General features: G+C 38.8%; 3 protein-coding genes across 4 annotated transcripts in view; all 3 read right to left on the minus strand.

The window, feature by feature from the left end:
- bdh2 (3-hydroxybutyrate dehydrogenase, type 2) overlaps positions 1 to 5,684 on the minus strand; it is a 7,255-nt gene extending 1,571 nt beyond the window's left edge. The window contains exons 1-6 of one of the 2 annotated variants that reach the window (XM_031871540.1): positions 5,659 to 5,684; positions 3,651 to 3,741; positions 2,589 to 2,667; positions 1,570 to 1,666; positions 359 to 467; positions 1 to 7 (exon numbers count right to left, since the gene is read on the minus strand). The exon at positions 1 to 7 is cut by the window's left edge and continues 54 nt beyond it. In XM_031871540.1, the coding sequence (XP_031727400.1) occupies positions 1 to 7; positions 359 to 467; positions 1,570 to 1,666; positions 2,589 to 2,667; positions 3,651 to 3,722 (364 nt within the window). In that variant the 5' untranslated portion in view covers positions 3,723 to 3,741; positions 5,659 to 5,684. The remainder of the gene's footprint in view (positions 8 to 358; positions 468 to 1,569; positions 1,667 to 2,588; positions 2,668 to 3,650; positions 3,742 to 5,658) is intronic. The other variant, XM_031871541.1, reaches the window with a different exon arrangement.
- Positions 5,685 to 33,890: 28,206 nt separating this feature from the next.
- On the minus strand, positions 33,891 to 59,316 carry tacr3a (tachykinin receptor 3a). The gene is made up of 5 exons (XM_031871464.1): positions 58,689 to 59,316; positions 53,405 to 53,593; positions 52,706 to 52,856; positions 37,443 to 37,639; positions 33,891 to 37,167 (listed from the first exon to the last, which is right to left on the minus strand). Exons 1-5 carry the CDS (start codon positions 59,054 to 59,056, stop codon positions 36,846 to 36,848), a joined length of 1,227 nt encoding a protein of 408 aa, XP_031727324.1. The 5' UTR covers positions 59,057 to 59,316; the 3' UTR covers positions 33,891 to 36,845.
- Positions 59,317 to 69,126: 9,810 nt separating this feature from the next.
- Positions 69,127 to 72,089, minus strand: part of cnga1a (cyclic nucleotide gated channel subunit alpha 1a) — a 5,108-nt gene continuing 2,145 nt past the window's right edge. Inside the window, exons 7-10 of the mRNA XM_031871462.1 lie at positions 71,823 to 71,929; positions 70,176 to 70,786; positions 69,249 to 70,074; positions 69,127 to 69,212 (exon numbers count right to left, since the gene is read on the minus strand). Of these exons, the coding sequence (XP_031727322.1) occupies positions 69,127 to 69,212; positions 69,249 to 70,074; positions 70,176 to 70,786; positions 71,823 to 71,929 (1,630 nt within the window). The remainder of the gene's footprint in view (positions 69,213 to 69,248; positions 70,075 to 70,175; positions 70,787 to 71,822; positions 71,930 to 72,089) is intronic.

Consider the following 72,089-nt stretch of genomic DNA (forward strand, 5'->3'; position numbering starts at 1 on the left):
CCAACATCTAGAATGACAAAATAAATGCGGAAGGTGGCATATCAACAGCATGTAATTGGTAAAAATAGTGCAACGGACTTCAGTTTTCATTTTTATGTAACGGATAAATGAGAATCGCCACAGGATTCAAGCTAAAACTCCCCATTGAGACAGTTTTGTTAGTTTGCGGCTAAAGCTGGATTAGTGATTTGGCAGTCGCCGCCCATCATGCCACAGGCTCAAGTGTAATACAGCTAATCCCAGCGGACAAAAGGATGAGAACAAATTAAAAGCATATGTCGCTCAATTTACAACAGCACCTATTCCATTCTCTCGACAAGAGGAGGAACAGGGTTAAGCGTCTGGTAAAGTGGGTCACCTTCGGTAGGAAAGCCTTGCTCATGAGGTACATGCTCCGAACGTTCACGTTCATCGTAGAGTCCCAGTCAGCCTCTTCACAGTCCAAGATGGAGCCGTGGTGCACAAACCTGTAGACAGTAGAAGACATGTAAACTGTAAATAAATGCTGGTCCAAATGCTGCGTTGACCCCCTCAACATTTTACTGAGCCTCATGAGGTGTCACTTTAGAGACCTTTGTTAAGGAGATTGACAAAAGGTCAAGTAGAGGTTAAACCTTAAGGTGTAGGGATTTTGGAAATGTAGTTAAGCAGGGGTTGGATAAATGTGCTCAATACTTTCTCAATACTCAATACTTTCTGACATCTCCTTCTTTTAAACAAATGGTGCTGAATATAAACGTCACGTTTAAAAACCAAAAAAAGTAATCATCTAAAACGGTGTTTCCAAACCGTTTAACCCACTTCTTAGAAATGACAAACCACCGCGACCCAATTCACAATAGGTCCTAAAAATAGCGAGAAGAGCAAATTTGTGAGTGTATGAATGTTCCTCACAAGTTTTATGCCATTTCTGCATCACCTTATGTTATTTTTAATAGGTAAACCAGCCTTTCCAAAAGAGAAATACGTTTGATAAATCACAACTTGTGTTACTAAAAACATATAAATACTTTATAAAATGCACTTAGGCGGAGCTAACGGGCTCTCGTTTATTTCCTCTGATCAGTTAAACCAACAGGATGTACGCTAACCTTTCATATTAGATTCAATGTTTCAAGTAGGTTACAATTATCAGAAAATACGAACATTCAGGCTCCCCCCTGTGGCTCAAAGGTGTACTGCAGATATAAATGTTACATAACATTTTGAGAAATTCTGCAGATTTATTTGGCGGCCCGCATAAAATCTTGTGCAACCCACCTGTGGCTCCTCATCCAGTCTCAAACCACTTGTAGTTTATAGCAACTATCACTTAAACAGGAGCAAATAGAGAATAATTTGTTATAGAGTATTTGGTGTGCTAACCAATATTTACAAAACAAACTTCATCAACGATTTGAATGTGTAATGAAGGAACATGGCATCCAGTGCAACAGTGTGGCTCATTGATTCATGAGGTTTTCTGACAAAATAAAATAGAATATCACCTGATTTAATGCATTAAGCAGAGTATGTCAGTCTTACTACTCAGTTATTCAGCACCTCATACAGAACAGAGGGAAAACGTACCCAGCAACATTGAACAGCACATCCACACGGTCATGTTCCTTGGCTAGGGCTTCAACTTGGTCCTTCTTAGTTACATCCACCACCTTAGTCTTGATCCCTGTAGGTGAAGAGAGAAAGAGCGCTTTGGTTTGTTGTAACATTATGATAGATTATTATCTAATATATTGGTAATGATATGATAGGGACAGCATGGTTTGGCAGTGATCAGTCCACTGTTCACTGACTTATTGTAGATAATTAGGAGAGTATCAATGTATTGTGGAGATCAGTGGGCAGTAATTGACTCATACAGTATAACTTAACTGTGTGACGACCCTCTCTGCCTGTTCGTTTGGCTGCCTTCCTTGCAGGTGTGGAGGTGGGTGTGGCAGAGGGTCGTCAGGCAGAGTGGAAGCACCTGAGGCCATTTGCAACACTGGCCCTGTGTGCCAGAGCACTCAGTACAAAAACCCTCTGGATTCGCAATTGGTCTCTCGCTCCTTCCTGAGACACCCATTTTGGTTTTGGTTGCGGTTATGGTTTGTTTCTACACTATACAACACTGCATATACACTTTAAACGCACCCACTCACTTACACTGCTGAAATGACTGAATTCACATGTCACTGTTAGTTTATGTTTGTCTTTTATATTACTTTGAACTTAATAAATAACTAATCAACTGTTTCATTGAATGCGTCCCCCTGTGTTGTCATGGCCGTTCGGCCCGGTTTGTGACAACTGTAAGCAAAAGCAACACATTAAAGCTCTTACATTTAAAACATGTCATTTTATATTATCAGTAGCTAAGCTGTCATAAGAAAGCTACGAGAACCTGATTAATTTTTCACTATTTTATAGAACGACTGATTAATTGATTACTAAAGAAAATAATAGGCAGATTAATGGACAATGAAAATAATCGTTGGTTGCAGCCCTACAAAATATTGAAAAACAAGACTTTGGAGATGTTTTAAATTCATCTTTTAACACTGGTTACCCAGAAGGTGGCAGACTCAGACCTGAGAAATGAGCCTTACCCGGAATGCCGTCCAGCTCTTTCAGCTTCTCTCCATTGATGTCCGTTGCTGTGACTTGAGCTCCCTCCTTTGCAAATGCCTACACAGGTGAAAAAAACTTGAAGCAGTTACACAATGTCTGCACATGTTATGAAACGTGTAGGCCGGTATTCCCTTGTAGAAACAGTTAAAATATTTTGGTATGATCCTGTGAATCAAACAAATTGTTTTAATTCTAAAATGGCTATGGCTGTTTTGTAAAAATAAGCTATTCGTTATGAAAAAAAAGATTGGGAATAGTGAAAGGTGGGTAACTTTGATCAACTTCTTTCCATCTAAATGCACATAGTCACTTCCACTGACTTCAGGCAATACTTCGGGACACAGTGCAGACACCACAATCTTATTACTACGTATCTATAGACACAAAATTAATTGTTAGCCCTAATCTCTCAACCCTCTCTTTAAATCCATGCTACTCTGGCCAGCTGCTAGCTGATGGAGTGACTGCATCATTTGCCACAGAGCAGACCACATCAGCAAAATGCACATTTTAAACACTGAATGGAAAAAAGCTCAATTGACCCCTCACACCATGTACAACTTTGAATACTATGTGATTTGAACCTAATGATCTGAGACGTAAGTAGACCTCTCTATATTTGAATTGCTCCACAAAACACAAACCCCTGTAGTATAAGGCGCGGTTTTAAAGACATCACTTGAAGGGAATAGATGTGATGATGAGCCCATCTCTACAAGGATATGTGCTGAACTTCAAGTGTTTTGCTATAATAACGGGGTAAAACTAGAACTTAAGCAGGCAACTAAATATATGCACATAGCATGCGTTTCTGTAGCACAGTCATTTGGAAGAAAGATGTTTTGGATCCCCGTTACTGTACACTTGTACCCTTTCAAATGGCTGCTACAGATGATAATACGGGCTGTCACGATTTAAATCCTCCATTTGGGTGAAAAAATGGTTGTGCTATGACACACACAAGCTATTCAATATACAATTTTCATCTGGGATTTTGTAGGAAAAGTGTCAAGTGAGAAATGTTGATTAAAGCTCATTACTATTGCTGCAGCACGTCCAATCCCCTGCGCGGCGGCTGACAACACAATTACTTTCCCGTCGAGGCGACCCATAGTGCACCTTGCACTGCTGCTGTAATCAAAACAAAAAGAATAGGGTATGCATTCAGGTTCATTTTAATAATAAAGGTTGTCTTTCCGATAATAAAAAAATCTCCTGGTAAGCATTCATCAGATATATACAATACAGATAGAGATATTTGCTGTAACTCATGATATATGTTAACAAACTATTTGTTGATCCAAATATCTGGTGCACTGTTGTAATGTCCAACTATCGAGACCATTATGCATTAGTAAGCATTATGAAACCTACAGCGGAGATGAAGTGGTGTAGTATCAGATCTTAGTTATCTGAATTCACAGGGCAACAGTCCTTCAATAATCTGTAGTACACTGGAACAAATAGTTCTTAAGTGCGAAGCCATAAATATGCAAATCAGTTTTATTACAATATGAGGACACGTAGCCGACAGTAACAGGCTTTAAGAGGAAATGTGGCATTGTATCTCATATCTGCACGGACAGGGTAATCACTGTATTATTTTATTGTTCTATAATAAATATGGATGTTAGCTATGATAAACCTCACAGAGTACAGTACAAAACTCAGTGCAAATAGGCACTCTCAAAATATGAGTGCTCCCTTATTACATTTGTTATGGCTGAAAGGAGCAACATTTCCCTGATGTCCTCACATTCAACAAATAGATGTTTGATATGACCAAATGTTTTATAATGTATGTTGAAGTATCACTGCTGTTTTACCTTCCTACCCAAGGGCGGCACTGTTCACCCTGTTTCTGTGTTTTCAGTCTGGAGACTGATGTCACAGTTGTTTTTTTTCCACTTCTGATTTTACTTTTCTGCCTCAACAAGCAAACATATGTGGGCTGACAACACCGGTGAAGTAAAGCCAAGTAAACAAAAAGCAAAACTTTGCAGTGCCACTTCAGAAATATTCTCCATTTGTATTCCTGGCATTGAGATTGTTTAATCTTACACACAGTGGTGCAAAAATGTGTATCCATGCATGTCCCTTCGGTACTTAATTCTTAGCACTATTGTTGTTGTTTACAACTTCAACACTTGACTTGTGAGTCAAATTTCTCGCATGTTCACACATACTTGTCCTATTAAGGTGGTTCTGTTGTTTTGTCATAATTTGCTCTGCAGACTGCATTAGCTGTTATAGCCACACATGCAGGTGCTATAAATATCAACAGGTGCCAATGTAATAGTATAAATGATGTCATACAGGAGGTGGGCCGCAACTAATTAACGTTATATTGATTTGTGAAGTCGTGCTCTCGGTCTGGACTGAGGCAGTAACGGTGCAGATATGAATTGCAGTTGATAGCCTCAGTGGCACTTGGAGGGATTAACACATAATGTGGTTCAAAAGCAAAGATGATCAAAAAATGTAATTATGTTGCTGGGTTTATTTTAAAGTCACAATGTCCTCTCGTTAAAGATAATTAATTATGTATATTAAATGTTTGAATCATGTCCGTGTAGGGCTTCCGTAACAGTCAACTATGACTGGATTACTTTAGTAGTGAAAACATTGGATTCATGGATCTAGAAAGGTCTAAATATAGTCGCAACTATGTTTAGCCATTGATATAACCGTAAAGTTCAGAATAAGGTTGATCGCAGTGATGTTGATTTGGGACTTGAGTGCTGCTCACGTGCTGCTTGCTGTGATCTACTAGTAATATTTTTCCAAAGAGTAGTTGAGTGTTTTTTCTGCTACTGTACAACTCTGGATCGATAGCCTGCACTCACTCCTTTGATTGCGATCGGTGCATAAAACGTTCATTTTAACGTGCTTCTACACAACTCTACACGTATTTACTGCAGCACGGACAAAATGCACGTTGTAGCCGAACACATTGTGGCAACCTCCACAGTGGAATTTGTACATTAAGCCTACTATTCGTAGGTTGCAAAGTCAAGTAAATGCCATGAAAAACCCACGGAAACTCACCCTCTGCTCAAGTCAGGTCCGACACATTGAACGTCAAAAACGTGCAGGAGGAGCAGCACACGTGACCTAATACTTGTACCGCTATTGGTTACAGACCAGGAAGTGCAGTTTGTAATCCTAGAAGATGAAATTGAGAGCAAGAGAGTGAAGGGTCTTCTTTATCAAACAGGCGCACGTTTTGTTAAAAATAGCCCTTTTTTACTGCAACAGAATACAATTATTTAACAGTATGAGAGTTTTAAGCTCCCTCTTCAAATGTATGCAAATTTAGTATTTAGAGGCTACTGTTTGTTCCAGCAACTTTTAATCATAACTATGGTGCAAACATGCAGGAGTAGATTCTTCTTCTGGTGGGTGTGAACTGTCTTGATGATGAAATTACTACCTTTGGAAAGACATGGTAAAATTGACAATTGACCTTTGAGAGCTGCACAATGTTATTCAAAGGCCCAATTGTATTATCACCAAGGATTAATGGTTTATACAAAAAATATTGTCATTGAGGTCAATAGCTGGCTGCTGCATGGTGTAAACTGAAAATGATCCTTCATTTGTGATTTGAGAATGTGAGCTTGTTAAATCCAAGTTAGACAATCCTACAATAAAAAGAACAAAACTCCAGTATACGTCTGAAATTTCCGCTTGAAAGTTCATTCTTAAGCTTGAAATTTAACATTTAGTTGCTTTGGGAAATTCAATCGTTTCATGTGATGTCATTCTCAGCAGATGGAGTTTGATCAGAAACTTAGAAGCTTCCATGACAACATTTCCAAGTCCCAATTTTAAAGTGCCCAGTAGAGAAGTGAACAGTTACCATTTCCACAACACCTGGGCAAATTCCATCTGCATGACGAAGATCATTTGATATGATCAAAAGCTCCAGAACTATACTCAATGGAGCTTGAGATGAGACTGTTTTGTTAACTGCCGTTTCAACATTAAAGAATAAACTCAATTGTCTATTTTTCATTCTAACTCAAGTTAGCCACATTATTTGTAAATCAAACTCAAATGTATGTTGCTTTGCTTTTAGTGGATTTAAAATCTTCTGCTATTTTTATATCTCAATGCCAATTATTTTCCTCTGCTGTACTACAACCTGTTGTTTTTTGCTTTGAGTTTCATCTGCTCTGAATTGAATACCAAGTGTAACGGGTATAGTAAGGACCCAGGAGCAGTACGACAGACACAAGAGTTTGAATCAAAGCTTTATTTTCCTCTGGACACAAAACGGGTAGAATAATCACAGGGAAACAGCGGCAGGATCTCGTGGTCGGGGACAGAAGGCTGAGTGAATTACCGAGGCAAGGCAGGGTCGGTAGCGGGGAATCAGTCCAAGGGTATTCGCTGGAAGGTCTTGCATGAAAGTGGAGAACGATCTGGCAGTGAGTGTGTGTGTGTGTGTGTGACTGGGGTCTATAGTGGGTGCAGCAGAGTGAGCAGGTGAGAGTAATGAGCTGATGAGGTGGGTGTGACTGGCAGGTGCACTGAATAAACTGATTAGGTGAGTGAGAGATGGAAAAAACTGGATAGTATTGGCAGAGCTGTGACACCAAGTCCAGTATTGCTTTCTGCTATATTTGATTTCTTTGTATATTGATGCAGGTGCATTGAAATGAATGTGTGCAAAAGACAGAAACTCAATATGGGACTGGTTGAAAGACTGCTTGGTCTGTTGAATGATAAAATATGTAAGAACAATTGCAAAAGGCTTGACCAGCCTAACAGCTGTTCTTGAATGAGGCCAAGAGGTACACCGTCATTTTCTTCATCACTTAAGTGGACAGGAAGCTAGTCTGTTACACACCCAAGGTACACACTTCAATCAATGGACAATAACACGCAAAGACAGAGTGAGTGCCAATTACATTGTGGTAGTCGCTGCAGCTGGTCACTTGTTAATATGGAACAAGGCAATTTATGTTAATCTCAGGTTCATCGAAATACGCGAAATACATATGATTCATTTGAGTTATATACTGCATATCATGTGTCTATACTACAGCCCATTCGCCGACTAGGAGGTAGAGTAGGGCCCTATACTAACCCTTGTCTATGGTTCAAATAAAAAAAGGTAATATGAAATCATCGAGGTCATTCCTCCACTTGATATTCTTTTAGCAGAATGGAGCTTGATCCATGAAACGGTATATGCCCGCAGTACCCTTTAAAAATCAATGCATTTGTACAGAATCTACATCAGAAATGACTTGTGGCACACCTTTAATGACTTATTGATTTAGGTGTGGGAGATAATTAAAGCGTTTTCACCCCACAAGGCTTGTCAAAACGTACACAATTTACATTATTTGTTTTAACCAAATTAGTCAATACATGTAGAGCCATTGCAGTCCATAAACAGTTTAAACTACAGTCTGTCTCAAGAGATCTTCAGTCTATACATCTAACCAATGGGTCGAAGGTCTGTATACAGTACACATACGAAGAAAAAATAGATAGGATGCATACATGGACCACTAGTTTACAAATAACACACAATAGCATTAATAAACAGCAGCTGTAACAATTACTGCATGCAGTTGGATTCCAGCTACCAGCCAGCATTTACTTTCCTGTGAAAGGCATTTTGTGAAATTAGACTTTACTGCTCAAAATCCTGTACCTGTAGAAGTTTTCGGATGACTCTGCCATTGTGGGCTGTTTCAGCAGGGAATAGGAAGCCGAGTACAGACGTGGGGTGGACAGCTTTGTTGAGTGGCGTGAATTGAATCACATGCAACTCAAAACCAAAAAGACTAAAGAGCTTTTGATCGATTTTAGGAGACTGAGGACCCCTACGAAACCAGTCAACCTCAGGGGAGCAGATGTGGACATCGTTGACGATTACAAATACCTGGGCGTCCACGTATAGACAATAAGATGGACTGGACTTAAAATACAGAGGCTCTGTACAAGAATGGTCAGAGCCGCAGAATTTTTTACTTCATTTATTTACCTTATTGCTATTCTATTCTATTTTGCAATGGTGTCTGTATTGCTTCTTTAACACTTAATAATTGGTATTCTATTGTTCATATATGGTCATATTTTTATTCTATTGTTGTTGTTTTTTTGCTATTCTTCTGTTGCAATTCTTGTTGAAGCTCTGGAACAAGAATTTCCTTTGGGATTATAAAATTCGATCTTATCTTATCCATAATCAAATGACCTTAGAGTGGATGTCGATAAACTAACAATTCATAAATCCTGGACCCAAGTCTGATATAGCAAAGACTAAGAAGTGGCCCTGAAGTGTAAATCTATAAATTTCCTTAAACTTTTTTCACAATGCTCTTTTGAAAAATGAAGAGGGTTTGGCAGCAGTGTATTTGCTGCCAAACCGAGGTGCCGTTGTGAATACTGGTAGGAGCTTCATTAGTATCAAACAATTCAAAATGGCCAATCCCCATCATGTCACAGTGACAGTTTATAAATGAGGAAAGAAAGTGTATATCTGCACATTCAGACAAAGCATAGACTTTGTTTGTAAGCGCAGATATTCTGTAGAGTAAGTATACACCACTGTAAATGCGCTCATATTTTTAAATATGATACTTAAACAGTATGTTGGATTAGATGAGTAAAAGTACTTGATTAATCCTGCTTGGGGAAATTCAATTACATGTTTTAAATTCTGTTCCAATACCCAAACTAAACTAACCACGCATATAGTTACAGTTGTAGTTAGTGTGTTCCCATTACTGTAACGGTTTTCTGTAAATGGAGTCTGTCAACAAGCACAGTGCACAGCAGGGCATGTATATTTAATTAGTAGGGTTGGGTATAAAAGCTTTATAGATGATATCTATCACTATTTGAGACACATGGCCTTCAGGCAAATTCAGCCCAAAATTCATTAAAAAAATGGATGAAACGTCTGTGATCAAACCTCCAGCGATTCAGAAATAGTTTTTTGAGTGAACAGAAAAAGACGAATATTTCAGTTATAAAACACAGTCCATGTAAAAAGAAGGGACTTCACAGAAATCTCTCTCACCCTGCCTGTTCTTAAATGTCCTGTTAATTAGTTTTCCTTGAAGAACACAGCTTGATCCAGTCACGTCAGTGAAAGACGTCATTGTCTTTCATTAAGACAGAAAAGCTTATTAAGACTAAAAGAAGATACCTTTTATAAGTGGGATTAATAATTGTCTTTGGCAGTATATATCCTATACCTTTCTGAAGTTATGAATTAGGAAATAAACATTTCTGATTTCTGATTGTAAGAAGGCTGTTTTTTTAAATGCTTGTCCTAAAGAATGATCCGACAATTTACTGCAGTCTTTTTCTTTAATTCAGATTATATACAGTATGAACACCACTGCATTATTGAATCAGTTTAGCCTCTGGTGCTGCCACAGTATTATAGGTCAGGTCAGACCCTGTAGAACAGAAAACATCACGATTTTATCACTCATGGGGAGGCAATTACCGGCACTGACATGAAGTACATAAATAGCTTCCAGCGCAACCCAGGGTTATTATAAGAGCACAAACTATTTCCTCGTAATAAATTACAATTACATTTTGAACTGACATATTGATTAAGTTCCACTGAGGCCAACTTGGCTTCTTCCTTTGGCCAAGTGTAATTATTTTTTGGGCACTCGACATTCAGCAAAGATAATTGAAAATGTTTCGTCATATATTTTGCTGAAAAAAAAAAAAAGATAGATACTAAAAGCATCAGTATTCCATCAGGAAAACAAAGACAAAACAAATATTGCATTCAGCTGCACTGTAAAAAATGTCTGTAGATTTTACAGTGAAAAACTGTCAAATCACTACAGTAAGAGACCATTCATTCTAAATAGGTTGTATTTAGTAGTCCTGTGAGGACTGTTAGTCCTGTGATTTTTCCGACAAACGGCCACTACAAACCTGTTTTGGTTTTGTTTACTTTACGTCTGCAAGAACTAAGTCAACCTGTTCTGAGAATACTAAGAATATGAATTGAAAAACAACAACTGTCATCATTTCCTGCACCCACACCTCCAACGCTCCAAGAGAAAAACTCTTTCCAGCATTTTTTGTTGTTTCTTAAATGAAGCCATATCGCTGCCTCTCGTGCTCTGATAAATGAAAAATAAAAAAAACATAGGCTCATCCCGGGGCATGCTGGTCCTATACCTGCCGACTCAACCACAGGTGTCCTCAGTGTTAGCCAATTCATAAACATCAAATTAAACAAATAACGAACAAGAGAAAAAGCTATCGACGTGTATCAGAAATCTAATGGAGACAGGAGCTGGTTGTCTCAGTCTTTTTTTGAGAGAAATACTTCATAAAACAGAGAGAAACAAGCGTTGAAACCAGGTCTGAGGCGTTGGACTCTGAGCCAGATGAAGATGTATAATGTTTTGGTTACATTCCCTGACATCTGCATACAGTTGTATAATGTTTCTGAATTCCTGATCAATGGGCTCTTTTATGTGCTGTCACAGGAATGAAAAGATCACTGGATCACATCTGAAATTGAATTTCTCAGTTATTTACCTAAGTTTCACGCATAAGTGAGCGTTAGTAATGTAGGACTAACATTGACTGCCCAGGAATTCAGGCATATCAACAGACTGGTCTCCTCCTACACAGTCTAGCAGTTATAGGGATTAGCTGCAGCCTGCTTAGATACAACACACGAGATAAACACCTGACGTAATCACCTTATAAAGTTGATATGGAGACTGTGTCAGCAAACAGTTACCTATTTACCAATCCAGTTGACCAGGAGCAACAATGCAGACATTTGGTGTTGTGCTTCTGGCCACCAGATTAATATCAGTTCAATATTTAGTTTTCACCAACTCCTGAGAAAAATATCTGTCTCTTTAGCAGAAATAAATAAATGCTAAATGCTCCTCTCACTATGTTCACCAGCTAGTAACTAACTGCACGTCAGCCATTTGGAGCTGGGCAGGTTAGTGGACAGTCGGTTTATTTGAGTTTTTTGGACTAGAAATGGATAACTGCTTTGGCTGGAAATCAAAATAATGAGAGTGAGTTTGAACCATAACAGTAAAACCAAAGACTCTAAGAGTGAATGGAGCTGAAACGAACTGCTGATTCACAAATGCAGGCAGCAGAGGGAGGAGGAATCAAATGCAGTTCAATGATTAATTGAGCAGGTGAAGATATCTAAGCTTACTGAAGTCCAAACAGAAGTGATTGAGAATCCACCGGTAATAACCAGATACAGGCTTCAGGAAACAGGTTGCAAGGCTCAGATTAACATTCCAGGTCACAGGTTGCAGAGTACAAAGAGCAGGTAAACAAAGGCATAAAGCAACGTTGACAATCTTGCAGGGAATGAGTGGAAATGGGCCGATGATGTTTGAAGAAAGCATTGGAATCAGACAGAGTTCGATGCAATAGAGTTTATTCTTCAAGCAAAGAATTCAACCCGAGTTCACTCTCCGGCGAGCCAGTGATATATTCCATTCTTTACACAGTCTTATATAGTGTGGCTGACATCGTCTTTTGGTCTTTAACTTCCTCCGTTTCCTTGGATACGACAATATTTTTTAATTACACCCAGTTTACCTCATTCTGTTGGATTCTCAGAGTGTGCCAAACCTTCCCCTGTTCATATCTCCTTTCCTTAAATACATCATTCTAATGCTCCTTTTCCCTAGATAACATCTCTCTACTGGGAGTAGAAAAACTTCTCCAGCCCTGGCCCAGAGGAGCCGATCCCCACACCTGCTGTGACTCCAGTAGCTCCAGGGTTACTGGAGGGTGTTTAAAAAAAAAAAAAAAACTCTAATCGTTACTACATCAAACAGGTTATATGTTAAACCATTCACGCCACACTGTATTCACATTAGTTTTCTGTATGCAGATGTCATGTGAGTTTTAAACATTTAGATATAATCAATGAGGCTAGTCTATTATGATGAATCAAACTCCAACACCTCCCTTTATGTCTGCTGTACCCATCAAACATCGCAGCTCCAGTTACACTACGCCTTACCCCATAGCTCAAGACTGTGTCCCAGCCTTCTTAAATAGCCTTGGGGTAACAAGGGGTGTGAGAACAGGTGAGCAGGTGGGTGGGGCAAAATGGCAGGAACAAGCGTTACTGCAAGCCAGGAGGTGAGTGTGAGGGTCTGAAATAACAGGAGAGTGAAGGTAAATGAACAGGCTGGGAGAGGAAAATGGCCAGAATAAAGCTGATAATGGGGCAGAAGATAATCTGGTTTGTCACTACAACTCATGAATACAATTGATCACAGAAGCAGCAGCTAAGGGTCAGTCGTGTTTTTCATATGCACCGATTACAATCAATCCAGTGGTCAATATGATATCTAACAGCAAGCGTTTCACTCGCACCACACATGACCCGTAGCCTATTTTATTGCTTCAGGTCAGGGATGTGTGTTGGCTCTGAGCATTGCTGAAACACAGGTGACCTCCACTCAATACAGTGCCTGAACTATCCTGTAAGCTGCTGCTGCTCTGCTAACATGCTGTTAATGCTATGCCTTCTGTGTAGACATGGTGCACACTTACCTCTAGCACAATTTGATATACTAGGTTAACCTTTGAGTATCATAGTGCTTGAGTTTTAGATCACAATTCAATGCCAAAAACGAAAATAAATATGTTGTTTTTGGTTCAAATATACATAAACGCTGTTGATGTTTATGAAATGAGCACTTTCAAAGTGAAATATTTTTGTGCACACTGAAATACACACCCACATTATTATTTTTAGCTTTTCTTATTTCTGGCTATTATTATTATATCTACGTACAGAGTGGATTCTCTACAGTAGCCCAGAACAGACAAAATAAACACTGGCTCTCGATAGGGTCATTGCCTTTCATGCCCAGGGTGGAAGGGATAAGAAAGTAGTCTGTCTCTGTCCAAAGTAAAGAAAATCCACTTACCAGCACCTCTAAATATCCATAATAAACATGTTAGATCTTTTGTTTAGTCCGCATACACACACAAAAAAAAGTAAGGATACTTTTTGGCATTCTTTTGGTAGTGACTTTCCAGCGGGGCTGCTACGTTTTCAAATAAATCAAGTTCTAATAAATTTAAATTAAAATGTAATGTATTCAATTGATTTCAAACGCAACGCAAGTAGCCTATGCTACTTGTGGTCATACCCAAACAAATTTCGCTCCCCTTTAATTTCTATGTTGACAGAGCCAGACAAATCTGTTGCCAGTTGCCAATTGGACCTGCTTTGTTCGTTTATCACAGAGTTTTTCTCCTCTGCGCTTGAGTAAATGTGGGCATGCAAAATGTTGGTTTGACTGTGTTCTCTGACTGCACCTTACTTGCATGATAGCTGTGTTGTTTTCAGCACACAGACGGACTGTTCATTTTAGCAACAGCGCCATGCTGGAACAAATGGTATGGCATTTTAAAATATTTACATCCTGTTAGATCCATCTGTAGGCTACCTGTAGTTTGCAGATATTTTTTTGTAAATGTGTCATTGAACAACATGAGAGCAATAGCCTACAATCTAGCAGTAAATAATACAATAACACAGATTTTTATTTTACAAGATGTGCTGTTTGTTGTCAACAATAAAAGCCAATCAGCTCTTTGATCAGACGACAGCCAGGCATTTCCTGTTATGCCCTGGGTCTTGTAGTCAGTGTCAACTTTTCTTTTAGTTTTGCACAGGACACGAATAACGGTCTGCTGGACAAATAACCTGTCTTTGTTTGACCCATATTTTGAATGTTATACTACGCCAGTTGCTCGTAATGCCATGGGTGGGTGCATCACATACACGCACTACATAAGTGTCAGTATCAGACGCAGAGGAGCACTGATGACCAAGCTGCGTTATTTGACACTTTGGGAGTGAGAAAGGGTTGACTTTCAAATAACTTATCTTATGTCTCTGAGGACCTCTGTAAAAAAGATGTGCTCCACTCAGACATCTATTCATCACACTGATTGTAATCACTTCGAATACCTGTGGCTCATTATGTTGCTGTCATGCTGTATGTAGCTCCAAATGTGGGAAATCAGAAAAGGATCCTGTGCTTTATGTGTCATATTCTAACAGGCAATGTATGTTGCAGTGCAATGGAAAAAGAACATGAAGCTTTATCTAAACTAATTATGTGCTTGATGAAGACCAAAAGCTATGATACACTGCTCAGCATTTATTATGCCTTTTGTTATCAGGACTTACAAATGAACATGAATCATGTTATCTTGTCATTAATTTGTGGCACACAGACATCACCATGGCACCATAACAACAACTCAAAATCCCTCCAGAACCAAGACCAAAAGACAAATGAAAAGACCATTCGATTTTCTAAACAGGAGAAAATAAAAAAAGATGAAATCTGTGCAGCTTCAAATGCAGCGAATGGATTCCTATCCAATGACATGATGGTGCCTGGTGTATATTTCAAGCTGTTTAAAATAGATATTGAGTGAATGAGTGACAACCAGAAGATTAGAATGCGATGCATCAGACTTTGAGACTTTGGCAGCAAATTCATTTAGTATTTTTGTCACTCCTTCTCATTTCAAAACAAAAATGGAGACTCTTTGTTCAAGGACTCTCAACAGAGCAGAAGGAACTTTAACACCACACCATCGTCATCCATTAAGACACTTTGCTCGTTGCAACAGCTGTGTGGTTTGCTGGAAATAATGCAAACTTTGCAGTCAATGAGAATCAAAGGTTTCTCCCCTTTAAATTTGTCTTCTCATTCAATTTAGGATGGGTTACGATATTTGAAATAACTAAAAAGGCAACAAAAATCCAGCTTCAGAACTCTTCTTGTGTTTCACTGGGATCCTCTCTGGAGGGTCTCTTTAATGTGAATCATGTGCTCTTCGTTCCTGCACTTCTTGTTGCAGAGCCTCATCATAATGGCTCATGATCTGTTCTCCTTCACGGTTTGTTAACCTCCTGGACTTCTTGTTCCAGGGCCTCATTTCATTGGTGCATATACTTGTTTTTTTGCTTCATCCCATTATAGCTGTCTTCAAAGTCTTCGAGTTCTTACTGAACATTTTGAATCTCCTAAACTTGTTATTGAAGATCCCTATTATTTTGTGTCATGGCCTCTTCACCATTGCAATGGGTGTTCAGGGACCACCACATTTCCAAGTTGATTTGGGATTTATAAAAGGTTAATTGCGGATTTACGCATTGTGGCAAGTATGGTTTTGTAAATCAGAATATAAGACCCCTGGACATGTGCAGGGTGTTTCCGCGTATCACTGCTAGTGGGCTGCTTTCGTGTGTTGTTCTGTGTCAGGTCGGCGAGTCTCAACGATCGACCTATTGTGTCGGCTACTGGAGAGCACCACCTGACAGCAGTTTCAGTTCAGCAGCATCCCTCTCATTAATTCTGCTGTGCATTAAAGCAGACGATCCCGTCCGAAAACACACTCCTGCAGCAATTTTTCCGCCTATTGTCAAAGTTAAGTAGAAACAAGCTCAATTTACAAACGGAGGTGAGATGTTCTTATTTCTCTTTAACATTAAGACTGCAGGTCTGATCTTACCGTGGAACAATCCTTAAACTTTAATTAAACACTGTATTCCAGCAGTATGTATCTGTGTCGTTTGTCCACCATGCCAGCAAGAGTCACCAGCTTTATGTAGTGTGTACCTCAATAATAGACTTGCACACATGTGTTGGGTGTCTGCATATTTGAGACTGAGAGAAATAACAGTTGCAGTGGCAACCGACTTCTGTGGTGTCAGACTAAAAATACTTGTAGCACTATCACTTTTTCACAGCTGAGCCTTTTCTGAGTTCCACAAAATGTAATTTAAGAAACCACATCCTGCATTTAATGTTATTCACAAAGCCCATTTATCACAGAGGTTTTGTATTTAGACCTTGCAATATGTGCACTACTTGTGACTATCCTTTGATTAAAAGAATTGCAATTTTTTTCATTTAATATTCCTGTCACTACCAACAGACGGGCTTCTCATCGTGGGGCACTAAATTCTCCTCATACAGCCAACACATGTATTTCAAACGCTATAGGCAAGTCTGCATTATTTCAAGTCTAAGCTGAACTTTAAAAGGCATCACCCAGGGAGGAACAGTAGTCCATATTTGGCAACCTTCCTGCATAGTGATGATGGAAAACTTCGGCTCTTGGAATGTAAGATGAAAAAAGTGAAACTAAACAGTGAGCGAGAAAGGTGACATTTATTTGATTTGAGTCCAAGGCCACCGACAGCACAAGTTTCATGAAAAATACATATTGTGTTATTCAAGAACATTTTCCAATGCCTACTCAATAACAACCTAACATCCATAGTTTATTATGGGGCAGTTGACCTCGGTATATGTCTCATTTAAATTTTTCGCCAACTCATCAAAATGCTATTTAATGTCGGGTAGAGCAAAGACTGCCCCTAAGGCAAAACAGTGTCTATCATAGAGGTGCATATCCTAGACAGGTTCATACGCATTGATTAGATTTGAATAGTTCAGTATTTAGATTAATATTCAATGAATGATTCGGTAAGACTTTATAATAACTACACACTATGAAGCATTAGTACGAGTAAACACTTAATTCATCATTTATAAAGCATTGTTCCTACATTAATAATTCATTAGTATGCAGTTCATAACAAGTTATAAATGTTTTATTCTTGATTAATAAGCTTGTCTATTATGTGTTTCATTATTGTGTTTTCATACTTTATAAATGATGGATTCCCCATATGTAAATTAATTATTATATATTTTGTATCATTAATAAGGTAATTTATAAAGTGTAAGTAAATGATGAATAACTTATTTAGATGTACATTATTCATGCATTTATAGATATAATGGTTAGGAACTATGTTAATATATGCTTTATAAATGCATATTAATACTGCAATTCATGATTAATTCATGATTTATTAAGGTAGTTACTAGTCCTTAGTAAAGTATTTTGTGTGACCTCATCTAAAGTGAGGACTATTTATGCCTTACAAAGCATTTATAAATGACATTGAAAGGTCAGCAGTGCCTCAAAACCCATAGTTTTTGAACAGAAAAGGCAAATAGACACAACACAAAGTGATCAAGAACATATTCATATTTATTGCAAGATGCAAACAATATACTGTTAAATACAGACCTCTCAGCCATTCATTCATGTAAGAAACAAACAAACAAAGACATTCTCCTTCAGGAGAACATGGCTGGATACAAAACATTTGTAAATATACGACTGGAGCTAACCAGGAGCTTTGCCTATTAGTTTACATTTACTGATTTAATTATTAATTTCATACCAAGCATATCGATCTCATTCACATCCACTCCACATATAACAGCTAGTTAGCATCTGTCACCTGAACCAACATCTTCTGAGCATGTTGCTCAGAAGATGTTGGTTCTCTTTGATCGACATATGTGAACAAACATTCTCCGTGATGAAGTTTAACAAATCCAGATCCAGATCCTCTCTCACTGACAATCACCTTCACATCTCCACCTCAGACATTCAACCTGCACTCGTTCACTGAACTGAAAAACAGAAAATGAGGTAATTGGACTACAAATAACAGTAATAAAAGTATTATTTTGCAGAAACATGATCCCTGTCAGTGTTTTACTGTTCTACATTGATTTTACATATCATTTTTGGATCATTATTCCTACTACAGATGTTTAAGGTGGAGCTCATTTTAACTCCTTGAATGTATACACTGTTGTTCGGTTTGGGTAGTTCGGAAGGATTTGAAAAATGTTAATGTGCAAAGTAACTAGTAACTAAAGCTGCCAGACAAATGTAGTGGAGTTAAAATACAATAATCCCCTCTGAGATGTAATGGGGTGGAAGTACAAAGTTGAATAAAATGGAAATGCTCAAGTAAAGTACCTTGAATTTGTACATAAGTACAGTACTTAAGCAAATATACTTAGTTATATTCCACCACTGATCATACTATTTACTCTTACAACTCACAGCTTATCAAAAACATACAATTTACTGCTTTTTATAAAAGAGGTGGAATAATATTGAGCAGGATTAAGTTCAGTCTATTGATCCGGCCCTCCACAACAGTCCCTGTTTCTCATGTGGCCCCTTGTGAAAATAATTGGCCACCCCTGATGTAGATCATGTAACCAGTGTGACAATGTGTCAAGCATTCCAACTCACCCAGTCAATGCTCAGAAGCACATGGCAGTTTATTGGTAAATATAGATGTAGCTTTGGTTTCCATGTGAACAGGGGCAATTATTTCTGCAAAAACCTCTGAATAACGTGTGAGAACTGTGGAAGTAAGCAGAACACTTCAAACTAGCAACGTCTTAGCAACATGTGGAACATGTCAAAACGCCTCTCAACACTTATCACACCACATAATTTCCTGGCTTTGCTCTTGAGTACCAGTACCGCAATTGACTTTGAAAGCAGGGCAGCTGTATAGTCTGTTGTTGGATTCTTGAAACGATGACAAAGAGTGGCAGTCAGGCTTCCTACAGAGGTGGGCACTGAGGTCAAGTGACGAATGTAGAAATTGGAAAGCAGAGAGTGGGCATCATTTCTCTTATTGGAGTCTGAACGAGGCCAATTGTGAGTGGTGTGCTAAAGAAGAAGTATGGCTGCACTCTTCTCTTAGTTTTAACAGATTCATCCCCCTCTAGGAGAAAAAGACTATGATGGTGGTCTTGTAGAACGATCACTAAAGACATTTGCAAAAGACAAAATGTCATTCGAAATGCATTGACCTGGCTCCTGGCAGGGAGTGCTGAAGACCTTTACAGCCTTTACTTTAAAAAACAGAAACACCACAACTTTAAATTCAATGAGGATTGAAGAGCATGTAGGAGTTTCTAGAAATCCCTCAGGAGATTGTTACTGAATGCATTTCATTTGTAACTAACTTGGTCTCAAAGAAAGTGTCTGTTATTCATTCATTTCTTCAGTGATAAAATGAGAAGAATGAATTTGTAAGGAAGCCGAGCTGTGCAAAATTGTTGCAACTGCAGCTTTCAAACCAGCCAGTTCAAGTGCTGTGCTGTAGCCAACACAGTGGCTGCAAGTTGCACATACAGTATCATCAAGATGTATACATGAAGTATGTAAGAACAGGCAGAGCCCCTCAAAAAAATGTATTTGTGTTGGAGATCAGGCACAGTGTCATCCCTCTACAAAATAATGAAAAGAAAATGATACGGCTGAGTACTGATATCAAAAGACGTGAGCTGGAAACTCAATGAGGTTCTTTCAATGTCTTTCTTTTTTGTGCTATTCAAGTCAGTTGAATTGAAAAACATACCATTTCTATAATTATTTTCTCATATACATATCGGTGCTGGTGCTTTGTCAGAAAATGTAATTATCTCAGACATGTTTAGCGAATACACTATTCTTTTTAACGGTAACCTTTTTTTGTCCAAGCACTAACGTGTTGAGTAAAGAAAGAAGATGTACTTAACTGTCCTTCCCTCAATCACATTTTGATTGATACAAATGAATGCTGTAATACCAACTCACAACATCAGGACGTCACAACACAATCATTAATAATGACCTAAAAAGGCTGTACCTGCTGTATGACACATATTGGTTTTCTCCTTAGATCCATGCAGTCTTGCCAAACAGGGTCCCATGTTACATCCAGGTTAGTAATGGGTGGAGTGTTATGTGGTGGTTCTCATCTTAAAGCAAGATGGCAGCAGTGATGCAAGGGAACAAGATGCATTTTTGCTGGGAGGATAATTCAAGCAACCTGATCTCATCGGAAGGCATATGAATAGCACCACGTTTACACATGTCATTATTACGCAACGCGGTCAATCGTAGAACAGTCGTGATTATGTTTCGTCAACAAAACTATGGCAATAGCCGCAGATTAAGTAGCAAAACTACGTAGGTAGGTTAGGTTTAGGAAAAACATCATGGTTGGGCTTAAAATAATACATTAACTAAGTAAATTGTGTACGGAAACAAATAACAGGAAAACACGTCACAAATGTCGTTAAAGTCAATAATGTAACTTAACAAAAACAGAAACACTTTGGGACACTGGTCTCAAACACTGGTCTCCGACAAGTCCTGTGTTTATTTGAACCATCCACCATAATATTTCTCTTACATTTCATACTTTGTCTCTTGTTCAGAGCGTCGCATATTCATGCGGATGTGTTTACATTCAATTCAGTACAGACTACATGGAGTAAGAAGAATGCCTGCATTTTTATTGCACACAAAAGGCCTTACAAATTGTTCTGTCATTTATACAGAGATTGGTGAGATTCATGTGATGATTAATAATTTGCAAAAAGGAGTTCACCTCTTCCCAGAGGATCCTGCACATACGGTATGTACGAAGAAACCAATGAGACAATCATAACCCATTGATAAGTCGATGGGTGCATTTCATAACATAACTAGGTCAGTGCTATTTTTGAAAGACTTTAGGATGAAACAATGTCCTAATTAACATGAACTTAAGTCTTAACTGTGATCTGTTATCTTAGGTGAGAGGATCCCCCTCAGTCAAAACAAACTACACTCATACAGATATAACATAGCCAAAGGAAATATTGTCAGAAGACACCAGGTTACTGTGTAATCAGGTTAATGAGCAGCCAACAGGTTCAGTTTTATGGCTCTGCAAAACCCAACGTCTTAAAGGACATATTCAGCTTTTCACCAAGCGTGTCTCTACAATACTGACATAGAGCGAGAATAAATGTTTGGTAGCTGTCATTATTTGTCCTTGCTCGGTGTGAAAGTGCAAGTTCAGCCTGAAGCACAGTCTAAGTTAGTCATTTCAAGGGGCTATTGCTTCCAATGTATTTCTAGTATCCCCTCTATGTATTTCCCTGTACAGTTTCCCTGCTCAGCAGTGGCGGAGGGACATGGTGGTCTAGGTGGTCACATGTTGGCTGTGATGACGGGTTGGCCCACACGTCACCCCCAATACTTCCCTGTGATTACTAGTACAATAACATAAAACAGTGTGGACAGGAAATTGAATTCTACCCAACATAATCTACGTTGAATTTATACATTTCATCCAAAATGTAATACGAAAAACAATCTAGCAGCATACGTTTTAGGACACAGGGTTGACAACACCCATCCACTCCCAGACAAAAGCAAACACACTCATATGCAGCAGTCTCAGCAGCAGCAGGAGGACAAAACAACACAGCCTCAACTTGTTGATAACCAGCTCATGGATCAGTGTTCTTACTCCTATTCCACCCCTTCAGCACTTTTAGGATTCACTGAGAGAATAGAGGCGCTGGCAATAAATTAACCAGACAGATTCACTTAGATTCATTTTAAACACTCCATGTGCTTTAACCCCTGGGCCCTGTTAAGTTGTCTACCTCCTCGAAGAGTCCTGCTAATAATGAAGATGGCAAGAATGAGAGAATTGCTCTCTTTTGCCCGGGGAGGCAAGACGAATAAGTTCAGCGAGGTCTCAAACAGTTCGCCTCCGCTCTGCAACTGCTTGCAATAAAACTGACCCTTGGTCAGACCGAAGCAATAGCAAAGTAATTGAGTCCTTGAATTTACTGAATGAGGTTTGACACTAACCGCACTCATAAAACTGGAAGTGAGGAATGAGGTGCAGCAGCAGCTCTTGCTCTTTTATTAAAAAACATGCGGCATCTCATCTGATGTAAAGTGGATCAAAATAGTGTGCCGGCTTTTTTGATGAGACTGCAGACCCTCCATCATTTTGGATTGATTTTATAAACCCTAAAATAATAACCCTAAATTTATAAACTCTCCTGCATTCTGAATAATGTTGGACTTACTCAGCATCACGCCACTATGGATTTGATTCCTGTAAATGTCTTAATATATCTATGATTGAAGTGATTGCTTTCATACCATATTCCTGTGCTTTTGTGTGACTATCAGACACATTTTCCACAGATTGACACCATATTGGTAAAATTCCCAAAAAAGAAAATCTTTAAAAGCCAAGTGTCTTTTCATGGCACTTCACATCTACAATTGTATTGAGGTCTAAGAAAAATATTAAAAGATACCTACCTTATTTCCTGCTGTTGATGAATATAGTAGTATCTGACTCCTCTCAACTAAGACATGTAATGACTCAACAAGTCCTGCAAGTATACGACAAAATACAACATCTGATGATGCCCTCTAGAACGACACATGGAAGTGTCTTCTGATCTGGTCCCTATCGGCAGGGCAACATCATTTGTCTGCCTTCCAAACAAATCACTGTTCTTCTTGGGAGGACCGTCTCCTTTGGCTCATTCTTTTGAGACAAATCAGAAGACCAGTCAAGCAATCAGTACCTCCATGTATCCGGAGAGAAAAACCTGCATCACTCGAGCATCGACAAAGAACTAATCTTGTTTTTGAACACATTTAGTACGAAACCTTCGTGGAAATTGTGCTACATCTACAATCTGCTGCAATTGCAAGGCATCAGCTGCACTGAGGGTAAACAGTTGTTCTCCATCAGGTTGTTTCCAAAACAACTGCTGTTATTTGCCTTAAACTGCAATTTAGATTCTAAGTAAATGCCAATTACAAGCCCATTTCAAACCCACCAGATCAGAGTAAAAGCGATTAACGTGAGATCAATAACATCTAAACGTGTTAGCTTCTAATAGTTGCTTTCCAGGCAGTCCAGTGTTTTCTTCTCCAATCGCTTAACAAGTCTATCAATCAAAGACGGCCTCAGTCTGGTTGAACAGAGGCTATAAATGTTTCAGGTGGCAAGCAAAAAGGAAACAATCTTTTCAAGTGTTATTGATTCAAACAAACCTTGTACAGCATCAGAAAAGTGTGATCTGATATTAAACCCTTCCTTTTGAAACTGTACATTAAATGAATGTTATTACATCCTTCCCGGTCCCTCTCACCTCCTCTTGGCTGCTATGACGGAGCATGCCTGACTATGTTGTTCTTTATGTCACGTACAATAGTATGAAAGTACAACTCAGCCCAGTTATGTGTACCAGACTGCTGTTACCCTGCAGTCATTTCTAACGTCTGTTCTTTGAGCCATTATCCATCACACACACACAGACACAATCCCAAAGAGTGTCCCTTGAGGAGATGTCCTTCAATTGCACTTGTACACAGTTTCCTCATCGCAGTGTGTGCTGTGCTAGATAAGCACTTTCCCTACTTAGGTTTTGGGAAATTAATATGTTGGATCTCCTACACAGGAGGTCCTTAAACTATCTGAGGCTTGATGTATGTAATTGATGACACTGTAGGCAAATGCCTTGAGTTTAAGCTCTGTGTGATACGTCATACAAAATGTATTTAAAAGTACATTTAAGCAGCAGATTGTATGCAGTTTTCTAACACTTTAAATGTAATAAAAGGACTCAATGACTTGTTTCCTCACCAAAATGCAGCTTAGTCAGGTCAGCTGTACAATCGTTACTGAGGTAGCTGTGCTCTACGTTGATCCGATGGCATTCAGTTCATGCTGTTGGAGAATTGGTTCTCCTGCTGTCGGTCAAACTTAGACTGTCATTGTCACTTTTATGCAAAAGTGAGTTTGGTGCTTATTCAGACGTGTGAACAATGTGTTTAAATGCCATCACAGTTACATAACAAAAGGGGCAGGTGTGAAAGGGGCAAAAGTCAACGCAGTTTTCTACTCTGGTGTAGTGCGTGGATGTTTAAGATTTTAGGAAGCTTGCATGCAAACCTATGCAGAGATCATACATCAACATATAGTGTACTTTAAAGGGTTCTTATGGATCAGGTACAGGTGTGTGACATTTTCAACATTGGGAAATCATCACAAGCAGTCCACACAAACAAGTCGCTGCAATTAAATTCATGGTTGAACTTTTGATTGCTTACTTGGTAAATGCCATAGAGATTAATTAACTCAAGACATGGCGCTGCTTGCATTCAATCAAACGTGCTCCCACCTGAATTGTTTGCACAAAGACGTCTCATATAACAGTATGCTGTTTAAAATGTCACATATGATAAAGCCAATACAGTTTTCGCCTTTGGGAACATAAATTAATTAACTGTTGAGGATGGTACATCATCACCCAACATTGTAGTTAACGTCGGGTATGAAAGTGGATGAATTGTTGACGCAAATGCAAAATGTCAAGGGTCGTCCGTATTCACCAAGACTCTGACAATACTCTCAGAGAGCTCCTAACTTGCACATTTCTAGCAAGGAGTCCTAGCTTAGGAGTGATTTAGGAAACCTCTCAGAGCAACTCCGAGCAAGGAAGGAAAATAAACTTTGACCTCAGTGAGGACGAGTGGTTGAGCCCGCTGCTACGTATGATACATTCATTTAAAAACGTGTTTGGTTCATATGAAGAGAAAAAGAAAAATGCACACTAATTGATAATGGGCTTATAACGCACAGTGAAATCGATCGGCCTAATCATAGAATTTAGTCTCTATTCAGACATGGAGTAATTATGAATCTGTTTAATAGATTGTAAGCCATTCTTTAGATAGTTATTGTATGAATTTGCTTACGGTTTATTTTCCATGCTGCTAATTATACTTATCTATATCTATTTGATATTAACAGGAAAAAATGACTCAGCTTTCATCAGTTTCTGCATGCTGGCAAGTCTGTATAAGTAGCACCATTGATCGGCATGTAAATCTTTAAACCAGTGAACACTGTTGCATTTTTCCAGTTGCCAAATATCGTAGTGTTGTGATCACTTTCATTTCTGGCATTATAGCATTATTGTATTTGGTGGGAGATGTGAGCACATCTCTAATGAGATCAAACACAAACATTATCCTTGCACCATTTAATCTGAAGCATTTCATAAACTCGCTGCCATACAGCGTTTGGAGAATACTTCTCTTACTTCTTTGTGTTTTTACTATTTTCTGTTCTGCTTAAGAAACTCTTAAGCCTCTAAAAAAAAAAAATACAGTTTTGTTTTTTTTACCTTAGGAGCTCTCTTAAGGGCTAAGATGCTATGCAAATAACTTTTATCTTTACCAGGATCTTCTCTCAGCTATAGGGAAAACATTTTTAGAAAACGAATTTCGGCACTATAGGGAACACATTTTTGTATTAGGAAGCTTTAGCCCTTACTTTAATAAAATAAGCAGGTTGAAAATGTTTGAGAAAATCTGTGAGGTGAGATCAAGAAATAGCACTTACACCATATTTTCTTTGCACCTTTTACACTCCTTTAAAAAAGAATTCAGTGGATATCATCATAACGAGTTTTAGAGCTTTGTGACAGCAAAGCATGCTTCAAAGGTTTACTTCTCATGTTTTACAAATTGCTATGTGTTGTGTTGCTAATAGCAGGCCCTTAAGATTAATCACTTTTTTAGCAGCGCTTTGAAAGAGTGCAATTTTCAAAACACAAGAATAGTGATTCTTGATTCTAACTGTACCTAATCTCATTGTTGTAGCAGGTGAGAAATAACGCCAGAAATAAAGCCAGCAGCAACTACTACAATGACAACCGTTGTCCCAAATTATACCAAATTATACGTTTTTCTGTCAAGAGAAAAACAAACAAGAAAAAAACTCTTTTGTCTGTTGTCTGGTTAACTTAATATACTCTCTCTTGTAGTAGTCCTACTAACGCTTGGCCTAAAATGGTTTCATTGGAGAAGAAACATCGCTGTATAATTTGGAAGTTTAAAAAAAATAAAAAGGAGTGAGTTGTTTGTTTCTGCTTTTTAAAAAGACCAAGAGTGGCGAGTCTTTGTCTACATTAACAATCTAGGTGAACGCGTCACATCAATTTCAGATGTACCTTGCATAGACAGCTGGTGACACAGACTCTTTGTCTCCTTTTCCTATAATGCTTGTACTCTGCCCTTGTATATAAACAAGTGCTTAATGACAGTTGTTTGTTGTCTGGAAAACTAACATATTTCTCTTGAATGATAAAATGTTTGCCCGGGGCAAAACTAATGTTTGAGTGCAGTTTTTCCAGAGGGGCTATGTGTGATAGAGTAAATAGAATACTGAATAGGCCCATACGTATCTGGTTTGGATTAAGTCAAATACTCAATCAACCACATCACCATATAAATTACCATCCGCAATATCTTTTAATTAGGGTAATCATTTGTTGAACTCAGAGGTACTTGTGTGAATACTTCTGATAAAACAAGTATAATGAGTAGACTGAACAATTACAGAAACAATTTAAAATATAAAAACATTGCTGTGAAGTGGAAACAATCTAGTGCCACATGAGTTGTGTGCAAAACAGTTACTTATTTGGGTCAAATGTTTTAAAGTCAAAAGTATGCAACCACACACTTTGTGTCGAGCACCTCAAGCTCCCTGGTGTCAAGCTCCATGAATCCCCTTACAGCCATGCTCCCATATTATCACATAGAAATAACAGTTCTTCCTCAAAGGTCATTTAACATAAAAAACATAAACAATGTCCACTTCCAGATCTACAAGATTGATATATATTAATAAAGTAATAAATGACACAAATAACTAATAAAATGCATATTACTTAAAAAACAGATAAAGTGAAAATACGACGACAAATGTCTCCTCTCAACAGTAAAATAAACTAATACATTTACAATTACATAAATTAAGCACTCATTAAATATATATTTACAAAAAAATGATTAAATATCAATTACCGATACATATTCCTACGGTACATTCACGAGTATCCACTGAAATAAAGATATATAATATACAATATCTGTGCACAATGCCAGTACACCTTATAGCGAGTACGTAACATAAATGAAACAAAAAATTATAATTAATACTTTTTAAATAGAACTTTCAGGGCTTGGTTTATGTGATTATTTTAGTTCTTCTTTTACTTTCAACAGAGAATTCAATGTAATTGTTGATCCTGCCCCTAGAGGTTGATTGACAAACAAGTGGCCTCCTGAAGTAGTAAAGTAAGTAAATAAATAAAGAAGGTATCAATACATATTTATTGTCTATTGTATTAAAATAATTATGACCCATCTAGTTTTCATAAGCAGTAACTACCAGATTATATAAATTATTATTAAATAAATAAAGCTTTGCCAGTTACAGCAACAACAACAAAGCTTTGTGGTATCTAGCCATGCAGCTAGTCTCAATATCTATGTCACATCATGTCAGTGAGCATCACACATGGAAGACAGACACCATTTGAATAATTCAGTGATCCCTCTCCTCATTGAGAAGAGCTGGCCGGCCCCGTACCCAATCTCAACAGCAAGGAGCAGGTGCATTGAGTGCTCAATGAACAAGAATGTGGTTGATTGCTTTGACATTAGTAACATATTCCAAGAAATACCGTATTTACCAAAGCTGTTCTCTCACGCATGATGCTAATATGTCATTCAACTTTAATGGACTGCTAGAATTTACATAAATATAAACACAATATATGTATTTGTCAGATAGACTCTCTTCTGTTTGGTTATTGTAGTCGTTTTCAAAAAGAACTCCCCGTCATAAAAATATATACGATAAACATCAGAGTATACAATTACAAACTTAAAATACATCTATTTTACTATGAGCTTTGGTAAATCTCTTTTCAACAGGTGTCTGCACTTATAAACCTGCAGCAACGAAGAAATTGCAGCAAAGTGTGGATATTTGGATTCAGCTCATCTTACTGTTTAGCACTCCGGTAGACCGGTGACTCTATTTAGTGGAACTCTTGTATGTAAAGTATTTTATCTCTTATCATTTGATTTGAATAAATATTGGTTTAATGCATGTGTGTCAAGCCATGCTCATACATACAGGAGATTAGATTTTGGACTGAATGTTGTTCAAGAATACACAGGATTGTTTACTGTTGTAACTTTCCTTTCACAGTGCATAATTAATGTTATCCTGCATGGAACTGACAGCGGAAAATCTACAGAGGATTAGGTAGAGGATTAATTTGAACTGTGAGACAGCCACTAATCCTCTAAGTCTGTTATTGTTTGCAGTTATATTGTGGGTTGACACTATTGGTGCTAACAAATATAATGTAACCTTATTTTAATTCTCAAATAATTATAACAATATTGCTCAATAATATAGTCCCTAACATCTAGAGATAGTGTATTTTGTAACTAGATTCGAGACTATGTTTCATATGGAATTTTTTAAGGGTCCACGATACAGATACACCATGGTAAATAACATTTGCATATTAAACATTCACTCCAGGCAAGGAGTTGTTGCAACAACATTGTGTTTTTGTCAGTTATTCACCACATCCATCACTGTAAAATCTCTGCCCATTTGGTCTTCCTCACTAAAATGTAGCTCTTGACTTAGAGTACCTCGAACTTTGTGGAAACGCCACAGTTTGATGCTCCTGGTATGTCGTGCAAGACTTAACTCACACTGAAGTCTTCCTTTAACATTCCTTCACTCAAATTAAGTGTTCATGGGGCTCCTCAAGAGGATGCAGCTGAGGTGAAACATTCTTTTCAGGGCTGTAACTCATGAACAGCTTCTTAAGCACTTCTTTCCAAACAGTGTTTTGCAGACCTCAGTCTTTTGTCACACATATAAGTACTTAAAATTCCCTGTCCATTGCCTTTCTTGCAGCACACTTTGTCTTGTCACAGCAGGAGAAGCACAGGTGTAACTAATAACATTAATGATGGCTCCGTTCATATTAGGTGCATCACTATGGCCTTGAACTTAACTGGAAGACTTAAATAGATTGGAGCTGTGAGGGATTTAAGTTTTAAAGCGTTCCTAATTATGGATATTATGTGATACAGTGTATGTACTTGTAGGAGTTTGAACCAAGTAGTGTGTTTGAGTGTCTGTGTGATCAGGTTTGAGGAATGTGCTGGAGGCGAAAGTGGCTGGGTGAGGCGTTAAGATCAGAACAATAGGTCAACGGCCCAGGAGGGGCTTATTGGATTTCAGCCAATCATTGAGCTGATCGATATGTAATGTGAGACTTTTCAGAGACTTTGGGGGAAAAAGGAGATATGAATCCCGGAGAGATTCAGACCTCCTCGGTACCATGGGGCAGACACAACTGTCTGTCGTGTGGCCCGGATGGGGCCTCACTTTCATTTTATATATATATATATATGTGTTTGTTTTGTTATTAATAGTGTGATTCTGTTTGATTTGGTTTGTAACTGTTTTTATGTTTGTATGGATAATAAATCCATTTGATTATAACTTAAACCTGCTGTTGTGTTTTGGAGGCGATTGAGAGCACATGGCTGCAGGAAGGGGGGCGATTTCTCCCAGTGTTCAAAAGTTATGGCCCTAACAGAGCCAATATTTATGCTATTAATTACAGTTATGTTTGACAAGTCAAAATGTCTGTTGTGCTGCTGAGAAAGCTCCTTTATGTCCAGACACTCACACAACACTCACATCTGTCACTACATTGCTTTATCTGCACAGTTTGGTTTTACTTGGAAAGTCCAGAAACTGTAAACATCTCAAGGCAAGCCACAGGAAACACACACAGGTTTATCAAGTAAAACACACACAGGTTTATCAAGTAAAACACACACAGGTTTACCATTGTTGCAGGCAGGCAATGATAGATCTACTTGCTCAAAAATAATAGAAACCTCAGGCCTGGCAAACTGGGGCCTATCCCTGTGGTTTGACAGAGGAAGGATAGGCTAGGTCAACTCACCGAGGTCGAGGTTTCAGGTCATGGCTTTTTATTCGCATGCTGGCTTGGTGTCACCATGGTGCAGCTTCGTGGGCTTCACTAGACCAGCTAAGTCTTTGTTGGTAGTTCAGTGTCCATGTGTCTCCCAGGCATTTTTCGGTAGTTGCCTCCTTTCTCAATACTTTTTTCACAGCAGATATTTTGACTTTCCATAGCAGGAAAAGCACAAGTGTTACTAAAAACATTAACGATGGCTCTGTTGTATTCAAGTGTCCCAGTAAACAGTTACAGTGAGCAAACATGCAAAATACCAGGACGCCGATACTGTAGCCGCTAAAAAGAATCATGAGTTTTAAAGTTTAAACACCATTTTTCTTTTCTGCAACATGTCAAATGGCTTCCATGAAACCCTAATTAAGACCAAAATGGACAAACCCCCCCCCCCCCCCCCCCCCCCCCCCGATGTCTCCCATCAAGCCATCAATTAAGAATGCCTTTAATAGCCTCTCAGCTAATTATAACTGAGTTTGTATCTACCTTTTTAAAAACCACAAAGCCCTTTGAAGTAGAAATAAACTGAACATTGTCCTATAAATATGTCTGTCACACTGTGTAACAAAATGTTAAGTTAATGTCTAGTCATGGTGCTGGTGGTTAGTGAGATCCATTACATTAAGAAAGTTTATTTAAACAGTTTATAACTTCTGGAAAATTCTACATTATCATTATTATAAATTGTATTGTTTCAGAGAATGAAAGGCGTGTGTGATGTGTGAAAACATTGGTTTCTATGTCAGCCTGCACACCTGGGGCTTCATGATTCCTGTCAACTTTTCATGATAGTCCACTGTACTATTCCCAAGCATTGATGAAAGCAGTTTTATCACATTCCCTCCCCGGGGTGGTCATTTCCTGGTTGCTGTACCTTCGCAAATGCATTCAGTGTGTCGTTTGAGAGCAGATATTGATTTAATATGAACCGTGTTCAAAAGAGCAGGAACAAAGCTTTCACAAAAGTTTTTTCAGGAGTTGACAAATGAACTGGAGGCTACTGTGAATCAAGCCATCATGTACAATATCATTTGCACTGCATTTTAACTGCATAGTGAAAGAGATCTTCATGGCTTTCACAACTAACCACCTGTCACTGTTCAGAGTGACACCCCAATGTCAGATTCAGTTCAATCATCATTTACTCTATGCTATACACCAGCTGACAGGTTGGCTTTGTCAACTCACACAGGATCTAATTCACTTTCATGAAATAACTGTGGTTTAAGATTAACCTCAGTCACAAAGTATTAGTATGAGAACCACAAAGTTTGAAGCTTCAGAAAGAAAATTAACCTCCACATCTGCTAATTGAATTTGTTATTGAACAAGTCTCTGAACATTATGCAAATTTTAAAAAAAGATAACAAAAATAATCATTTTTAAACCAGTATAGAGATTGCAGCAAATGACTTTAGTCTACAACGTATATTTAGTGTATGAACAGATGCAGCGTGACAATCCCTTCTCAATCTGAGAGGAATGTAATCTACAAAGGCTTTCTGACAGAACAAACATCTTTGCAGCATGTTGCATCTCCTCAGATTCGGAGGCTTGAAGAGACCCCATATCAGGGATTGCTTTCAAATTGATGGCCATGGCTTCCCTAACAGGGGCAGATACCGTGATGTAAATTGTTACAAACGGCTGCGAGGAGAATAGAAGAAATGCAGTTTTGATTCAGCCACTGTCAGCGGTCTTACTGTAGGAGATGCTGCCATTGTGTGATTTCCAAACATTACTTGCAAACACAGAAAAGGATCCATTCAGTGTTCTGTTGATATAAAAACCAGTGGCAACGATAATAAAATAAGTGTTTTCGTTCGAGACGGCTAGAAGCAGTAAATTATTTTAACCACCAGAAATAAACATGTGTGTTTTGCTTGCAACAGTGCTAAGCAAAATGGACAGCTTTCTACTACTTTCCTTCTCCACCGCTGTGGTGGGTAAGAGGCTGTTCTAAAAGAGACTGAGCTGCCAAGTGGTGTGACACAGACCAGCAGACCGGCACTTCTAAGACATATGCAGTAGACATGGATGGCTGTGCAGCAATTGCCTTATTTAGTGGTGCAGATCCATGCTTGATCTCTGAGCAAAATAGCACTTCTTCTTTAGAAACAGGACATGGCGTCCAACACATTTTCAACTCAGCAACGAGTAGATTCAGTGTTTACTGATTTAACACTGTTCCAGTGATGTTTATTTGAATATATTCAATGCTTTTTTATATTTTTGTTCCTTATTCATGCATTCATATAGTTATATTTTCAAATCGAATAAAACATTCCTGACAAAAGCAACGCCACGGACTAGACTGCACTATAAAGCAGCAGAGACAAGCTGCTGCATACCTATTATTTAGCAGTGCTAACCTCTAGAGTAAAATAATAGTTTAATTCAACCAAGATGAATAATTGAACAACCCCAGGTTCAGAAATTAACATTCCAAGTGTTTTAGTTTAGCATGTCTGGAAGGATTACGTCTGAATGCCCCCTCTATTCTACTACTTTACTTATTCAAAACCAATTGAATGTGACAATATACTTTCATGTATTTTTTAAATAACATTAGTTTTACATTTCAGACTACCAATAGATTGCAAAACCAGTGACATTTCCAGAACATCTCCCATGTCATGTTATTCTCAAAAAGAAAAATACACCCACGGAAATAAACATGCTTTGTTACTATGGGTTGTTGGTGGTAAATGCATTTTTGTGTATGACGTGTTGTTATTTATCTTTTGTTGTATCAAAAGGATGGCTCACTGTGAAACTTTGTATCCTCGCTCAATATGTTATCATGACCTTTTGCACTGCAAGTCATGTGAAAGTGCTTCCTGTTGCTGATATTGTCCACCCCATTTGGTCAGGCTCACTGCGTCCACACATTGAATCAAATGTGTTCACTTGCGTGATTTAGCAATAAAGACATTTTGAAGTTGAAGGCCTCTCTGTAGTTTTTACATGTTTTGAAAAAAGCCCCAAACAGGGTTGTCTATTTAGATATCTGCTGCCATTAACTGTGGATTGGGAGGTCAAAAAACGATATTATTACTGCTATGGTTTCCTGACAGATTGACAACGATGTTACAGGCGACAAATGAAAGTCTGGTACTGAAATGACTGTGTTACTGTGTTCATACTCTATGTTACAGTATGAATGGTTTATTAATCCATTTTGAATAGCAAGAAAGAGACAGCAGCACATAATGACACTTTGATAGAGGTCAACTTGATGTTATAATATGCAACATTTGAGTTGATCTCAATTTTGGTGACTCCTTTGGTGATGAGCTGTCATTCCACTGCATTTCAATGGTCTGACAGCAGCTTTTAACATAAATTAGCACGAATGGTTGTTCTGTGGCTGAAGGGACTGAAAATAATGACAGAATTAAAGTTTGTGCTGTACAGTGACCATGTCTACAGAGAGATAAATGTTTAAGATTATACATATTTAACATAATTTTGTTTGTCTGTAATTTAAAAGGAATTGGTGAAAATTAATCAGTTTCTCTTTCCTTAAATTCTACTAAGGATTTGTTTCTTTATTTCTTTATCTATTCAGCAACAAGCCCGTTGGTGCTCCTACCCAAATACTCATGGCTAATATGAGATTAGTAGCAGTATGGCTGTGGGTTTTTGCAATGTAAGACATTTCTGATCACAGGTAACTTATGTAAAACCTTTAACAAGCTGGGAAGTGATAGACACGGAAGTACGTTGCAAAAACAAGATAAATATCTCATAATTACTGAATCAAAATGCTTGGATTTACAGGTAATTATGAGCTGTGGTGGAGGTAATTGAATTAAGGAATATAAACAAATTTAGATATTTAAAAGTTGCTCATTATTACAATAGCCTGCATTGTTTATGACAAAACACTATTGCTCAGTTGTAGTTTTTTTCCTCATTAAAATTTGACAGTCATAAGTTTCATCATAAGCATGTTGTGTTGCTTGTAAACATTATACTGTAAGGAAGACGTTTGCAATGAAGCTACATTAATGAAGCAAATACATCACCACTGACTAAAGCAGGCCAAAAACCCCTAAGACATATTATATTGAATTTGAAAGTCACTTTGTATTATCAATAACAATAAGTTCCTACAATTCCTCATCTCATATTACCAAAATAATTGTCACTTGCCAGCAAAAATCATATTATAATTAGTTTAAAGGAAAATATAATAGTTTATTTCAACCCGAGTCCTGTTTTTTAATAAGAGCAATAAAAGTACATCTAGCCAAGTAAAAGGGACAAAATGTAGTGAAGTAATGACATTGATTGATTGCTTGTGAGAACAAAGAAATGAGGCTCAGGTCGAAATAAACAAATTATCCTTTAAAGACACAACAAATAATATGGTCACCACTTGACAGAGATAGAGACACACATTGTACTGTACATTCATACAAAGCACATACATTATTACAGAGAAATATGAAAACAGATTGATCACCAGACACAAATATTTAACCAACTTCAATATTAGGATTATAGACGACATCTTAAAAATGCATGACACTGAAATGCACAAACTTGTTTTTCTTCACATTCTTGAGTAAATACTTTCATGAAGTCTTCTAACATTCAGAACTGTTGGTAAGAATAATTAAGGACATCTATAATGTGTTTCGATGGTCAGTCTAGAAGATTTGAGCTTACATTTTCTTCCAAACGTGACAAAATGAACGTCTTTTGAACCTTTTGACATTTGTTGTATCTGTCATCACAAAGTGCAACTAGTAGGACACTGCACACATTGTTCTTTAAAATATTTCTTTCAACAAACCAAAACACTGATGATGAAAGAAGTCAAACAACTTATTATCATGTTTAGTTCCTCGCAGTGAGTCAGAGGGGATACATATGGTTTAGATAATCCTGTCACAGTATGGTTCCACTCATATTATAAAACCAACACGGCACAAGCTACCATATTGCTTGGTGCAGATTCAACACTTGAAAAAGCAACAAGCAGGGATTTAAATAAAGATTCAACACAGGAAAGCAGCATGCTGGAAGAAACTACTGAAACACCAACAACTGCAAAAGGCAAACACTGGGCATTTAAAAAAAACATTCTAGAACAGTAAAACAGAGGTTGTGCGGCTTCCTTTATTCTTTCCTTCACTTGGTTGCAAAGTGACGGTCCTTGTTGGTCAGTTCGCTTTCAGTCTGCACATTCTCCAGCAGCCTGTTTATTAGCGTGCTGCAAATACTGGATTTCGCCTCTGGCTTTTTGCCAGTTACAGAAAGCATGTTCCTTACAACCGTTACATAACTGAAATCCTAGCTCAATTTCAATACTTTCAGAGCCAAACTCAAAGCCACATATAGAGCCAAATGGTGTTCGATCAACAGCTATTCCATTGGCAGCTTTCTGCAGCCGCTCATTCGAGGCTTCGGGGGGGAAATAGATGCAGAGTGCATCCTCTGCATCACAAAGTTCACAGTTATTACTTACAGATGGAATTAAAAACTATGACATACTTACATAATTACAACCACCATGGTGTTTTTTCATATCAACTCTATTGTGAGATGGTCTCACACTCCCAGCAGCGAATCTCCCAGCAGAACTGATTCATTTAATTATCAATCATTTCAACTGTGGGACCGAGACCTTAATTAAACAGCAGTGCACTGGGTGTGTTGAAATGCTAATCCCAATCAGAGCTGAATTACTGTAATGAAACAGCTACTTGCAGTATTTAATTTATGCAAATATACCTTTATTGGATAGGAAGAAGACTTTAACATATTTAGATCATCAAACTGTACAAGTTCAGAATTCTTCACCTTGACAACATACAAGGCTGCTCCCGAACTGTAAATGTAAAGCACCACCCACCACAGCCACAGTCGCTATCAGTCACATTTTTTTTCTGGGCTATTTTGCAGGTTAACCATGACTCTACAGCTATGCTCTTGGTTGAGAACTAAACTTCAGTGACGAGAGGCAGTAGGAATCTTTACCAAAGCATCCGGCCAAAGCAGAGGCCTGTTGCACCAAGCTAGAATTTCTAACGAGATGATTTTGAGACGTCTCACTAATTAAAAACAAACAGACCTGCAAGCAAACAAACAGAGATGCATGAGGATGGAAGAGCCCTTTGGGACTCACAAATGTATTTGGAATTTGAAAGCAATGATCCTTTGTGTGATCCTTTGCTGCCACTTGCAACAGCATCTAAATACTGCTCGCAATCCGCTTTTGTGAAAGAGGCTCCGGTTCCACACAGACACTCACAACATAATACAAGACACAACACCTGTTTGAGAAACTGCTGGAAAAAACCTGTGACGCATGCTGTATTTTCTTAAAGCAGAGCTATTCTGCTGTGAAACATATTTAAACTGCTACACTTGTCTTGGTGTTTACCACAGCTGCTTTAACACTCTAAGCTTTAATGCTATTATGTCGGGAAAAATGAACAAACATTCAATAAAAATAAATTCGGCTATCAGCTGATTCCAAATATTACAAAATCAGGTCTAAATAAACCAAACATATGTGCACCATTTGTATGTACAGTGCATTATGCATCTGTGTACATTTCTTGCACGCATACAGTATGTCTCTGAAAACACCCTTCAAGAAAACTCCTCGGGTTGAGTGCCTGGAGCCTCTCCATTCTGCGTTTTCGCACCATCAACACTGCATCCAGTGATCTCCGCGTGGCGAGACGTGATGTAGCTTCTCTTCCTGGCCGACAGGGACTGCTTCCTTCCAGAGCTGCCATCGCCCTCGGCGGGGTCGTAGACCAACACCATGGTGGTATCCATTCGTGACAGCGTGTACATGCTGCTTTGGCATGTCGGATGTAGACGCGTGGAGCGTAGTTCCAACTCGTCGTAGCTGGATACCTTGATGAACGGGCACCAACGAAACGCTCGCTTGAAGCCAGCTCGAAACCTGGTGCCACATGAATAGGGAGTGGGGAAGGATTGCAAAACAAAGTGTTTGTTTGGAAAAAAAAAGGGAGAATTGAAAACATAAAAAAATGGGTCTAATGGGTCCAATTGGAATCCATGCCTAACTTTTTTAATCTTCCAGTAAAAGATATAATGAAATGTAACAGCACTCAGTGATGTGTTCTAACAAAATCAATCATTTAGCAGCCCTGTAAAACTACGTTCAGTTGCAACATTTAGTTTTTTAGATTGTCATAACACCCTGTTGTAACCCACCTGCTATTAAGGCAGCAGTAGATGATAGGGTTGTACATGGTGGAGCTCATTGCCAGCCACAGCACTGACAGGTAGACCTGCTGGATGTACTTCCATTTGCTCAGACGCTTGTTGAGACCCGTCACAATGAAGTAGACGTGATAAGGCAGCCAGCAGAGGGCAAAAGTCACTACTACGATGATCATCATCTTCACCACCTGAGAGAGAGAGAGCCAGAGCGAGAGCGAGAGCGAGAGATGACAAGAAACATTCACAAGCTGTCACTGTTGAGAGAGACAGAGTGAAAGATCGCAGTGCGTAAGCCGGAGGACGTTACACGGAAAATAAAAAAAACAGTCAACGTCTCTGAAACTGAAGAATATGTGTGGGGTGGGGGGAATGTGGAGCATTTCATTTCAGTCCATTTCTGAATTACAGCATTTTGGTAGCACCTGGTACTGCAGGAACAGCTCTGCAAGACTTGAATAGAAATCGGGACAGTATGTTCTAGTTCCTTTGATGTTATTACCAAATGAAATGAAATGAATCCATAATACTATGTGGCTCTTCAGAGGAAGGCTGAGGCACGCTACCAGAGACAAAACAGACATCATTGGGACCCTCCTGAAATCCAAACAGAAGTCCTGGCACCCCAAGTTTATGACATAACATAAGCCGTACTGTAAACTATGGTGGCTGCTAAACAGTGGTGAAGCAGTTAGTCAGTATTTTGGGTGGAGGATAAACTAAGGCTTGTATTTTCTCAAGAGGATACAAGTCGAGCTTGAAAATGAAGTGAGAAGACTAACTGGAAGACGTAAGGACCAAAGTCAGTTGCACGTGAAATGCTCCGTTCCCAAAGAACAGCCTGGACTCCTAAAACTTGTGTTCCCATACAACAAAACTGTATTGTCAATTACGAATCGAGGGAAACATACAGTTTTGTGAAAAAGTGTTTGCCCCCTTCCTGATTTCTTATTTTTCTGCATGTTTGTCACACTTAAATGTTTCAGATCATCAAACAAATTTAAATATTAGACAAAGATAACACAAGTAAACACAAAATGCAGTTTTTAAATGAAGGTTTTTATTATTAAGGGGGAAAAAAATCCAAACCTACATGGCCCTGTGTGAAAAAGTGATTGCCCCCTAAACCTAATAACTGGTTGGGCCACCCTTAGCAGCAACAACTGCAATCAAGCGTTTGCGATAACTGGCAATGAGTCTTTTACAGCGCTGTAGAGGAATTTTGGCCCACTCATCTTTGCAGAATTGTTGTAATTCAGCCACATTGGAGGGTTTTCGAGCATGAACCGCCTTTTTAAGGTCATGCCACAGCATCTCAATCGGATTCAGGTCGGGACTTTGACTAGGCCACTCCAAAGTCTTCATTTTGTTTTTCTTAAGCCATTCAGAGGTGGACTTGCTGGTGTGTTTTGGATCATTGTCCTGCTGCAGAAGCCAAGTGCGCTTCAGCTTGAGGTCACGAACAGATGGCCGGACATTCTCCTTCAGGATTTGTTGGTAGACAGCAGAATTCATGGTTCCATTTACCACAGCAAGTCTTCCAGGTCCTGAAGCAGCAAAACAGCCCCAGACCATCACACTACCACCACCATATTTTACTGTTGGTATGATGTTCCTTTTCTGAAATGCCGTGTTACTGTTATGCCAGATGTAATGGGACATACACCTTCCAAAAAGTTCAACTTTTGTCTCGTCAGTCCACAGAGTATTTTCCCAAAAGTCTTGGGGATCATCAAGATGTTTTCTGGCAAAACTGAGACGAGCCTTTATGTTCTTTTTGCTCAGCAGTGGTTTTCGTCTTGGAACTCTGCCATGCAGGCCATTTTTGCCCAGTCTCTTTCTTATGGTGGAGTCATGAACACTGACCTTAATTGAGGCAAGTGAGGCCTGCAGTTCTTTGGATGTTGTTCTGGGGTCTTTTATGACCTCTTGGATGAGTCGTCGCTGCGCTCTTGGGGTAATTTTGGTCGGCCGGCCACTCCTGGGAAGGTTCACCACTGTTCCATGTTTTCGCCATTTGTGGATAATGGCTCTCACTGTGGTTCGCTGGAGTCCCAAAGCTTTAGAAATGGCTTTGTAACCTTTTCCAGACTGATAGATCTCAATTACTTTGTTTCTCATTTGTTCCTGAATTTCTTTGGATTGCAGCATGATGTCTAGCTTTTGAGGATCTTTTGGTCTACCTCACTTTGTCAGGCAGGTCCTATTTAAGTGATTTCTTGATTGAGAACAGGTGTGGCAGTAATCAGGCCTGGGTGTGGCTAGAGAAATTGAACTCGGCTTTCCAAAGATGTGATAAACCACAGTTAATTTATGTTTTAACAGGGGGGGGGGAGCAATCACTTTTTCACACAGGGCCATGTAGGTTTGGATTTTTTTTTCCCCTTAATAATAAAAACCTTCATTTAAAAACTGTATTTTGTGTTTACTTGTTATCTTTGTCTAATATTTAAATTTGTTTGATGATCTGAATCATTTAAGTGTGACAAACATGCAAAAAAATAAGAAATCAGGAAGGGGGCAAACACTTTTTCACACAACTGTATATTCTCCCGGATTATGTTTGTTTTTGACGTATTGTGTCCCATGTGAGATGACAAGTCAACATTGACTTATTTTAATGCCTTAATCATTATTTTTATTACAGTCAATAATAAATCCCGAAACCAAAAATGCATCAGTCCATCTCTCAATACTCTGACCTCCTTACATTGTTTGTGGCACCTAGCCCTGAGCCCCTTTGTTCCAGTTGTAAATCTGAAAAAACAGGTCACAAAAATTTACTTTCCCTTTTTTTAAATGACACAGTGGTTTCCTAAAGTTTTACTGCTGGTCACTGTGCTGTTACTCAAACAGGAGACAACTGTGTCTTTGCTGGGGACTATTTTCAGTAACATATTAACCCACACACACACACGCATGCACACACACTTGATAGGAGGCATTTATGGTAACAGGACAGTGTATGGGTACAGACATTTTCAAAAAGCTGTCCCATCATTACGACAGACATCTTAAGTTCTCAATTGGCTGAATATGTAATACAAAAACAAAAAGACACCCTTCCCCAAGTTATTTACTGTAAAATCCAGTCATCGTGGCCACGATTTTGAGCATGATAAAAATAAAAAAAATCCATATAGTCTCTTTCTCACACAGCTACATAAACAATATTGAAAGTATATCCTGTGAAGCTCATGCAATGTTTTATATGCACTATTGGACTGTCTTAAGGGTTGTGAACTACAAAAAACTCTGACATGTAGCAAAGTTATGTCTCCCTGCAGCCCATTTTTCAACATGGCGGATATGGAGAATGTCAGAGTATATATTTCCAACAATGTCTTGTGTCATATTATATAATATTGTTGATGGCAACAGTATGGCTGTAAGTTATACAGTTGCAAACTGAACTGAGCCTTGTAAGTAGAAAGCCTGACTAGTGCACAAATAGAGCCGAACAATATCGAAAAAAATGGAGAGTACAGAGTTTTTGTATCGTTTGCAGTATGCTACACCATGACATTAATAAAAACAAACGAGGTAACAAAACAGGAAAATAGAAAAGAAAACATTCCACATTAAAATGCGGTCTTCCACCAAAATATGAGTTTGATAAGGATGTAAAAGATGATACTGATTATAATAGCCTGAGATTATAAGGGAGGGTGTTGGAAAATTGAGGAAACCAGATCTCGCCACGCTTCTTAATCCCTAGCTGCACTGTGGCTTGCAGGGGGCCATATATTTAAACTATAATTATTTCGAAAATTAATCAGAAATTCAATCTAAATTGTATTCAATATATTATAGACAGACAGTGAAATCAGGCAAAAATGGAAGTTGTGTTTTTTTATTTCAAGAATTGTAAAAAAAGAAAGAAAAAAGCCTTGAGTTTAACTTACATTTCTTAGTTAGAGTTCCAATGTGATTAAGATTGCTGTCTGACTAAATGTTATTTATATGTATCAACAAACTCAATACCAATACCTTCAAGGGTGTTGAAACAGAGGGAAATAACCTAAGTATTAATGGGTGCAAATAGAATAGTCTTAGAACAAGAACTAAAACAAGCTGAGTATTAAACGTAATAGTAAGAATATTAGAAGAAATGGAGGCGAGGGTATTCCCATGTTTAACGTGAACAGAAAGCTTTACATCATCATCATAGACATGTAAATTCATACATAGGTTGGCCTATAGAAGGAAAATAAAATTGTTCCTTGAGTTACACCACAATGGCAAGGGTGGCAGGTACATAAAAAAGCTACTCACATTACAACACAAACTTCTACCAACGAGGTAAACCAATAAATAGCTGCACTCTTAACACTAATCCTTTATTTAAGATGGTCATAATAAGATAATATGATCCCACCCCATTGGCATAAAGGTTGTGTGGATTTGCAATGAAATAGTTCAGCAGTTTTAATGTTTTTTGTGTGTGTGTGTATGTGTCTCTCTCTAACAAACACACAAAGTAAGGAGGGCCCCAACAGAAAATCTTGCATAGGGCCCCCTGTTGTCTAGTGTCAGGCCTGACTGCACGCTATAAGAGACAATTTAGTGCCATAAACCAAAAAAAGCATTCAAAAGGAAACAAAACTTTTTAAATAAGCCTAAAAATAAAACAAACAAACAAACGAGGGTGTTTTTTTTATTATATCTTGAGCAATGGGGTGTTAAGTAATTAGGAAATGCTTATGCTCAGTTCTAAAAATCAAGTGGATTCAAGGAACTGGGTAAAAGATGCACTGATGACTGAAACTTAAAGCCTGAGAATGTGGCCATAAGAGGTAGTAACCAGCTGCAAAATATTTGTATGAAATACTTTGCTAGTTTACAATGACAAAACTAGATTAAAAAAAACTTGTGCAAAGCGGGACAAATAGATTATTGTAAATCCTGTTTTTAAGTCCTTGTTAAGGGGACTAGGTAAGCTGCAGCACATTCAGAACACAGAAGGTTGTAGAAAGAAGTATAGTCACATAACTCCTGTTGTTAAATTACATAATTGTTTCCCATGAAATTTAGAATTGAATATAAACTCCTACTCATAGACAAAGCTCTGAATATTCTGGCACAATACACTATATTTCCAACATAGCCATGAATGGCTTTCCAGATCACTCAAGTCATCTGGTGCTGGCCTTTCAAAAATATTAAGAGTCATCTCCAAAACTAGAGAAGCAGCTTTTTATTTTTATGCTCCGTGAGCTGGAACCTTCTGCCAAAGGATCTGAAATGTGCTCCATCAATTTCCTTTTTCAAAAATAAACATAAAACCTTTTTATTTGGTATGGCATATACGCTTGTGGACTATAATCCATCCAACAAAAATGGTTATTCCTGTTCAATCACTGTTAATACATGCGTTTTTCTCTCTTAATACATTTAGATCTTTTTAACCCGTTACACGAGGGATGTCCTTCGCAAATTACATTTACTATGAGGTTAAGAAGGTTATTTTGGTTGTAGATTACACACCAATAATACATGCTTTCACTGCTCGTCTGTCAAACAAGGTTATTTTGAGAAATAGCTTCAAAGAAGGAATAATTCAAGGAAAATGACAAATCATAAAAACAATCAGTGTGCTACATGTTGAGCTGGAGGTTGTTAACAATGCACCAAGTGGTTGCTTGGGCTACCTGCTCACGGTATTAATTTTGTTACGAGTCCAATTATAGTTGTGTTGTGTGCATATTTAGGAACGGTGAGGGCGAGATGTAAGGCTATTCACCTCAACCCTCTGTTGCCTCTCCAGAGGAAGCTCCTGTTATTGAAGAGATTGACGAGGTTTATTGTATTGAAGGCCGAGCTGAAATCGATGTATAGGACGTGGCTGTAGGTGTTGAGTGACTCCAATTGTTGCAAGGTGTGGTGGAGGGCTATGTAAACAGCATCCTCAGTCCTATTGGCTCAGAGAGCAAACTGATTCATATCCATCAGAGGGGTGGTGATGGATTTCAAATAAGGGTTGATGCGCTCCAACGCATTCTTGAGCACAGATGTTGGGGCATTTGGTCGAAAGTCTTTGAGGCACAATATCTTGGTTGATTCTGGTACAGGGATTATAGTTGAGTGCTTGAAGCACTGTGCTACTGTACATTGTCGGAGGGAGGTATTGAAGATATCGAAGATGTGAAGCCAGTTGAGCTGCACAATGGTTGAGTACAGCAGGACTGATACTGTCCAAGCCTGCTGCTCTCCTATTATTCGTTTTCCTGAACACGGCCCTCCCCTCTTCTTCCTGGATGTAGAATAGAGGGGGGAATGGGAGGAGAGTAATGACTAGAGACCATTTATATCTCCCATATAAATCACTGAGATTGTCTGGAAGGTTATTATGTCTTAAAATGGAAGATGGGAGTACGTCATCATCTTGAGGGGATCTTCTTGATCTTCTCGAGAAGACTCTTTAAAAACTGATGATAAAAAAACACAACAATGCATCTTTTCTCTATTTATAGGTTGACTTTTTGAAAATAGGACTCAATGTTTGTTTTACAGTGGTTAACCTGAAGTGCCAGGTTGTTTGGTTTGCAATTTGATAGATTTGTTTCAGAGGAGACACAATTTAAGTAATTTTCACAAAACTTTTGAACCTAGAACCAAGAATTGAACCTGTGTGAAGTTTAATTAAGAAATACAACGCCCTCAATGTAGCGAGTAAGTAATAAGAATTGATTTTGCATTTGACACATCAGCATAACTATGATTAAAATGTACCTAAAGTACCTTATTTTTTAGCATTTCACACTGAGGTTTTTTTCTACCTTCCTCCGGGGGGACGGACTGACTGGTTTGCCTCGTAATCAAACAGACAGAGCTAAGTAATTCTCTCTGTCTCAAACTTAATGTTCTTGATGGGGAAGTAATCCACAGGACAAAGAAGAGAAGAACGGTCTAACTACAGAGGGAACCATTCAAATTAAGTACATATCCCACATACAGCAATTGTCTGCCTTTTAGTAATATGGGTCAGGGTTTTTTAATATCAACCCGACCCATTATGAGAGCCAATCTTCACCACGGACAGGACAATTGTCTGGACTGAGGTCAGAGACAAGGACTAAGACCAGCAGACTTAGTCACCACGGATCGTGTGCATTTGTGTTTGAGAGACAGAGGGGAAGAAAAGGTGGATTATTGCACGCAATTGCTGCTCTGTCACTTTTTAACCCACCCCTCCCAACCTGAGTTTTTTTTCAGTAATCGACCAGTGGTCAACCTGCATTTTTTTGTTTATTTAGTTCCTGAGAACTACGGGTTTTAAGTTTACCATATAGGTTACTTTTTAGGTATGCTGGAAGACAGGATTGCATTGATTGCAATCCCACAATCCATTGCTTCCTAGATTACATGCCAGTGAAAGATTAAAGACTTTGAAGTAAATTACTAAAAGTAAGTTGTAAGACATTTTGCCATTAGCACGTAGCACAAACAGTTTGTCTTCTAGAAATGATGTTAACTCTTGCTAACTAGTAAGGCAAGACAAACATTAAGACAAGGCAGATTGCATGAAGAGAGAAACCACAATGTGCTTTACATAAAATACATAAGAAATAAATTAATGCTGCATCTGCCATCATTTTGACCAAACGCAATTGGCAGAATAGAAGGAAATACATAATTTGATTAAGTTCTATGAAAACCAGTTGCGACCAGTTATTATACGGAAGATATAATCTACACATGGGCAAGTATGTTTCTGAGTGAATGCATGCACACCCTTTGATGGTTTCATTCCGGGATTGAACTTGAAAATCCAACACAAATGGGCTCAGACAGAGCAGAGAGAATATGAGATGGGTGAAGAACAAATATATGAAATTTACATACAGTTTAGCAGACCTAGAAGGGAGGATGTCTTATCGCTTTTTACCACTTTCATGATTGCTGAACTACAAAGACCAGTGGGAAAAAAAACGTCATATAATAAGAATAAGAATATTAATCGACTGTACCCAAGAGCCCTGGAGCAGGATTACTGGTGCTATTGTCATAGGCTGTGACAGAAAATGTAATATAACCATGAACACGTTTTTGGACACACAGTCTGTCATGATTGTAAAGCCCTCTGAGGCAAATTTGTAATTTGTGATTTTGGACTATACAAAAATAAATTGAATTGAATTTAATGGGTTTTTAGCCCCACGGCCAGCAACAAGATGTTGGTCTTCCCGTGAAGACAACACTCCTCCTAGCCCTGACATCAGCTAAGAGAGTGAGTGACCTATGGACGAAAGTGCAGAAACTTTACAGCCAAATCCCTCATTTACACCTAAAGTCTGAACAAACTCCTTCCGGTGGAGAATCATTTCTCTCGAGGGTTTCCTCTAACAGTCTCACCTACTGTGCCCAGTGCGCTATTTTTCTCAGCATGTCGCATGCACGTTAAACATAAGGAGGACGCAGCAGCTGTTCGTTCATTACAGGGGACACTCACAAGGCGTGGTTTTGTCAAAACAGTGTCTGCCTATGCGATACCATCACACAAGTCTGCAGTGCAGTAAAAGTGGAGCGTTCGCAGGGTGTCTGGGCAAACTCCACAACAGCCATATCTTCATCCATGGCCCAGTCAGTACCTCCCTGACTTTTTACACGTGTCACCCACATCTGTGAGCTGGGGTTTGTTGTCTGCTTGTGGAACTTGGTGTCACATCGGGACATATACCTCAGCTTCGCCCATAACAGCCACAGCTCTTAGAGGGCAAAGACTATATGAAATAGAACGTCAGTTTTAACAGAAGTCTTGGCCCGCCCAAGAAATTTTCCAGTGCAAAATGTTGGTTACATATTGTGTATCCGGATTCTATGTGTTTCAGCACAGCCTTGTAAGCGTTGGGCCCCCTATGGTGCCACCTATGCCAACTGAAGAAATGCTGGTTTAAAGTAGGACTATGGTCCGTGCAGAGCACAAACAAAATGTTCACGCATGCGAGGGGGGATGAATCCAATAGCTACAGCCCTTAGAGGTCCACGCATATTCCAAGCTCTCACGGCCGCCGCTCGCACCGCTTCCATATGGCGGTTACACCTGATAACGCTGTCACGATCGATGGCGTTGTCGTGGAAGTGTAACACCCACCCACTAGTTCCCCCTCAGGTAAAAACTGTTAGCTCTGTCAGCACTGTTGCCATTATTTGCACTGTTAACACTGTTAGCAGCAGCCGGCTCAGCAGTCCCCATGTTGAGAGCCATGTGGAGGCAATCGATTTTCAAACAAAACATATTTGCTGTTGCAAGTTAGCAGTACATATATATATATATATTGGAGACAAGGTTGATAATCTATTGATTGCTTGCCTACGCAGACAGGTGGTTTAGTTAGTTGTTTTGGCTAATTACAACTCTTCTTAAGTTGAAGGGTTGCAGGGCTGTACTGGATATAAAGTGAGATCACTAGACTTAACTAATATTATGATAAAGGTGTAAGTTGTCCCTCCCTCACAAATGTATCAAAGCTAACAATAGAGAAATGGAGATATTAGTACACAAGAAGAGGTGCAATTAATAAATAAATTAAGATCCTGTGACTTTACTATAGATATAGATATAAGGGGCCTTTAAATATAAAACTAACTTTGTGTGCAATAAGTTAATGCATATCAGTGGAGTTTATAAACCATTAGGAGCGCAGATATTAGTATTTACTTGAGTTAAAGTTAAAGTTAATTTCAATTAGTTTTTTAGGTTGCTAATGTAGTTACAAATGGAAACAATAACAAAGCCAAATAGCATAAAAATAATGAAAAGAACTTAGAAGAAGCTGAAGTAAATACTTCATGCAGACTTTCAAATATAAATTCAAATGAGCAGTGGGAAACAAATATGAGTAGATGAGAGAAACATATTACTTTGATGCAGATTTGCTTTGGAAAAAAAACAATAATGAAACTCACATGCTAATGAGCTTTTTAGTGCATAAAATGGATATTGAGTCAGATTGTAACAGTGCTTTGCTCTGGCTTCCTGTCCAACAAAGAATTGACTTTAAAATCCTGCTGTTGGTTTACAAAGCACTGAATGGTTTAGGGCCAAAATACATCTCTGATCTGCTGCTAGCTTATGAACCATCCCGACCCCTTAGCTCATCTGGGACCGGTCTACTTTCTGTTCCCAGAGTCAGAACTAAACATGGAGAAGCAGCGTTCAGTTTTTCTGCTCCACATATCTGGAACAAAGTCCCAGAAAGCTGCAGGGCTGCTGAGACCCTCAGCTCCTTTACATCAAGATTGAAGACTTTTCTCTTTGCTGCTGCCTTTAATTGAACCAGATTCAAGGATATTAATCAATCTCCTGCATTTCTGTATTTTACTACTGTATTTTATTTCTTACACTGCTTTTTAGTGTTTTAATGACTGTTTGTAATGTTTCAATGAATGTTCCTAATTGTTTTTAAATCTCCTTTTCTTTTGCCTTATGTTTTGATGCTTTTAATGGTTTTATGTGGAGCACTTTGAATTACCTTGTTGTTGAAATGTGCTATACAAATAAACTTGCCTTGCCTTGCTTGCCCCAGCATTTTTCTTCATTACTCCATTAGATGACTACTCATTAGTTAGGTTGAAGCCAGAATAATCCTAAAATTTTTAATTTGATACAATAAGAACAAACATCAGCTTGATTTAGCTAAAACAAAAGGTGAAGAGGAAAGAAAGAGAAAACAAATCAGAGGAAGAGAGTGATTTCATTTGTTTTCTGTGCTTTTTACGGTATGCCCACCATCTACAACGTCTGTGTATCACAACAGTGTAACACTTCATGGACTGAAAATATCCTTTCTAGTGAACCAACCTCCTCCTAATTATGTAAACTGTATACTACTAATTTGCAAAAGCAAATACGAAACATACTGTATGATGCCCTACTTACTTACTTTTCAATAACCTGCACTAAGCCTTTTTTCCCAGGAGACAGTGATGCTCTTTGGAGCGAGTCATTAAAATCCATTGCAAGAAAGAATAAGAAAGCAGTCGGGGGTCTGAAAAAAGCAAAAAACTTTTATACAAGAATGGCTTGCACATGAGTGTAAGACAATCACTGTCAAAGTTTAGACAATCACTGGTGTGAAGCGAGACTGCGGGAGTTCATGTGACTGTAGTCACAGAAAGAAAGCAGCCAACTCCTGTTGTGTTATAGCGTGACTTGGTGAATGACCCTAAATAAATAGATTCTATTGTGATTATCATTATGACTCAAGCCTGTGCACTTGGCTGTGCACACCCACACTCATCTCTCTCATGCAGACTGATCTATTGACACCTGTCCCGCCACGATAAGAACTGTCCGGTTATCTCTGCAAGTTAGCATGACACTCACATATCCTGCACTGTTGTACTTCATTTTTGGAAAAATCTGATCTTGTAGAGGTAATCCATCCCAAGCTTCACACACACACACACACACACACACACACACACACACACACACACACACACACACACACACACACACACTTCAAGATGGATGATCGATGGTGCTTACAACACAACACAGATTGCCTTAGATAGCCACATGGCAGACTCATGACAGGTCATTAGTCACAGACTGACATTTCGAACGCACAGCCACAGGCATGAGCTCAGAACTCACCAGCTGCAGCATGATCATTGCGGAAGAATGGATTAACTCAAAACAATGTTCTAGTCCAGGGGTCAAAAATAGGCAGACCGCGGTCCGGTCCGGTTCCGGACCCAGACGCGTTGTATCCGGACCTGGACCTATAACCGGATGGATAATTGATAATTATTACATTTTAACAGAGCGCTTCTATTTTAACCGGTGCAGCTTTTACGCCACTTGTTCAGCTTTCCAGGAAACACACCGATCAATTACATGCGTTGTAAATCACGTGATGCTACTCAGCCAATCAAATATGTGTATTCCGATAAGCGTCGTAACTCCAGTGACATATACACACACGGGAGAGAGACGGGGAGAGAGACCAAACTATCAGAGAAGTACGCGAGTCAGAAACGTTATTTCACATGTTGGCTCCAAAAAGAGAAATGTGGACAACGAAACCAGAGCCTTTAACCAAGAATAGACAGACTCTTATATCTTCATTCTTCCTATGGGTATTTAAAACCCAGTGTGTCTCACATGTTCAGAGACTGTGGTGTTTTTAAAAGAGGCAATGTGAAGCCCCACTAGGTGACAAAGCACAAATCTTTTGAGCAAACGTACCCACTCACATCCAAAATGAAAGCACAGAAAATAAACAATCTAAGAGCCCAATATAATCAGAATCCTAACACATGAATTCACTGCTCAAAAATGATGTAAACAAAGCGTAGAATAGAGCTGAAACAAGAGGTTTTAATAACCACAGATAAAGTCCCTGCACACAAATTTCTCTTTTTAGAAGATGAGAAGAATATAGTATCGTGTTTTTTTTGATTGACCACCTCACACCTGAATTAACTGAATTTAAAGCTGCAGGGCAAAGACGATTCAGTTAAATACATTTTTCTAAAATGAAGTGCTGTATTTTAAGAGTCACATTTTTCAAAGCTTTCTGTAATGTATTGTATAATCCAGCCCATGTTATACTTGAAATGAGAGAAGAACATATATTTATTATTCGAGGATGTATTTTTTATAATTTAACCAGTTAAATTTTAAATCTGACAATAAATATTGTTGAGATATTATTCAATTGAACTTTCTTTATTTGATTTGACAGTCAGCTGTTGACTACATACAGACGTTAATACAACTGATTGGCTACTTCAATATATATGGGACTAAATCATAGCACAAGTTAAGACATTATTTTAATGTTCCGGACCTTTGCATGAGTAAATTCTCTTTAACTCGACCTCGCTGAATTTGAATTGACTACCCCTAGTCTAGTCAGTCTGAGTAGCAATAAAGATGATGAAAAATTATTATTGCTTTTTATTGCTTCCTATCACCTCACAGACCTGTGATGGCTGCACAAGAAATGTATCATTAAAGGGGACACACTGGATAATCTTGAGAAATAATAACACTGTTCATGGGTTGTTTTTGTATGAAATCACCACTTTCTTCTTCTTTACTTCAATTTAATCATTTCATTGCAGTGACCTTTGCCACTTTCATACCATCCACAAAAAACGAATTACTCTGTCAATTCCTTATGTGGGTTACAGCTTCTTTTGAAGATGCACAATACACTCTTCAATACACTCCATGGCTATGTAAACAAAGCACAGAGACGCAAGGATTATAACACAAACACACACACACACACACACACACACACACGAGAAGAGCAACTTTATCCTCTGCTCAGGTGGACAATACTTTACTATATCTTTACAGCTAATAGATGTATGCTGCTATATTGCTATATTAATGCTCTGAATAGTGTATAGAGATCCTTTAAAACATTGCTGTTGAGTCTTTTAAATGCATGTTTTTTTTATTACATTCACCTTTATTATATCTTGAGATCAAAAAACCTTGTGAGTGACCCAGCTCTTTAAATTTACTTAAATAAACTCAGAGACACTGAGACGCAATTATGACAATCTGGTGGTTACTGAAGCTTGGTGATTAAGGCCTGGCCTGAAAATACTGAAAATATTTCAATGCCACACGATATACTAGTAGTATAAAGTACTGTATACACTTGATGACAGCCTGCTTTGGCTACTGCTAATTAAATATCACCTAAAAACAGCTAAATGATTTGCCATGCATTGCTTTTTTCTCCTAACTGGATTTTTGTCTGGAGAACAGTAAAAACAATGGCTTCTGAGTCAGCTAGTAGTGATGCTTAACACTGTTGCCATGGGCAATGTTCTCTCCTTTCTGTAACCTTTTCTGACCAGAGTCTGCAAGCACAACACTCTCAACCCGCATGACATTCATGCCTAAGAAAAACACACTGTACCATGTAAACCAGTGACGGCGACAAGGTGGAGTTTGAGAGAAAAACATGCTTCAGCTCAAGTTATAATTCAGACTTTACATACACAAAAAATGCAAACTGCATTTTGAAAGTGCCACTGAAATCACAACTAAATTAAGGCTGTTTGAAATATCCCAGTGAAACAGAGGGATGAATTATCCTGTGCACGCACACACACACACACACACACACACACACACACACACACACACACACAAATACTCCTTTTCCCTTGACTCCCCATAGACCAAGCATGTCTTGAATGAGCCCATGAGACAAAAAGGCCTCGATGTCTTCCAAAGTGCGGAGGAAGTCATAATGCCTCGAGACACTGTTGGTTTTCAGAGCTTGTCCGTGTTCACGGACAAAGAGTTGATTGAGGACAAGAGACAACTACAAAGGTTGTGTTCTGTAGAATTAAGCTTTTCCTCCCTGAAATGTTCACAGTGCACCATGTTCACCGGCTACACACGCATACAGAAGACAAAAGTCATTATTCTTGATCAATGCAATATGCTGTTCTCACTTTTAAGTGTAAGATTTATAGAATCTTTTTTATTCAAACTTAAAGCAAATCTACACAATATTACTAATCGTGGAGCTTAATGGGAATCAAATGTAATATTCCTATTTTTCTTTTCTTTTAAAGAGCCCAGTGTTCTACTATTTTTATGTTTTATCTTAATAGTCCTGCTTCATGTGCAATACATATCAAACACAATTTCCAATCATATTCAAAGCAGAAACAGTATAGTTCCAGTGATTGAACAACACAACAGAAAGCTTACAGGGAGTATATAGGTTCATTTAAAAGGTGTTAAATATTAATATTTTCTATATTAAAGGGTTAAATTGTACAACATATTTTGCTGTATCGAATAACCTTGTTATCTCTACCAGTGATGTTATATTCGTACCAGGTTGTTTATCAGCAGGATTCACTTAGTTAATTAATTTATTACATTTAATTAGATTTGGGGGTGGTCTGGGATTTCACCATCAGATAATAAATGTGTTTGCCACAGCAACAAAATGAACAGAGACAGAAACTAAATCCTAAAGGTATACAGTAACAATAAGATGGATAATTGCTCTAGGGAGATGCTTTTTGAATGCCTTTCAGTTTAAAAAAAAAAGATCAGATGATCCACTTCCTATTCCTATTCCCAGAATTGAGATAACAATTACCTGGAGCCCAAGGCTGTTCTGTGGCAGAACATTATAGATTATTCCTGGGTCTCTGACTTTGATTCAAAGATCCTGTTCACAGTTACTAAGTGGGCCACCGCGGGTCAATATCTGAATTCTTGAAGGAAGGGCCCACCGTTTCCGCTCAAGCATGCTTACCTTCCTTTTAGCCCTGAGCTGTCCGTGATAGTTATCAGATGAGTCTCCTGGTATCTCCCCTCCCCACAGAGTCAGCCCCACGATGGTGTAAGTGATGCCCATCACCACTAAGGGCAGCACGTAGACCAGAACTGTCACTATGATATGATACCTAGGAAGAAAAGAATGAGGAAAGGCATAAGTGTTTACATTTATAAAATAGTTATACAATATCATTTAATACACAGTAGTTTTTATATTCTACCCAGGTTGAGCATATATATATAAATTAGAAAAATATCAACAAAAACTTTCAACTTGTTGAATATAATTTTCTTTTACAGTACAAGCAACTCATGTCCTCATCTATTTCAAATAATGGTAACAATGCAGCCAATACTGTGTGTGTATGTAACTGTCAACATGAATGTGAAGGGATGTGGTCCGTCACAGGCAATGTGCTGCTCGTTAAATTAATAACATTAGTTTCAAACATTTGTCTATGAAAGTTCACAAGGAATGACTTAAAGGTTACACCTGTGTGTACATTCTAAGTTATATCTGGATAATATTATAATTAACTTGTATGGAGGAACCTGTTAAAATGATCCACATTTGAACTTAGACAAAGCATCCGCAACAGTTGGCTTAAGTGGAAAGGACTGAGCTACGCTGTCTGGTATCAAAACAATTAACAGCAAGTTCCAAAGTATTTCTCACATGAAGGGGTCGTCGGCCATGCGGGGCCAGGCCACGTAGCAGAGGGTCCTGCGGGGCAGAGTTCGGGTGGTGGAGAAGTAGCAGAGAGGGAAGGCCAGAACCACGGCTAGACTCCAGATACAGACGATAACTCCTGTGGTGGCCTTCGCCGACAAACGAGGCTTCAGAGGATGGATGATGGCCATGTACCTACAGGTCAGAGGTCAGGAGGTTATAAAGACAGACTTGTGTTTAAAGCCTCAACAACTGATTAAATCATTGAATGATTGTTTTAATTTTTGTGGCAGTTTTCCATCACACTTTTTGGCATCTAACACAAGTATATGTAACAAAATAAAGTAACATATACTTGTGATAATGACTTGTTCTGAGCTGCTCAAATAAAGAGTAATTTCGCTAGGGAATCTACATTTTTTTACATTCAAAGTTTCTATTGAGGCTTTCGAATGTTTTTTGAAGAAAGACCCAAACACAGATTAGGACAGGCACACTGGTGAAGTTCAATCACTTACTAAGAAAAAAGGCTTGCAGGCAGTGAGACCAAACACAGGTAACAACGGGAGGGTAACAGGCTAGGTAGTAGGTAACAAAACTCCAAACAGCAATGATGATAATCTGACAAAGGATCAAATGAAGTGGACCTCTATATGTAGTGAGTGACTCATTAGACAATAAGAGGCAGGTGAGGAGGCGGGTGGGGAAGACCTGTTGAGCAGATGAAGGAAGTGGAAGCAGGTGTGTTGATGGTTGTGACATTGAGATAATGGAAAAAGGGGAAAGAGAAAATGTCAATGAAAAGTCTCTGGCTGTGGTCGAAAAGTTAAAAAAGTACATCGGAAAGGTAATTAAGAATTATTCAATTTTGACGGAGTGCTTCTATTTTAACCAGCGCAGGTTTTTTAGACTCTACGGTACTCGTTCAGCGGTCCAGGTAAGACACCCACCAATTGCATGCATTGTAAATCTTCTCACGTGACACTACTCTGCCAATCAAATATGTGTATTCCGATAAACACTGTGGCTTGAGTGAGAATCTGGGGGTACCTCCCATGTCTCTTAATTGTATCATTGCATTAACGTTTCCCTGACTTGCACTAGGGATGCATGGCGAGACGCAAGGAAACCATGCAAGGAGAGAGGAACCGAGGAAATCATTTTTAAGAGAAATGAGACGTCATTTCCTCTGAAGCGTCGCGTGAAGTGAAATCTATAGAACTTGGGAGTGATACACTTGAGTTTAATCAGTGATTTTCTCTCCACTCTGGTATGATGTTGAAATATCAGACCAGCGTGATCAGCTACAGCGTCTAATCAAATAATTGATAAACAATGAGGGGGGCGTGTCGGCCGTTAAAACACTTCTGTGAAGGCTGCTGTCTTGTATCCTTGCTCATGGCTCCTCCTCGATCCCTCTTGACTCCTCGCTCCTCAGAGCAGAAACAAGAGCTTTGGAACAGCCGTCAAGATGGTGGAGCAGAACAACGATCCGGTTCAAGGATCGAGGAGCAAGGAAATGACAAATAAGAGACTTCGGATGTACCCAGAGTCTTTCTCATTTCACGATTTTGTGCCAACTCGATTCCTCGCTCCTTAATTCTCCAGCTTGTGATCCAGAAGTTGATCTCAGCATTCCAATTCCTAAAATGGAGGATCAAGGAGGCTTGCCGGAGAAGCTATGAGCAAGGAAACTTCCTTTGCGAAAGTGTTTTCAGCACACGTAAACAAATAAAAGAGGCGTGACACACAGCTGTAATGAGAAATTTGAACAGCTCTTATCATGGCTGCCACTTAGACACTACCGGGTCATTTCACAAGTGGCAACCTTCGATTCTGTAAAGTGAAGCCAATGAGGAAGTTCCTTAAACTTGCATTCTTTCTAATAGCCAGGAGGGGGTCACTCCTCTGTTTACAAAAAGAAGTCTGATTGTATGGAAGTCTATGAGAAAATGACCCTACTTCTCACTACATTTATTACCTCAGTAAACATTGTAAATATGAGTTCATGGTCTCAATCGCAAGTTTTGAAATAGACAATAAAGCAGGTTATACTTTAGGGAGTGGCTACCCTGTGATTGACAGGTCACTATCACTACCAGAGCCATATGCAGCATCTCTATGTCACTTCTTCCCAGTCCAAATATTGTCACTTCCGTTCACTGGTTGTAAAAAAACAAAATGGTGACGGCCAAAATGTCAAACTCAAGGCTTAAAAACAGCGGTCCACAAACCAATGGGTGCAACATAAATATATATTGGAAAGCACTGTTGTATGTGATTATGTTTGAATGTCATTTTCTGGCCTAAAAACGATAAAAAAAATGTCTCTACATTTTACTATTTTCTGCCTGTCCGCCCGTAAAAGTCCAATTAGCCTGTGGTGTCTGATTTTCAGGGAAATTGAAGGACGATTCATTCCAAAAAACTGTGATGAGATTTAGTTTGAACCACACAGTGGCGCACTCAGAACTGGCAGGAGATTACCAGCTGAACACGAACTCAACTCAGGATGCTACATGATTAACGTAGGCTTAGAGGCGCTAATTCAATCTTCATAAGATGGTAAAGAATGCTTCTTGTCCTATTACTCTCTGAGGGCCAACAGCAAAGGTGCCCCGTCTATTCACCAGTAATTGCTTGGCATTTATTCTGTGTCTAGCTAATTCTTGTGGTTGGCACTGTGTGAATAGATTGTCAGATGTCCAATCAAGTATGTGCCACAACAGTGTGTGTTATTTGGGATCCAACGGTGGTTGATATAGTAGACTTGTAACCACTGAACAATAACCACAATGCAAAGCCAGCCACACTTGAATAACGTTATTACACACGCACTCCTCTTTGGTAGCCAAGTATACACATCAAAGCACATTTACAGAGGTGTCAGCATCAACTGGGCACAATAAGAGAGACATTACAGCTGCAAATTAATAAATATTTTTACAATATATTTTTTGTTCAACATGGGGGTCTGCTCTGTCTCAAGCTGTGTGAAAGCTTTCAGACCACATATTGTTTGGAAGCCATGTCACCGGTGTGTGACCAACTAAACACTCACTTTATCATCGCCTGGTGTTTCACGAGTAGAGATTACATTGGATGAGATTTACGGCGTGAAGTATCCCCACATTATGCGTACAACTAAATGTCAAGTACTGGCTCAGAGGTGAGGAGTTTGTTTAATGTTTCAGACACTTTCACTTCACAGCATCTTAGAAAATACTTAAATGGTCAGTTCTGATTTTATATTTCCATGCAGATAGTTTTGGTTTAGTTTGAACGAATGAAAGTTTTAAATGCAAATGACTCCTACGATAGGTCTGTACCACTTGAAATATTGTGTTCGTACTCAAGACAAAATTCAAAATACCAGAAAATTGGTGAATGCGACAAGTTCTGAATCACTCGAACAAGCCAGTTAAGAACGAATCTGTCTGTACGAGAGGTTCTTGTATGAGGCCCATTGTCTTAGGAAAGACACTGCTGTTGTTGAATTTTTTTAATTAACCTACGTTGAATTGGGGTGGATGCAGAAATCTCATGGATTGATACCTCAAAAACTGGTCAAATGAAACCAATATCGGAACGAGTATAGTGAACTGAAATATCACTTAATATTCTGATGTGTACATATACATACAGTATATGCCACTACCGTTGAAGACCCAATGATAAGACTGTATTCTACAAAGGTGTGAGTAATGGAAAAAGGCACGAGCCGTGTCATCACAAAAAGCTTCAAGGCTTCGCCAGTTACCTTTCACACACCAATCTGCGTTTGTTTGGCTCCAGTACCTAAGGAAACACACTTGGCAGTACAGAGTCAACAGGAAGGATGAATTCACTGATGATCACGAACTGTGGCCTCATGCCATTTCTAGACAGAGCGGAGACAGCAACATACTGGGGTTACGAAAAGCATGACCTGAGGTTACATCTACATCATGTGGGTCACGCCGATGTTCTCTTTCTCAGTACACCGTTGACAGAATCAAATAGACACAGCAGACCGAAAATACAAACTCATGGAAGTTGCTGTAGAGGAGCCAAAATGATCAAGGCCTCAGGAAATGCATTGCTCCCTGTGTGTCAAGGAGAAAACACCTCACACACTGTGCACTAGCTGTAGACACACTGTGCCTGCATGCAACTTCTCCACCCATTTAGTTTTCATTATGTTTGGCCTGTGGCCGCTTCCTTCATCAATCTAATCCCTTAATTCAAACATTATGACGGTCCACTTATCAGTATCAAAGCACGGCTGATAGCTCGACTGCATCACCACATTACTGGAAACAACAGGGGCAGGGAAAGAGAAAGAGATGGAGGAACAAAAAAAGAAAGAGGTGCGAAAGAGCAAAAGAGATAAATAATATGAATGCATCTGACAGAAAACAAGAGAGTCAGATAGCGTAATAACATGGGTGTTGGCACACGAAGAGCCATTCACTGCATTGCAGATTCTTGCAAAAACAGCTTTACTTTGTGATTCATTGGCTGTGAAACGTAAAAATAAATGTGTGTAACAGGATCATGGTGGACGAGATGGCGTCCCGCTGGGACACCGCCTTTCCAGAATGCGATTCACAAACACGTAATTATCACCCTCCACTGGGAGCTGAAATAAATGTACTGAAATCAGCAGGGGGCATAAACTCTGATGATAAAATAGTTTCGGGACAATGCCTACATAATGTATTGTAAATATAAATTGAACTGACTCCATAAGTAAGTTCTTGAGCATGAGGGCACAAAGTAGAACATCAAATGACCTGCACAAGCATTGCCGAATGGAGTGCAGTTTGTTTTCTAGCTATATAGAAACAATACAGATGTGAGTTTAAAGCAGATGATTACATTTTCGATCGCTGCTGGTGGAATAATTAGAAACAAGATCTCCAAAACATCGTGTGTGAAGCACTTGAGATGAAAGTGTTTCGGTTAAGGACTTTTTTTTACACGCCAGCTTGAAATATTCATGTTCATGTTCAGGTGTGTTGAATGTAGTCTGCATTACAATAGATATTTTACCTCAATGGCTTTATTGCTGCTCCCCTTTTTTCTGCAATACAGATGCATATAAGAAGAATCTAAAATGACTATATTATTATTATTATTTTGTATAAAAAAAAACACGTAACTGATCATCTACAGAGAGAGAGAGAGAGAGAGAGCGAGAGAGAGAGAGAGAGAGAGAGAGAGAGAGAGAGAGAGAGAGAGAGAACGATTGAGCTTTATTTAGCTTTCATTCACTAAATATGGTTCTTGCAGCATTTCATATGCCCACCTGTCAACAGCTAACGCAGTCATGGAGTAGATGCTTGCAAACACGGATGTGACCGGGAAGAAGTTGTGGAATTTGCAGTACGCTTCCCCGAAGTACCACTCCCCGTGGGTAGCGTAGATAAAGTTTATCAAAGTGTTAAACGCGGCCATTGACGCGTCCGAAAACGCCAGGTTTAAGAGAAAGTAGTTCGTCACCGTCCTCATACGCTTGTGGGCAAGAATGATCCATATCACGATGAGGTTTCCAAACACTGCCACCGCCAGCACGGAACTGTAGGCTACGGACCAGAGAGCGACGCGCCACGGCGGCTGCACAAACTGGTTGGTGTGGTTTGCCGTTATGTTGGATCCATTATGTGCAGCTGCCATCCTTGTCTCCTTTTCCCCGCCGATTATAGCGAATGCGTCGGTCGTTTCACGAGTGTGATCTACTCACCGAGGTGCAAAAGCTAGAATGGTGAGAGAGGATTGCGTATATGAACCATAGCGCGCAACTTAAGCACCTCACCATCCCTTAAAAACACAGATCTCCAGATCACCACAGTGAATGTCTCCAACAGTTCCGCACGTGTCAGCATACAGTAACATGTCTACAAATAAAAACGCGGTGAAACACTAGTATCCTTCAGCGCCTGTTGAATGCGAGTGTGAGCGCGCACAGCCTCTCTCCTCCAGCAACAGGCAGGGCGCCGTGCGCACTTAGTGACGCACAAGTGGCTACATGGTGAAATAGATTGATTGATTGTTGTGGCTCCTGTATTAAACTTCATGAATAACAGATGAACCACGCCGTCTCTCTTCGCAGTGGCCCACATGCAGTAATCAGTCAGCGCACGTTGTGTACCTTTATCTTCCATGACCCTTCAGATGATCTTTTGTCAGCAGCATTTCAAAGAAAGAACAGGATATTGAAATATTGCAGGGCAGCATGTTTACAATAAGACACTCTTTTCAGGCCACACAGTTCAGCGTCACCTCCACCTGATGAGTTTTCCACCACTGTTACATTTTGTGAGTCTTTGTGCTTAAATCCTCCTCACAGTGCACCGACAATAGAAGTAATTCAGTCTCCTGACTGTGACTCTCCCTCTTCTTGTCACATCAATATTCACAACTAACAGGCTGAAGTTCCCGCCAGACATCCAACTGTTCACATTAGATCAACCTCCTTCTTCTCCTTACATAGCCTTTAGCGCTATGGTAACCTCTACACGGGTACATTTACATGTCATACATGGCTGATCAAATCCAATCAATCCAGTAAAGCTTTTTAACAGGCAACTATGTTTTTCACTATAGAGTAGCATGGTGTCCAGACTCATTTAGTCCTTTGAAACAACACCTACAGTATATATAATCTGATCTATAGGAGGTCTAATGTTGCAGTTCACAATCAAGTGGATTTTCTTCTAATCTTAATTTGTGTTTATTTGTAGCCTCGTAGTGTTGTACACTCCAAAAATTACAGTCAGCAGGATATGTGATGCTACATTTTAACTTAAGTGGTCAGTCACAAGACATTTTCAGTTCATTGTGCCAGACTGCAGAAGAATGCAGGGATTTCAGTCTATTGTAGGTCTCTCTTGTGGTGTCATGTGGATGCAATATACTGGAAGAAGTTACACCAACATTATAATCCAACATACACTGTTTACATGATGTTTTCAAATGTATCTGACACTAAATACACAAAATAGTTTGAGTATTCAGGAAGGTTGTGTGGTGGAGGAAAAAAACCTGTATCCTAATTAGGAAATCACTGAATCAGTACAAGATGATGTTAAAATGAATGATGTTGTAGTGATTTAAAACAAGAGATTAAAGTGTTGGGCCGAGCCTACGTGAATCAAATGAGTTTTGCTCTGCTCTGCAACCCTGCATGTTAGTGCTGATTGTAATTCATACGAGACACTGACAATTTTGATGTTTTGTCCCTGAGCATATGTAAATACTGCCAAAAGTATCATGATGGAGACACTTTAATAATACAACAGTGTTAGCAGTGTGAAAATCGAGCATACATATTCATTGATTTAGTTCATATGAACTAATGGATATTTAAATAAATACAAATACTGTATATATTAAGCGTTTTGAATCAGTTTTTAACATCAGTTTGAAGTCTTCTCAGGCATTTTTCTTGTGTGAAGGAAACAATTATTTATAACTTTTGAAATAGAGCACTCCCGTACCGCGGGCAGTATAGCAACATATTCATCCTGCATACACACCCCTACTGGGAAGAAGGTAGACTTTTTTCTCTGCAAAAAAACATTTTTACCTTAACGAAACCCAATTCCAACACCAAGCAACAGAATAAGTACACATAAAAACACGCCAATGGTGCATGAGCTCATAGTGCTGCTAGCGATTTGGCTACATAATGCCAACCAAAGCTAAGACTCCACAGATTCAAATCACTCTACAACCAAAAGTCACTAAACCAGCAGCCGAAGAAGGGAAAAAATCTTCACTTAAACTTTGCTTTATACAGCCGTTACCATAAATGCTAATGCTAATGGAGCTCCAACGCCTCTTGTTTTTTTTTTGTCAATTCCAGCCGTCTGTATTCATTTGCGTGCCATGGAGGCGCATTCGCAATCATGCCTTCCTCAAGCATCCAACAGCCCATCATCAGCAATGCATGTAAAAACCAAGCGGCAAACCCCAGCGCTCATCAATGAAACCAACTTGGAAGTGCCAAAAACTGCAGTTCTTGAAATAGCCACTTGAGGCTGGCTCCAAAAGTGAGTCAAATCCCCGCAGACCTCAGTGTTAAACCAACTTTACAGCAGAAATTAACATGTTTACAGTCCGGTACAAAAAATGCTTTTCAGCTCAGCTCCACCAACGATCCACCTTATTGCCCATATTTGGATTAGCCGGGAGTTGTATTGTGCCGTCCATGCCAAAATGGCAAAATTGAAGGTTCAGTCTTTTGACTGACAGACACAAAAACACCATCGGGACCCCATTAGGCCAATTGTGTACATGTTTTTAAGGCAGCATGTTATTGACAGTAGCTGTCAAAGAATACAGTAACTAAGACAAAAGGCAAGGTTGAAAAACTTGCATTTCCACCAGTTTGAACCCTGTCTGCTTAATTAGGTGGGCTCAATATCTGGCTGTGGCTTTGTTATGTGCGTGTAGAAAGTTGATTGTCTTCCTGTCATTACATTTTTTTTTTTAAGTGAAATGACATTTATGCATGTCTCCCACTGCATATGTCTTGTCAAAATATCAGGGCAACGGGTACGTAGGTTGAGCTGCAGCATTGTCGTCAGCTCTGTTCACAGCTGCCTCTATGGTGTGTCAGAACTCGTGTCAGGGCTCGGGGCTATTTGCTTTGATCAATTTAAAATGTAACCAGGGACAACCAATTATTTGCTAATGAAAGAGCATTGCTCATTGCAAATATTTCTTCATTAGTCCTTACGTCAGTCATTTAAAGCTGGAATTTAAATTCCTAAGACGAATAACATGTGAAAGCTTTATGTTGTAGCTCATTGTACTTTAGTCTTTGTGTGCAAAGCCAGTGTGACTATTGACCACCAATAGACTGTCACACACTAATCAATTAAAGGCTATTAGAGGGGATATTTGTGCTACAGAAACATGTTGACACAAATTCAGAGTCAAAACAGTTTGGTCTCTCCTAAAATGAGCAGTGTTCTACATGCAGATGGTCTACACCACCTACATTAGCAAGCAGAACAAGACTGGAGACAAACTGTAATGTAGCCTTATAGGAGAAAGCACAACATCCAGATAATTTATATAGCAGCAAACAACTATTATTATATTATTGAATGACAATGACCCTAATGATAATGACAAGCTAAGATATGTTTTATGTATGAATGTTAGCATATTAGCAGCATATGGAGAAAGTCATGTGGTCCTCCTTCCTTCTGTTAATGCAGCATTTCTATTAGCCTGTCCTGCTGCTGCATTTAGTGGACGTCACTTTCACAGTCAATCTTCACTCCCACGTGCAGCATTAGTGTTTTATGAGATCTGGGGAAGAAGGGTATGCAGACTATTGGCAGATTTATTCAATACAGCTTTTTTAAATAAGTGACTGGAGGAGTGAAGCTTTTAAGGACCAAGAGGTCAATATGCTCCTGCTAAGTATCTTCGTACCATACGAGATATTCAGCAGTGGAAGAAGTATTCAGACACTTCAGATACAGCATCAAGGAAAGATGAGTAAAAGTATGGGGGCACTGAAAAATATATTGCTGATATTTAATAAAATATAGGAAAGAGGAAGAATCCCAGTGAAGGAAGGACGGAAGCGAGAATTATTCCCGATAAGGAAACTTGGTAAAAATGCTGGTAAGCCCACAAACTATAGACCTTTTGACATCACAAGTCTGTAAACTGTACTTCTTCAATCAACTGTGTATGATTTAAAAGAAATCTGTTTTTTTGTTTTTTTTTATTTACCAACAGTAAAAACAGCAACTGGCCTGCACTGAGCTACTAAGTGGCACTGATTGTTTGAAGAAAGAGTGCAAGTTCAATAGTTCAAAGACCTGTGATCTTTTTAATGCTGAAATTACGTATGGAGCTGAACATATGCAGGAGTAGTAGAAGTTCAAAGTGGAGTAAGCTGAAGAAGATATCTAGAGTCCTTCCATTTGCTTACACTGCAAAAAAACTGTTGAAAAAGCTTGTTTTGAATAGTGCTCGATCAGCATTCAAACAAATTAACTCCAGGCTCTACCGTTCTATCCCTTTATAAGGTCTTTTATTTAATAATTCATTAGAATGTTGTCAACAAACCATAGCAAGCAATATTTATGAAATTGACTGAACATTTCCTTTGAATTGTTGTGGAGTAGAGGAATAAGGTATTATAATATGGAAATACTCATGAAAACGTTAGAGGTGTGAATCTTCACTAGCCTCACGAATTATGTTTCTTCACTGCATCGATGCAGAATCGTCCACGTCAGCATCGCGATGCATCTTAGAATCGAGAAATTTCCACACCTATAGTAAAAGTACCTCAAATTTGTACTTAAGACAGTACTTGAGGGGAGCCCTGTTTAAATGGTTAATGGATCATCCTGGTAATAAATTTGTGTTTGAAAACAACCCGCAATTACTTTATCCAAAAAACAAGTGTTTTTCATAAGCCAAAGTCTCATATAGTTTATTTCTCTGTGACATAATTCTTATTTGCTGGTTGATTTTTCTTAAAAAGTAAAATATATACTCATGGCACAATTTTTAAAGCTTTGAGTTGGAAAGTATCGATAGGACTATGCACACTGATAATAACACCAGTCTTGTTGACACAGACTGTATACAGAAGCCACAACTGAAATAATTCAATACTTCTAATCAGATTTAGATATTTTTTTCATTGCGTAATTCATTTGATGAGTTTCACTGAGAGGGCAGTCTTTGCTGACATGGTGGATAACGTCAGAATGAACAGAGTTGAGATGCATGAACTGCAAAGTAAACAGTTTTACTGCTACAAGTCTTTAACTGCTGCTAGTGTACAATATGACCCTTTTACTTTACTTTTTTCTTCTTTCTTTTTGCTCTGCTACTGATGGTCAATACAGCCAAGACCCTCAAGCTTTGAATCCAGCAGAGAAATATCTCAACTGGGAAATCAGCGATTTCCCCAAAATTAAAGACATGCTCCATAACTTTACCGTGCCCGGTCTGTTAAGACGATTTTATAGGCTATTACAATTGAGTTCATGACAACACGGAACCACATGGAACCAAAATCTTTCCCAAATCTTAACCACAAAATGGACTCAGGATGCAAACCTTGGTCTCTGGACTCAAAGTCTTACCTCAGGTTCTTTATGCAGGTCTCTGCCCAGCATCCTTTTTTGCACATTAACATTGTTACACTGTAACATCACGTACTCTAGCCTAATTCTTCTCACCCATCATGGCTTTAGAAAGACATTTTTAGCATTTAACTTCATGTCAGGCATTCACCCTTTATGTCTGTCGCAGTGCAGCACTGCTCTGCTAACATGTCGTTGGCTGCTGTCGGCCTACTTCTAATATCTTCTTATAGTTCTGGGTCCTCTCTTACCACTACAAATGCTGCTAAATTTGATTGCTGATATCCGGAAAGCTGACCTTAGAGCACGGAGGTAACATTCTTGTGAATGAAACCGCCCACAAATGGAGCAGAACAGGATACCATATATAGCAAATTAGCGTTAATGGAAAAACAGATGGCATTCATCAAGCTGAAATGAGCTATTTACATCAAGTTTGATCAGTTAGGAGAGTTTGGTGAATCTAAGTTAAAGCATGTAGGAGCAAACCTTGCAGGAACAATTAGACATTGAGTATAAGAAAAGCACAGAATACCACGGCCCATTTTGCTGAATTGCTACCATCTGCAGTACAGTATAACAAACCACCTGCTGCATATATCGCTTAATTAATTTATAAATGCACATACACTGTCCTACTCCCACAATCCACCACACTGACAATTATAAATTCAGAGAAAATAACAGGAGCAGGCAAGGTGATGCACACAGCGCCTCCAAGAATGGCAACAAATCTGTCTTATTCATTCAACTGTGCGAGATATCACAAATTGGTTGCTTTACTATGTTTGGCTTTATCAATGATGTGATTAAAGCACTTGAGCTTGTGAATGAGACTCTGTGCTGGTGCCACCTCGGCATGAGTCACATGCTTAGCTGCTTTCACACTAGAGAGAGTCAGTGGTATTTATTTGTGTCCCTTCAGACATCAAGCTTTGAGTGGAATCAGTTTAGTTCAGTGTAGCGGTGACGTGCATTTACACATAAAGCACTGACAAGTGAGGAAGGTTTATGAGATTTTGGTGTGAGAATGATTTTTTCTCTATTTTTGTCTCATCACGCTTGATACCATGTTGCTTATCTTTTCAAAGAAGAATTTGAAAATATAAGTTACAGTTGTCAGGGTATAATACCAGTGATCTGTTGATCTCTAGGATTTAAGACTCCATAGTTTATCAATAGCATAGCATCAATGCTGAAAAATAAATGTTTCAATTGAATATATAGTCGAAAAAAGTGACTTTAAAACAGTAATTCAAATAGAATCGTGGGTTTGGAAAATTGTTACAACCCTTACAGAGACACTAACATCTACCTAGGTTCGGGGAGTGGTATGAAATGAAGAGATGGTATTGAGTTAAACAGCTGACAGTTTTATTGTCTTACAGCAATAACAAAAACATTTACACTGAATCTTGTATTTGGAATAGAAATGCCACATGGCTTCCACGAGCGTCCAAAGTTTAAATTGGCACGCCATCACGTAATCCTCCAGCTCTTATCTAGTAGTTAAAAAAACAACATACACAAATAGTGCAGAGAAATATGTTATCCTCTCATCTTTTGTTAATTTCGAATATTTTCTAACACACAACCAATAACTAATGATATACTTAATTTGCAATGAGATAAATTCCTGACCATACATCACAACAATTGGTGTTTTGACATTAATAAACAAGCTATTTATTTTTTCCTTTCTTCACCTGTAACATATTACCTTTTAACTCTTTTTGTATCAATTTAATAAATTCCACCTTAAATAAGAATATGAATTGAATTATCATCATTACTTAACATGTATATTTCAATAACCACAATCAGTTCAATCATAATGTAGTCGTATAACATACCATTCAAGTTTGTTATTCCCACAGAACTGAATTGCTTGAATGTCACCAGAATATGTTCAATGCACTTTTAATGCTTCATGGCGCCTTTAACGATGCAGAATGCATCAAAGTATATTTGAAACATCAGGACAACGTTTTCATAACTCTGGATGATTTTATTTTATTCAAACTATCTGAACTTGACAGTAAGTGTTTTATTCTCTCCTAATGATGACTGAATACAGACTAGCGACTCCTCTCAACGGCTAACAATCACTAACTTAGCAAAGAAATGTATGCTTCAATCACCGGCGTTTCGAACACCAATCACTCGACTGAAACTGTTAAAATAACATGTTATTAGTGTTGACATATGAAAGACATCATTTTAGGACTATTATGTGGCATTTCATACCATGAGTGTTAATGAATTTTAAGTCCATTTCGGTCATGTTTGAGACTTCCAGCTGAAATGACAATGACCACATTTAAGGCTCTTTACCACTTCAGATGCGCAGACGATGTAACCTAAAGTTAATACGCTCCTCTTGGGAACAAGATGCTACATCTCTTTATTACATATGGTGTTGAAGTGGCCCTAATTTTCCACATGAGTTTCACTTTAATGTATTGGTTTTTATTTTAATGCTTTAATGTTTTTAATCAGGTCTTTAATTACTGCAATTCGTACTGCCACTGTTGTAGCACTGCACAATTATGCTACAGAAATAAATGGTATAGCTTTCTATCTATTGGTTATTATAACCTTTGTTCTTCAGTCCCAGAGCTACTGTATGCCACGTGATTACCTGTAAATCATTGCTACTTACTGCCCTCGTGTGGACAAACGTGTATACTGCAGAGTTGGGAATATAGTTGTTTTTTTTATATCTGAACCTTTATTGAAATTTAGAGGAATCATTGAGGGCATGCCCTTCATTTTCAATGATGTCCAAAGTAAAGTACAGAATAAATGCAGAATAAATACACAAACAATAACAAATAAATAAATAAATTAGCAAGACAACAAACAACGAGACGGTCAGCCTAGTTTGTAATTATGGTTTAAAATGTATCTATAGGTATTGTGTTAAGTTTTAATGTGTGTTGTAAAATGTATAAAATGTGCAGCATAGAAACTAAAACCAGTTTCCCCAAATTTAGTTTCGCCACTCACTACAACGAGTCAAACAATGACTATCGGACCAATTGAATAAGGAAGTGATACATGATGGCAAGTTGCCATTACAGGCTTTATATATAAATAGATACAAGTCTCTGTCACGTCTTACTGTTAGAAATGCCCATTCAACCTTTTCATTCAAGATGCAATGATGAGTAGAATAAACATCCCTGATAATAAATCTTAGAGTGGAGTGATAAACTGAATCTATGGGAGGCGTGTCCATAGATAACATCACCATAATCCAAGACGGACAAGAAGATGCCCTCAATTATCCACTTCCTAATGAGCATAGGAAAATGTGCTTTGATTCTGTTGAAGTATCCAATTTTTGTCGGAGCCTGCTGACAAGTATGTTGATAGCATATTTAGTCTTGTTTGTATTGAGGAAATCATTTCAAATTAAAAAGTGCATCTAGCAATGTGCCAAAGGCTTGAATGCATTATAAGCAAAGCAATACAGAACACATCCACATCAAGATGGATATTTACAATTTATTATAACAGATGTAATGCTGTTAATATAAATTGTAAATAAGACAGGACCCAATATTGAACCTTGTGGAACGTCCTTTGACAGTGTCCTTTGACACTGGATAACACCAGTAGAAATGGAGAGATTTAAGAGATATGTAATTTGTTCTGCCTTAAATGGGACACAGAGCTTTAAAAAATAAGGGTCTGGTTATTGCTTTCTTATAATCGATAGCTTGAAAGGCGTCCCTAACAGCAGAGGAAGTGAAGGCCTGTAGGGTGAACTGGGAGGTACGGTTTTAGGAGGTAACCTGAGCCAAATGCTTACTATGAAGGACAGATCAAACTGATTCCAAGCAGCAGCAAAATGTGTGTTAAAACATTAAAAGTAACACAAGAGGGAATAGATATAGAGGATTTGTTTTTCTTTACATTTGTTGCTTTCCAAAATGTTTACAGGCTTGTAAAAGAGCTAGAGATTAATTCTATGTGATGAATGGGTTTTGCTTTTTCTCAAGGAGGATGCACATTCTTTACACCTCGCTGGAGCCCACGCTTTGTCCCTGGCCTTGAACATCATTGATAATTCTATGGGGGAGCAGCGGCTTGATCTATCTTTTAAACCCTGAGATTTTGAGATGTGCAACGAGGTCATTGAGAAAAACCTATTCGTTAAAAGTTTGTAGGTTTCTCTTGATAACAATCCTAGAGCTTGATCTTTCCAGTCTAGCTCTTCTAAAGCAGGCTGAAGGACAGTGTATTCAAACGCAAGCGATCAGTACAGGAATGTCAAACACAGGAGCAGAAAGTGAAGGACAGAGTGAGCTCTGGACCTAGTCATGGAAATCACAATATATAGGACAACTAAAGCCAATATTTTATTTGAATTGAATATCATTATTGTTTTTGGCAAAATGTGTCCATTGAATTACTGTTGTTCATTTTATTATATACAATGGCAATACCTTTTTAAGACAAGTTCCAGTCGGTAAATCAGCCAGTCTCTAGTGTTTCTTATTTCTTTTGTCTTTTACAGTGTTTCTGTGAGTCATTTAATAAAGTCCAGTAAGATTTCTCTGTGGAAATGATTCTAGAAAAAGTGCTTCATGTTTTACAGAAACTATGGGTTCATTTTTTCCCCTCTTCTTTTGCCTTTTCACCCTTTCCTTCTTTGTCTTTTGCTTCCTCATCTTTTTCGTCTTCCTTCTCTTCCTCTTCACCTTCTTCTTTGTCTTCCTTTATCTCCTCGCTTTTTTCCTCTTCTTCCTTTTTCTCCCCTTCCACCTCTTTCTCTTCCTTTTTCATCTCTTCTTCCTCCTCATCCTCATCTTCCACCTCCTCTCCCATTAGGTGCTCCAGATCTGCGATGCGATGTCTCAGAGCCTTGTCAGTGTTCTTGTAATTTCCCAGAATCTTCTTCAGCTTGAATTGCATCAGATCCATCGTGCTGTACAATTTGTTGACGTTCTCTTCCAGCTCCTTGGCCTCAGGCATGATGTTAGCTGGGTCCAAATCTATCAGATTATCTTTCATCAGGATCTCCCGCCCTTTGTCCTCTAGCATGCCTTTGGCATCCGGATACTCCAACAGTGACTCCATCAGGTCATCCTTGGACAGGCAGAAGAGGTCTGAGTATCCGATGCTGCGGATGTTTGCAGTTCGCCGGTTGCCTGCTTTGCTGCCTTTAATACTAAGAATACTGATCTCACCAAAATAGCTGCCGCTTCCCAACACAACAAACTGTGTGACGCCATCATCAGCAACGACTGCAAGTTTTCCATCTTTGATGATGTACATCTCACGGCCGATATCGCCCTTTTTGCAGATGTAGTCTCCGGGACTGAACACCTGTGGCTGCAGCTTGAGTACCAACTCGATCAGCAGGCCTGCCTCACAGTCTGCAAAAATACGAACTTTCCTGAGCGTGTCCATGTGGACTTGGATGGCGATCTCAGCTTTAAGCTTGTCTGGAAGATACCGCAGAACCTCTCTTTCGTCCTGTGCTTTGCCGTTATTCCACAGATAGTCAAACCACTTGATGACTCGCAACTCAAGATCCTTGTCAACCTTTCGGACCTGTGAACAGAAGGAAAACACAAATGTTCAACATGTATTCAAAGAACAGATTGTTTTAATCATTTTTGTTCCAATTTTTTAAGTGAAAAAAAGAGGTCTACCTGCATGTACTGCTTGATGTTATCAATCCGGGACTGGAACTGAGCTTGGGCAGCATTCATATTGGAGATCATGGTGGCGATGTTTCCTACAATTGTGGCAAAGATCAAGACCCCCACTAAAAAGTCAATCACATGGAAGATAAATTCTGAGTCCAGGGCTGGTGGTGGCGTTTCCCCAATGGTAGTCAGGGTCAGTGTGGACCAGTAAAGGCTGAAAGAATACTTCCTGCCGAACTCCCCAAATGCAGGCTTGTCAGGATCATCCAGAGCCGGGTAAACCCAGTCGTCAGCACCAAAACCAATGAATTTGGAGAAAGAGAAGTAGAAGCAAGCATTCCAGTGGATGATAATGAGGATGTACATGATCAAGTTTCCGATGCGGAAGATGTTGGGGTAGTTGGTTTTAGTTTCTGTCCTCGTGAAGAACTCCATCATGCGGCCGATTCTCAGCAGCTTGTTGATGCGGATCTCCGGGTAGTCGAGGCCGAGGAACAAATAGAGGACGTCAGTGGGCAGCATGGAGATAAAATCGAGACGAAACTGGAAGCTTTCGATGTAGCGATCAAGTAGCAGTTTCTTATCTTTCACCATCAGGCCTTGCTCAAGGTAACCTGCATTCAAAGAGGTAGAAGGTTGAAAGACACAATATGTTCAAGTTTTTTCTTCATGAGTGAAGGCAGAGAGACAAAAGTATTTTATAATAGTATTCCCTATTATTGCAAAATGAGAAACAAAATGAGAAACTGTTTAGAAACAGTTGGCTGCATCTGTGATGATTCAGGCATACACAAAGGAACGCCAATACTCATGCAATTTAGTGTTACAAATCTGCACATCATTTACATAAATTTGCAAAGAATTGCTCTCACATTGTAATTAGTCTTTTTCTGCTCTTTGTGAAACAATGGCACATTATGTTCAGGAAGGATAAATATTTTTTTATCTGATGTGTTTAAAATAGAAGTTTAGTTCACACTACCTTAATTTAAAACCTACATGCCCATATGTACATTTAAATTAAGTTAATTTATTGGTGCGGTTCTTGCTAATGAAACAGTTCTGTCGCTGTAATCAATGTTCCTGTCCGTACTTACATAATCTCTTTCTAACACAATTACAGTGTAAGCGATGGGCTGACAAAATTCAGAATGCAAAAATGCATTTTCAAGTTCAGCAGAAGCTAATATGAGACTTCAGCAGTCCAAATTAGTCCAAAATTAATTAATTGGATATCTTTCTGAGTTGCAGTCTTTTTAGTAAAAAGGTCTTCTTTGTGTTTCCCCTGACAGTGTTTCCTTGTGGAGCTACAGTGGGACAATAACACAAAGAGGATATTTTGTATACCCACTAGATTTGTCCAACTCAGACTTTTTTGCACAGAAAGAGGACTGTGGATTTTGGTGTTGATTCTGTTTTTAAGGTAGGAAAGAGCCAGAGCAGAAGCATTTCATTGCATTTGAATTTACAACTGTACTTTTTAATGTATCTGGCAATACATTTGAACTTGAACTTCACATGCATTATCATCATTGGGAGCAGCCAATAATTTCATCGATGGAAATTTGGGTATTTTAAGACGGACTTGGAAAATGCTGTGAACTTATCGTTTAATAGATTTTGATTCGGAGGCTTGGGTCAGCTGTTCACCTGTTCTGGCCCTGAAGAACATATCAGCCAGGTAGATTATGTCTGAAGTGTAGTCCAGAATAACCCAGCAAATGATGTAGTCATGCTGAAGCTCCTCAAAGCAAGCCCTGTTTGCAGGAGAAGAAAACATCCGCAGTGAGTGTGTTTTGTAAATTTCACCTCTACGTCCCACTGCTGCAGCTGATATGGTGCCAAGCTCACTAGTCTCAAAGCAAACTACAGCATTCATTATTGCAGTGTATTCGCATTAAATCAAAGAACTTTCCT

The sequence above is a fragment of the Anarrhichthys ocellatus genome, unplaced genomic scaffold (assembly GCF_004355925.1).
Source record: "Anarrhichthys ocellatus isolate YVR2014 unplaced genomic scaffold, GSC_Weel_1.0 scaffold58, whole genome shotgun sequence".
NCBI classification, from domain to species: Eukaryota; Metazoa; Chordata; class Actinopteri; order Perciformes; family Anarhichadidae; genus Anarrhichthys; species Anarrhichthys ocellatus.

Bases quoted from the DNA above. Each gene is read 5' to 3' on its own strand.
- tacr3a (XM_031871464.1), bottom strand. From the start codon at position 59,056: ATGGCAGCTGCACATAATGGATCCAACATAACGGCAAACCACACCAAC. The intron at 52,857-53,404 runs GTGAGAAATACT...TTTTCTTCCTAG, and splicing joins ATGGCCGACGACCCCTTCAT to GTATCATATCATAGTGACAG. The intron at 37,168-37,442 runs GTGGGTTACAAC...ATGTGGCACCAG, and splicing joins TACTGCTGCCTTAATAGCAG to GTTTCGAGCTGGCTTCAAGC.